This window comes from Ixodes scapularis, unplaced genomic scaffold (assembly GCF_016920785.2).
Source record: "Ixodes scapularis isolate PalLabHiFi unplaced genomic scaffold, ASM1692078v2 PGA_scaffold6__148_contigs__length_123643588, whole genome shotgun sequence".
Classification (NCBI taxonomy): Eukaryota; Metazoa; Arthropoda; class Arachnida; order Ixodida; family Ixodidae; genus Ixodes; species Ixodes scapularis.
Genome location: NW_024609881.1, coordinates 51596276 through 51668364, shown reverse-complemented (window position 1 = coordinate 51668364; position 72089 = coordinate 51596276). Strand labels below are relative to the sequence as shown.

The 72089-nt window shown below is 44.5% G+C and overlaps 2 pseudogenes; both read left to right on the top strand.

Moving 5' to 3' along the window:
• Positions 1–26630: 26630 nt before the first annotated feature.
• LOC121047287 lies at positions 26631–27729 on the top strand (annotated as a pseudogene).
• Positions 27730–28036: 307 nt separating this feature from the next.
• LOC115313412 lies at positions 28037–56003 on the top strand (annotated as a pseudogene).
• Positions 56004–72089: the final 16086 nt, after the last annotated feature.

Below are 72089 nucleotides of genomic sequence, written 5' to 3'. Positions count from 1 at the left end.
GAAAAAAACTTTTTACACAAATTAGCATAATTTCACACGTTGAGTGATGAATAATTCGTTCAAAAATCATGCGAGGTTGTAGAAAGCGTGTTATGGTTCGGTTATACACGCATAACCGTGTAGCCGACCTCTAAAACACGCAACACATTCGGCGACGACAGCACCATTGCCGGCTATTGAAGCACCGGAATGCTTGGGAACACACCTAGAAAGGACCGTGGAGACAAATGCCGCGGAAAGAAACATGCCTCGGAGACAGATATCCACCAAAAGCAGTTACGCCATGTCGCGGGACGGGGTGAATCCCGCGCTTGTTGCGCGCTACCGTTGATTCTAGTCGATGGCAATGCGGCTTCGCTCATATCGTTCATATTTGTATTTATTTTAGGGGTCTTGATAATAGTTTCTTACGTACCACAAATAAAATTATGGGTCTAACTACTCGTTCTAAACAGTTAAAATGGATATAAAATTCTTTCCTCGATTTGAACACGTGACATTGCAGTGGGTTTCGTTTTGGCTTCAACCCATCAACTGCAAGCGAAACGGCCGTGTAACACCAGGGGGGTGGGGGGTGAAGGAGTGCCGCCGCTTTTCATGCACCCTCCTCAGAATTTACGACGCTCCGAGGTCGATGCCCTATTAAAATTTTATACCAGTGTTGCTGCATCTGTAGGTCACCTTTGAGTAAGAGCTTACAGAAAAAATCTGGCCACGGCGCAACGCCGGTGTACGCTGGAAGCTAGAGTCGGTTTTGCTGTCGTTGTTTTTGTTTGTTCGGAGAAAATCTGGCAACAACGCGCGCTTAACACGGCGCCGGTATTGTTTTGGTTGAGGGGACACAAGAAGCTCCGCGCTTTGCGGTCACATGTAGCGAAGACGTGATCGGAGAAGTGCCCCTGTGATGTTGCCGAAAGACGGAAAGTATCATTCGCAATCGTCATGTGTGCTTTGAAAGTGAAGAGAGTCACAGGGTCCACGAGTGCGCAACAAGCCAAGGCTCATGACAGCGCTGCGTTGACTTCGGTGATCTCATTGTGTTTGCTGCAACACGGCGATGCGACAAAGAGCTAAAACGTTCTTGGTGTGTGGTGCGGTGCTTGGTGGTAGAAACCCACACTAACATGGAGCGCAAATTCGTTGTTGTGGGGTTGAAGGTTCAAAGGGTTCAGATGTGTTGTCGTCAGCTGATCCGGACAAGCTGGTTCGGGAGGACGCGGTGAGCGCTTCTAAAAGTAAATCTTCCTTGATCCCGTTTTAAAATGTGGAAGATTCAGGACGCGCACAGTGAGCAAAAAGCTGTGGGCGTTTTCAACAAAATTACGTCGTTTGAACTGAACACTGGACTCTTGATTGTTGTTCTAAATCTGTCGTTCTTATGCTTTGTGTTGTTGGACTGCGTTTGCACAGCGACGTGTTTGCACAGCGACGTGTTTGCACAGCGACGCACAACGCTCGAGTAGATGATTCGGGCCTGCAGACGACGGGTTATACAGAATTCAAGGGAAACTTAAGTCACCACCGATATTTTCCTGCAGATCTCGTTTGAGTTTGTTGCGCTAATCATGTGGTGTGAATAGATTAGGGCAAAATTTCCTACCTGCCCATAGATGCATAAAAGGAGACAATTCTTTACGTAGTGAACATAGTGCTTTGTCTTTATTTTGGGAAGAGGCATTGTTGCATTTATTATGGTACAATCACTTGAGGGTTGAGAAATTGGGGAGAGCGAGCAAGCTTTCCCAACATTGTCCATTTTTTCTCTGGCACTGCCCCTAGTTTCAAGTTTCAGTTTCAATAGGCATACCTACTAGCAGGTACAAACTGCTTTTAACGCAGGTAAAATACTGGAAAGTCAGGACGGTGTGGACCCTGTGTTTCGTGCTTTTCGCTAGGTGAGTGGGTAAGGGCTTTTGCGAGGTACGCGGAATATGCAAACGATTTTGTTACTCCCGTCGTCTCTCCAGCAAAACGAATAAGATGATCTACAAAGCCGCAATCACAAGCCAAGGTTTTACGATAACAGTGCGTTTGCTTCCATGGTCAGTGTAGTTTTATTTTGCCCTGCTCTCTGCATCACCGTGTCATGACGAAGAGCTGTAACGGTCACGGTTTCTGCTGGCCTGCCGGTTTACAGAAACCCGCATCGCCTGCATCGACACCGACTGCACTTGTGCTGTTGATGCTCAAGCCCTTCATCCGCGGCTTATCGCCAGCTGATCCCGTTGCTCGATGGTGAGGAAGCGGCGAGAGTGACCTCTGAAGTAAATGTGAATCCTCGGTCATCTAGTTATCCGGTGCCAAAGCGTGGAAGATGTCCAACGTGTACTGAGCGCGGGATCTACGAGCGTTTTGCCTTGCTTTTGTGACCGAAACCAGAGCAGCAAGCCAACTGCCTTGCGTACTCCAAAATGACAGAAGCAATAAGTTTTAACAGGCCGATTACGTCACCGGCGATGTAGGCTAGACAGTGCACACTGTTTAAACGCTTGCAGTATCCATGAGAGCTACCAGAGAAGCGACGTCAACAGAGAAGGAGCTCGGGATTCAGCAAAATGCAGTGCCACGCACCCTTGAAGCTTCAGTTTAGGGTGGTGCTTCATGGTAATACACTCGCCGTCCGATTCCGAGATTCAAGTTCCCGCTCGTTGGAGACCAGTAAATCCGGTGTGAGCGCCCTTGCTAGGGGGTCTATCGTTGCTAAGGTGTCCTCCTCTCCCTTTTTTTTCCCCCGCCGTGTCTGCGTCGAGGCAATCGGAAATACGCAGCACAGACGACAAAGTGTAGTGGGTAAGGGAAAAACGAAAATTTGTGACGGGAGAGGAAGGAAAGGCGCTCTGTGTGGGATTTCTGAGTGGCTTCGAAGTGGAGAACACGGCCAACACAACTACTTCTTAAGCCTCCTTTTGTTCTTTTTTTAGTGTTCCCAAGAAGCAATACGCGCCTCCAGCTCGCTCAAGGCTCGGTGTGAGGTCGAGGAGGTTGGACCGCCTTTACCAGATTGGCCGAAAGGCTCTCCGGCGCTCTCCAGGAACAGAAAAAAGTTCAATATTTTCTACTTTGGACCCGGAAAGCGGGACCTGTAAAACGTCATGTTCACGTGACCGTTGACGTCACTCCTTTCTGCCGAATTTCTCCGGCACCCGTTTTCGCGCGTTTTCCAGAGGCGTTTCGACCACCTTTAATACATCAACTTCCGCTCCGCGTAAGCACTCGTGACCAACTTCACATCTGCGCGAAGACAGCGAGTCAAAGAGATGACACGGAGATTGTGGGCGAACTGTGTACAAACAGAACGTCTGAGTAAGGAAGCACGGGAGACGCCGGCACTTTTAATTTCCGGGTGTCTCAGATAATAGGTTCGGATGGTTGCCGGCAAGACCTTTCGAGGCCTGGGAACGTGGTAGTGGTTATGGGTCAAGTAATTGTTCCTTCACGCTGGGGGTTTCCCTAAAATATCTGTCTATGTAATTAATTCTCACGACGAAGGCCGGATGTTACTTTTTTAAGTTTTAAAGCAATCATTTTATTATGTTCAAGGATTGTATTATTTTCATAATATTTGTAGCCAGTGACTTGAAACACTTTGGCGTCCCTTGTCTCTCTCCCCCCCCCCCCCCCCTTTTTTTTTCCACCAGAAAAAAAATCACGAACATTTAATTTCTTGTAAACTGATAAATAGAGCAAGGGACTAAACATTTGGAGTAAGGTCAAGTACAACCCAAATATCAATATCCTCCTATATGGCAGCCCTTATAAAAAGTCTATTGTTTTCAAAATGATTCGGTGATGTAAGCGAGCAGCTTTATTAGCCGTATTTGTTCAAATATACAAGTAAGAATTATATATACATATATATAATAAAAACATCCGATAGGGCAAGACGCGCTCGCTTCATTAAGTGCAGTCAATAAAGTGTGAGCTAAAATCGAGCTAGAACGTAAAAGCATGCGCACATGGATCGCACATAAAATCAGGCAGATTGTTTTTTTTTACGTGACCTCCGACAAACCAAACTTCAAGTGCCGCCATCTGCAAGGCATAAAATATTAGAATCTTTGGAAAGAGAAGTGCAAGACATGTTTAGGGTGGCTTTTTCTCCCGGAATATTTTGTCAATATTTAGGGGACTGTTCATATCAACCACGCTCATATAAACGAAAATAGTAAAACCAGAAACACGGAGCGGGAAAGACAAACACAACACCATCACAGTCAATACTGAGACGGTGTTGTATGTGTCCTTCTTGTGTCGTGTCTCGGGTTTTATTATGTTGCTTAATATTCACCAGCTCGCCTGTGCCCAAACTCTTCTTTCATATTAACGAGACATGCCTGTCGTTTTGCGAGAGTAAGTAGCCGTGCGTTTATTAAAAGAAAAAAATTCAATAAATTGCACAAGTATTTATGTAGAACTCTGTGCAAAGTGCAGAGCAAACAGAGTGCACCTATTCTTTGTTTCGACGGCGCCCAATCGTTTTGAAGCACGGCGTGCGTTCCAAACCAGACGGTCAGACTATATTCTTCAAGAAAATCGGAGATCGCTGTTAGTCGGAGGCAACAGCCCTGCTCACTCGGGGCCTTTTCTTTTTTTTTTTTTTGCATTTAAACTAAGCCTACCCCCATGCACCACCCAAACCCCTCCACCTTGCTCCTTCTTTGCTTGGAGGCACGGCATGGCAAAGTTGTTCAGTTGCAGACGAAGTCTTGCACTGAAAGAACGGATTAAGTGCTCAGCTGTGAGCTTAGCTGAAAGCAGAGAAGAATTCGCTTCCCATCTCCGGATAAATGGGTAACTGGCGAATGATTCCTCAAATGCCTTAATTTGTACGGCAATGGTCATTATTGAGGACATTTAGCAGAGCATCCTCGGGCGTGTAAACTGTAAGGTCGTCATGAGTGACGTCAAAATGTCGACTGACGTCAAGCACGTTATGTAATATCGTGACGTTTAGCGGATATATTTTCCCGCTACATTAGGTGAAAAATGTTCCCCGCCTCTACGCTACGGTGTCACATGATGTCACGTGACGTTACTTTACTTTATTAAACACTGTCACCGGCGATATGACTTCGAGCGACACTGGTACAAGTTAAGTAACGCCATCGCATGACATCGAGATGTTACGGCACGTGATTCGTTAACGTCACTTAACGGTTAGACGTAACGTCGTAGTATGACGCCACGAGTCGTCGCGATATCTGTGCAGTGTGACTGTGCGCCGTCTTTGCGCGTCAGAGTTTTCAGCTCCTCGTCTGTCGCCGCATTTTCTTTGTATGTCATGGACAAAAAAAAAAGTCAGATATTTGCTCCTCTAAATATTTACTTTATGCCTGGACTCAGTGTTACCACAATATGTAAAAAAGTTTATATATATATATATATATATATATATATATATATATATATATAACTCCTGACGAAGGCAAGACTCTTGCCGAAACGTTGAAATAAACCTTCCGTGTTTTTGTTTCACTGACTTGGGATTTTCAACTTTGTGTACTCCACGCCTTCGGCCAACCCTACGCGACCATGCCAGTAAGAAACAGCATGTCCGCTAACACGTCTACCAATTTAATGAACCTACCAAACTCAAGACTAATAAACAATCATGGTTTGTTTTTAAATATTCTGCTAAGTTTAAGAAAAGGAACACCCTATATATATATATATATATATATATATATATATATATATATATATATATATATATATATATATATATATATAAAACTGAGAAGAAAAAAACCCTTAGTGGAAACAGCAACAACGGACGATTTAATCTTCGACGTTTCGGCCGGAGTCCGGCCTTCGTCAGCCGGCCGGAGTCCGGCCGGAGTCCGGCCTCTTCCTGACGAAGGTCGGACTCTGGCCGAAACGTCGAAGATTAAATCGTCCGTTGTTGCTGTTTCCACTAAGGGTTTTTTTCTTCTCAGTTTTATACCCACGCCTTCGGCCTCCCGCCACCATGCCCGTTGTATATATATATATATATATATATATATATATATATATATATATATATATATATATATGCAAATTAACTGCGGCGGTGGCTGAAGCCCTGCACACTCTTCTGAAAAAATTTTCCCTGCCGTATTTTTTTTCTTTTTAGAACCAAATTAGATTATCATACGCTGTTAGGGGTTAAGAAAAGCGGGACAAGCTGTCTCTTTGGTCACTCTCACATTATCTCCAGCGATCGCTCTGCTAAAGTGGAAAAAGCGGAGGGCCCTGTGGGATGACCTTGACCTGCGTTTCCTAACCGTCAACATGGTATAGAGAGACGAAGAGGTGAACCAAGCTGGTTGCTGACAGGCTTGCCACTTAGGCATGCCGTCTTTAAATTCACCCGACTTATGTCAACACCACATAGAATAATCAAAGCCTCCGCATCTTCTCCTCTGCCTTCATGAAATGTCAACACAGTCGGATCGCGCTAACTCCACTATTTGGGCCCGAGTCCGATCTTTGACACGCTGATTGCCGACGAGCCCCGGCCGAACACTGACCCAGCACTCGTGCCCAATCTCAAGTCCCGATCAACCTCACCGTGATGACGGTGCAAAGGCCTTCTGCTTCTGAAGGTTTTGTTGCTTATGTCCCACTGAATTTATCCCATGGGGTAGACGCGACACTGCGGCGTCAAGTGGTAGTGTGACGTCACGGAACACCCTGACGTCACGTATCACTGTGAACTCGCGTGAGTCTGTGACGTCAGACGACGCAGTTGCTGGACACGAAATTCCCGTTCAACGTGGCGGAAAGGTTTTCCCGCTAAAAGATATTACAGTGACAGGCGATCTTATATCACGTGACACAATGAATACATATCTTTTCGCTCAATTTAGCACGTCATGACAGACACACGAACACACGAACACACTCAGAGTTCTGCTGCGAAACTTCGCTGATAAGGCTTATGGATGTAAAATGTTCCAATGTCTCGAAGTCAGTGGCAGTAAAAACACGAGAGCCAAATCAGTGAAAGCTAGAGGAGGAAGCCCGTGCATAAAGTCGTCTTTAGAATACCGCCGAATAGCGGCAAACAAGGTAGGCCTCGTCGAGAGCACGCACTACTACTGTCATTTCGCGCTATATTTCACGAGGAATCACGGAGAAAGCAGCCCGGCTTTTCTTCTCGGTTGTACTGGTGAGCGTCGCCGCAACCATCTTCTGTATCGGTTACTTTTTCCTCCTTGTCTTTTTAATGTTTTTTTTTGCAGGTGGCGAAGCCTTCTGCATGCTTCTCAAATTTATCCCTTCCTTTTAATTTTTTTTTTATTTTTTTTTTTTTATTTCGCATTTGGGTTTAAATGTTGTGGCGGAGCTCGCGGCGGAGGTATTGGCAAGCCAGCAAATCTTTTCGACCGTGACATGCCGTGGCACACTTCACAATTCAGGGCTAAATTAATATTAGTCTAAGAAAGACTGCTATTTTAAATTGAAAAAATTAATAAAAAATAAAAATAATATTATGAATAAAAAATAAAAATAATATTATGAATAATAATAAACACTTTCTTTCTATGCCCCCAAAACAAGCACACAAGTTTTAACATTTACCTACTTGACCACCTTAAACTTTCATCACAGTTAAAAAAAAATTATAAATATATATACGTATATATATAGTGAACAAATCAATAAATTACTTTATGTGAGGACCAGATTAGGATAATCTAACTTCAATATGCGTTCTGCTCAATATTACTCGCGTTGTTGCTACCCTGCCTCTCAATGAAGCCTCACGTCTTGCAGTGATAATAAACTAGTGAAGCCCAGTAATGAAAGAAGAGGGGAGCCGGAGCAAGGCAATTATCGCGACCTCCAGACGGAATACATGCACGTGCTGTAGTTGTCGGGCACGAACAATTCCGGCCACGTACATGATCTCCAGGGCACGCAGTGCTCCCAGTATCGATCGTTCCTGACCCAGTGCTCCTGTCGAGGTTGAGAGCCTGCGGCTTTTGAGGGCAAAGCTATTTTTGGAACGACCTTGAGACGTCTCGGCGAGGAAGACTCGGAAAGGGGTTTTCCTCTCTAGCTTGCTCTCGCGTCAGATCTGCACTGAATGATCGCAAAACGGTTCGTCTAAAAACTACGGAAAAGCGAAAAGCTGAACCTTTCTATTCCCGGACCCCGGTGGTTTTGGTAGTTTCTAGTTTTTTTATTTATCGCGGAAATGATTTTTCCTGGTAACACTAGGGACAAACGTGACGTCACGGACGAATATCACGTCAACAACAGGTCTAACGTCAGTAATAAATTTAACGCAACAAAGGACAATTGTGCCATTTTTCGTCTAATTTAACCAATAACAGTTTTCGCTATGTTTAGTGAGGAACTTGATATCAATAGCGTGTTGGTAGGGGTAAAGTATAAATAAGGGAAAAACGTAAACATAAAAGTTTACGTTGTTTCTGAATGAGAATGAAACTCTAGGATAACGGCGCCGCACTTGAGAATCATTGTCGTTGGTAATGTACTGTAGAGCTCTTAGATTTGAAAAATAGGCGCAAGACCCAATGAACAATTCAAATTTATTCGCAACGCCTAAAAAAGATAACATGAAGAAAAAAAAAAGCAAAGCCGTGCGCTGTCTGGTCGCGCGCGCACATACGTCCATTGTCGCAGCAAGATAATTTTTCTGAAACATGGAGGGAAAGCAGCGTTAACTAGAACAACTCTACTTTGAAATTTCCTCTTGAAACAGGAAGCAAATGTGCCCACCTGAATAAACTCACTGCGAGCAATTCCCAATTACAGCTCCGCCCTTTAGCAGACAGCCAAGTACAGCTCCGTTCTCTAGCAATCAGCCAATTACAGATTGGTAGAGTGGTTAGTTCCTTGGCTAGTTGGAACTGCGTAAACTGTTTTGAGGCACGATGTCAGTAAAACGTAACGTCGCCGACATTGGTAAAATTGTTTGTGTGTTCTTTTCTTCTAACTCTTCTGTGCACTTTTTGGATCGGGCAGTTGGCGAGGAAGCCGCAGAAGAGTGGGAGTGTACTATCCTCTCTGTTCCCGTAGGTCTAGTACTCAGAGTTCCCGGTGCCGCAGGAACGGTGACGCAATGATCGCAACTTGCTAGGCATTGAAGTACCTGTTGAAGACAGTTATCCACAGCAGGCCCCTATTGATGTTTCCCAACTGAGTTGCTCCGGAAACGTTGGCGTAGAGACTCTCGCCCCCTGCGGGTTACTTTTATTGCGAATGTGGCGTCCACTAAAAACGTGATTCGAATCGACCAGTTGGCACCACACTTTGATCTAGGCACTCTCATGTTATTTAGTTGTACTTTATACGTATACTGCGTAACACGCTGAGAAGAGGTGTGCAACGGTGTTTTCTGTTTACTTTGACGGCGAGCTGGATGGCTATGATTAAGATTAGAAATATGGCGGAACGTTTTAATGCTGGGGTCAAACCTAGCGACCAACATTTTGTGGTCAACAATAACCCGTACGATTAAGTTGTGAAGAAACGCTGATATCATGTTTGCCTTTGGTCACACATTATGCGTAGTGCTGGTTTCAGTAATTTTCTTGCACATGAACCTTATTACACATATCTTTTTTTTTTTTATCCGCGGACATTGCACAAAAAACATTTAGGAAGATACATTTCTCAATTTCTTTGCTACTGAACGGAACTGATTCTCTTGGTCTTGGGTAAACACGGTCGCATTTAACAAATCGTTTTACATCTATTGTGCGTGCATCTCTAAGAGTTTTCGCTGCGCAAAGATTAAACTAAACAATAAAAACCAGCGCATCAGAAAAAAAAGGTAAGCTGGACGCCGCATGCAGGGATATGTCTTGCATAGTACAACCTCTTTGAACCCTCAGGCACCAAATTCATTTGCGTTCTAACGTTGCAATATCTATGATAACTACACCTTACAAGTCGAGTTGGCAGCATCTTACGTTTTTATGAAGCATTTTTTATGGGACTATAAACCTTAACAATTTTATTATATCTGTATATTTAATTTCCTAATAGCTATCGCCACCTGGAGGAATATGAAAAGACTTTAATCATGAGTTGTGCACGATGTATTCTTATTCTCTACACAACCGTAAACCATATCGACTTGCACAAATGATTCACAAGATACGTTTTCATGTCCATCATGGTGAGAGTGGCACATTTGGCAGCCATCACATGACACAACCAAATGCATAAGGCTTCATGAGAAAAATGCTAAAGAGTGCCGCTTCTCCCTTTTCTAAACTGTTGTCGGCAATGAAACGTTTTGGCTGCTTTTCAAGAAGCCTGTGAAATAGCTTGTGCACAAACAATAAAACCGACCGCCGCTCGCAGTTCTTATAAATAAATGCTTTGTGATCAAGAGTCACTCCGCTGAGCGAAAACTGTAACGCAGCTCAATGAAACAAGAGTTACCTAGCTAGAGCTTCCGCGGAGTTAATGGTGGTTTCGATTACTTGAGTTTAGCAGACAAAAAACTTAAAGTTTTTTTTTTTTTTTTTTTTTTTTTTTTTTTTTTTTTTTTTTTTACGCAGATTTAGCTTACTCCAGGAAAGCCGAGATCCACATGGAACATTTTAGACATTCATCAATTTCTGGGCTTCCACGAGGGCGGTTTTGTGGACGGTGCGTTTTCTTGGTTAATTTATGACGAGGGAAAGCTTGCCACCTCAACGAGGGATGGGTGCTTTGAAAAAATTGAATTTTAATAGGCGTTCGAACGCTTTACATTTAATAATTCAATCTCCAAGCACCCGATATAATGATCGCATCGCAGAAGATTATAAAATAGTTGCCTTCGAGCACCAGGTAGAAGATTCAGTATTCCTACTTTTGCGCGTTTCTCCCTTAGACTGACTTATATTGCCTAGTTTCAAGTCACGGTCGCTGGTGGTGCCACCAACGGGCTTCCGATCCGCGATCCTACCTACAACAATAGAGATCAGTGGGGTGCAGGGCCTGGCGACAACGAAAAACGTTTTATATCAAGAACAAATCCCCAAGGAGGAAATTCTTTTAAGAGATTTGTGCAGACCAGAAAATTTAAGAATCCGAATGCGAGTGATGCACCAGGGGCGCTCAGAATGACTAGGAACGCTCTGAGTAAGTTGATGCGTCACTGTGATCTATATGCATCAGATTCCGAGTGGTCTCCTATTGCGCCCCACGACATGGATGGCACGCCGCCATCTTTGAGACAGTTTTATTCATGCTTCCGATATTTCCTAGAGATGGCGGCAAAATGATGGCTGAGGTTTATTGCGACAGGTTCGATAGAGTGTAGTCGCGTGTTCTGCATCCACGCGTCTATGCAATCGCTACTTGCGAAAGCTGCATAAACAACAGTCTGAGAGCCGCCTACTAGAAGTGGTAGCCTTCCGTGTCATTGAAGAGTTGTGCCATGCTTTGTGTGTTACCAGTGTACTAAACTGAAGACTAAAAGAAAAAGTATTTCAATCTTACATATAAAGCTGGGAGAGAGTGTGCACCAGAATAACGAGTACCGTACATTCTTTTAATTAATAATTTTATACTTTTTAGGCATAGATTAATAGTGGAAGTAACCAAATATGGCTAAATTTAGCAAGTACGGCTCATTGGTTATCATTTATTATATTTATTAGCTATCACACACTAACTTTTTCAATATTTCTTTTTAAGTCTTGTATGTTATAGTATATTTACATTATCTTGGGAAGTGATGACAAGTTTATAGCTGCTAAAACCGATTTTGGGTTTTCTTATGGGTATTACGATTAGTTCAGCCCAATCACAAAATAATTAGATGTTGATTGTTTAGGGGGAAAGATTTATGCATTATTTATATCTATGCGAAACTGCTTAACTTTGCACGCGAGGAATCGATCTGGTACTGCCCTGTAATTAACCTAAGTCTTTAGCGGGAATCAAGCCGCAGTAACACATAACCGACACCCGATACTATCCAACCACGCCTTCTACTTGGGTCGTAGATCTTTCTACCTCTTTCACTCCAGGTTTTTCTTGTTGAGTAAAAATAAATATACTCGATTTGCAGGTTCAATTGACAGCTGACCTTTTTAGATAGATAAAAATATAACGAACTCATAAACATATAAAACAAACAAATCGACACGTTAAGTTTAGCTTCTCAAAATCGCAAGAACACGCGGAAACAAAAACGCTGGTGACAGACATCATCCTCGCGTGGTTATTATAGCGAAGCTGTTTAGAGCTAGACATGGTTAATATAGCGCAAATTTGACGAGGACAACAAAGAAGGCACACGTAGAACAGGACTGTCGCTTACTTCCAACTAAATTTATTCCATCATCAACCAAGCAATATATACCATCGCCAGCGAGCATAAAAACCCAAAAACACACAAAAATTTATACTTTAAGATTATATGCCTACCACGCGCCGTTCTTTAGATAAAACCATCAAGAAAAAATATTTCTTTGTCAATGAGACACACCGACGGCACGCTGACGCACTTGTCTCCCGCTTTTTTGATAAAAAACACCTCTATAACTTCCCTCTCTGTCTTGTCCTTTGCTTTCTTTAAGAACTTCGTCATATTCAAAAGTGGTTTACACCCACATCGTTTAACGTGCTCAGCAAGATGACCACCCGAATTGCTTCGTACAGACAGATTATGTTCGCGCGCTCTCACATTGAAACATCGACCCGTTTGTCCTACGTAAACGCGGCCACAGCTAAAAGGAATTTCATAAACAACCCCACTTGTGCAGTTAGTGTACATGACGGCATGTTTTTTTTGCGCATTGATCACTTTTTTCCTTATAAGCATAGGACATATCTTGCCAAGCTTGCGGGGAGCCGAAAAAAGAAGATTATTACCATATCTACGAGCTATATTTTTCAAATTATGCGATACCCTGTGCATATAAGGCACAACTTGCACTCTTCTTTTGTTGATCTGTCCTAAAGTACGTTTTTTATTCTGTGACCCTTTAAGTTTATGAAATAGGCTGTCGCAAACGCTTGACAGTAACATGTTAGGGTACCCCTGCAGATTTTAACTTCCTAAACTGCTGATCGAAGGCGGTTGACATTTTGTGTTCGCAACTTTTTGTGAGGGCAGCCAGTAAGCAATTTGTAGCTATTCCTCAATTTATAAGTTTGGAGTGGGCACTTTTAAATGACAAAATACTTTTTTTGGATCGCGGGCTGTACATCCAGCACAAGTGTTGCCTAGAGAAATCAAGCTGTAAATCTAAAAACTGATTTCAATTCTGGTTTGTAAATTCGCAAGTGAAATTTAAACCTCCGGAGTGGCTATTAAAAATGTCGATAATTTTCGAAGCAACATCAACTTCATTTGTCCCTGTCAAATCACCTAAAACAATTAAAAAATCGTCAACGTATCGATAAACCTTCAGCACATGTACATCTTCAAGAGACCCAGATATGCGTTTATCCATTTCGCCCAGATAAATATCGCACAACACTGGGGCGACGGAAGACACAATACATATACCATTTTTTTTTATAAAGAACTGGTCATTAAGGCTGACAGCTGTTGACTTAACATAAAATTCCAGGAGGGTTAAAAAGTTCTCACAGTTGATGCCAGCCGAATTCTGGAACTTGGTCCGTCCGGATTCCTCGATCTTGTCCCTCACAGCATTGAAGAGTCCACCATGTGGCACTGAATAATTCAAGTCTTCTACATCCACTGAGAAGGCTGATCTGGCCGTCATAAGTCCGTCCTTGATGTCCAGTACTATCTCCATTGAGTTTTTTACAAAAAAAGGATGATCACATGCCAACGTATTCAGTTGACGCTGTAAATAACGGCTCACTTGGACTTTCCACGAATTCTTCTCCGATACTATTACCCGTAGAGGGCACTCTGGTTTGTGAGTCTTTCTGGAAAAAAAAAACACTTCCAAAACACCACTTTGTGCTTTGTTAACAGCCTTTTCTAGGCTATTCAGGTTCAAGTCTGTTAGCATTTTGAGTGCTGCTGTCTTCTGTTGCTTAGGCCGAAAGTCGCTTGTTTTAAAATTCTTCTCTATTGCCGATTTCGCATTGTCTTGAAACATGCCTTCAGGCATAACCTCGAATCCGCCTTCCTTGTCCGCTTGTACAATAGTCAAACCACTCTGCTTGAAACAATTGACTACTTTCTGGAAGGGAGGTTTTCCTTTAGGCTTCAGACTTACTGTGCGACTCAGGCTGTCCACACCGTCACCGACGACTCTCTCCCTGTCCTGTTCTCCAGCGCTTCCTGCAACACGATGAACCATGGCTAGTAGCTGGCGCCGACTGGAGGAAGGTTCGTAGCTTTACTTTGGGCCTTTTTCCAGGACCTTGTGTACACTTTCCGGTAGTCGGACGTTCCCCAGAATAGTGACGTTGCTATTTGTTGCTGCCTCGTGGTTTTTCCTTGATGAAGGTAGGCTTAATCGCGCTCTCTGCCACAGACATTCTGTAGTCTGTTTTGCCAACTTCACGTACTCGGCATACCGACGGTCTTGATTGTGGGATCCGTCTTCTCCTTGAGCGATGATCCTCAGCCAGTCTTGTAGCAGGCGAACCTGTCTCCATTATTCAGATTTCAGGATGTTGCAGAGTCTCTTTGCATGCCCCCAAAAAGGTTCCAGTACTCCGAACAGAGCTTGAACCTCTAAAGGAATGTATTTCCTTTTTACGCAGTACGCCAGGACCCGGGATTGGCAGATGGAAATGGCAATAAGGTTGATACAGGTGATGGCAGGTTTTTGCTTGGGTTGATCAAAAAGGAAAGGGCCCAAGGTAGAAGAAATATGTTGTAAAACGACTTTTGTTTGGGCTAGTTGGTCCTTACTAGACATGGTTAAAATAGCGCAAATTTGACAAGCACAACAAAGAAGGCACACGTAGAGCAGGACTGGCGCTTACTTCCAACTAAGTTTATTTCATCATCAACCAAGCAATATATACCATCGCCAGCCAGCATAAAAACCCCACAACACACAAAAAATGATACTTTAAGATTATATGCCTACCACGCGCCGTTCTTTAGATAAAACCATCAAGAAAAAATATTTCTTTGTCAATGAGACGCACCGACGGCATGCTGACGCACTTGTCTCCCGCTTTTTTGATAACAAACGTCTCTATAATTTCCCTCTCTGTCTTGTCCTTTTCTTTCTTTAGGAACTTCGTCATATTCAAAAGTGGTTTACACCCACATCGTTTAACGTGCTCAGCAAGATGACCACCCGAATAGCTTCGTACAGACAGATTATGCTCGCGCGCTCTCTCATCGAAACATCGACCCGTTTGTCCAATGTAAACACGGCCACAGCTAAAAGGAATTTCATAAACAACCCCACTTGTGCATTTAGTGTAAAAAACTTGCCGTCATGTACACTAACTGCACAAGTGGGGTTGTTTATGAAATTCCTTTTAGCTGTGGCCGCCTTTACATTGAACAAACGGGTCGATGTTTCAATGAGAGAGCGCGCGAACATAATCTGTCTGTACGAAGCAATTCGGGTGGTCATCTTGCTGAGCACGTTAAACGATGTGGGTGTAAACCGCTTTTGAATATGACGAAGTTCCTAAAGAAAGCAAAGGACAAGACAGAGAGGGAAATTATAGAGGCGTTTTTATCAAAAAAGCGTGAGACAAGTGCGTCAGCATGCCGTCGGTGTGTCTCATTGACAAAGAAATATTTTTCTTGATGGTTTTATCTAAAGACGGCGCGTGGTAGGCATATAATCTTAAAGTAATATTTTTTTGTGTGTTTTGGGGGTTTTATGCTCGCTGGCGATGGTATATATTGCTTGGTTGATGATGAAATAAACTTAGTTGGAAGTAAGCGCCAGTCCTGTTCTACGTGTGCCTTCTTTGTTGTCCTTGTCGAATTTGCGCTATTTTAACCATGTCCAGTGAGAACCAACTAGCCCAAACAAAAGTCGTTAAGGGCTAGTTCCCCCACTATCGTGTCCGCGGACAACCGGCGTGTCGACACGAAACTCCAGCTAGTTCACCGTCACACTACGTCATCGTCTCACCTACCAATCGAATGTCTCATGTGTCCCGTGACGTCGAGATCACGCTAGTGCCGGGGGATGAAGCCCTCGGCTGCTTCCGTCCGGCCGCGTATATTTATGATGTACGTCCGGTCCGGCGAACTTCTTCCGATTGCCGCGCTCCCAGCGGGTGTAGACAGACGTTATTTTGTTTTAACTAAATATGATTCATATAATTTATAACGCTAAATAACGATCGATGAAGTTATTTTGAAGGTATGACTAGCTTTAATCTTGTTATCGCAACTTTCTCTTTCACTCTTTCAACGTGCCTGGGCGCGCTTTCTCTCTCTCCGAACCCGCGCCTCTCGCCTCGAGATGGGCTGGCCCGCCGGCGCCGGGAAGTCGGTGGACCGTTAGAACGGGCGACAGACGCTATCCCGCGGGCTGTTTCGCTTCTGGGAGGACGTCGCAAGATTCGTGCCGCGTTCATGCGCGCGCGGTTTTCTTTTCTTTTTTTGTGGAAACTCGTTGTTTTTCTACTGTGGTCAAGCATGGATTTTCGTCAACACCACACCACCTGCTCTGCCAAGTGGAGGAACAATTACTGCCGAAAGCCGGGACACCAATTGTTTCGAGGTTTCGAGTTTCAATGGACGTGAGGTACGCTCTTTTGGTCTTCTCCACTTGCTTAAGTTTCTGATTAAATGTTTGCAACAGAACATAACTTCCTCAGTGGTAGTGAGTATTAATTGTTTGATTTTGGCAATAGCTGCGATGGTTTCAAATCACAAAACCAAATCCTATCATTGTTTAGGATTTCGCTTGTTCACTCACCGCGAGAGATATGTCAGTGTCAAATAACTCGCGACTTCTATGAAATATCAAGATCGAGCACATATTCCCACTTCAAAAAAGTAGTATACTTTTTGCAGTGGGCTGTTTATTTGGGATTGTTGTCATGGATTCACGCGTCTGTTCGCGAGAAGTGAAAATGAGCCTAAATATTCTTTGATTAACTGAGGATGAGCGATGGAACGATCCGTACTGGTTTCCCGTTTCGTTTAGCAGTGACGCACTCCTAAATTTAAGTGATAACATTATAACCTAATACAGGTTATCGATGAAGACTCGATACCAAAGAGCTCAGCTTCTGGTTTTCTTAACCTCAATGCTTAGTTTCCTTTAGTCGCAAGACACCGTCGTCTGTCTTCACTTACGCTTTCTTATATAATCAAATCCGAAATGATTGTCAATTTAGCGTGGAGGCATTTAATTCAAGAAGAAGGAAAACGGAGGAGACACGAGTACTTAGTGTCGCAGTGATGAACTTGAAGTACCGTTTTTTTAAAAAAAAGGTACAAAATATGCTCGCTGTTTTCACGTGACCATGTCACGCACGTAACGGCCAATCAAACAGGTAATTCAACTTTTTATTCTAGGCTCCACTCCTGTGCCTGAACGGCGCAAGGGTTGTGAGCATACGCCAAGAAGCTCGAAAAGGATCACGAACCTACTGAAAGTTTATGTAAATTTAGCGAAGTGTTTTTGCAAGAACGCATATTATCAGCTTCGTCGTACAAAGCTTTAAAGTTTTATCCTGTTTTGTTGTTCAGTCCTTTGATTCTTGCGTGCAAAAAAAAGGAGAAATTTCTTCAGTTTTTTCTACTGCCTGTTGAATAAAAAATGAACGCAGAAGAACAAGCATTACATATTTTTTGTGTATGTGTCACTTTTGTTGCTTTGCTAGGTTTCTGCTGCTTTGCTGCTGGTCTCGCGTTTCAGTGCTGGCTTGTGTGCGTCTCAACGCACATTAACCTGCATTAAAAAGAAAAGCACTGAAACGCGAAAGCCAGCGGCAAATCAGCAGAAGCCTAGCAAAGCAACACAAAAACCAGGCCAAGAAAAGAAAAAAGCTACAATATATATATTTTTTTTTTTGCTCTAGGTGGCGCAAGCTACCAGCCATCCATCCAAGCACACTGGCGCTTTCGTGCGGTTTCGGTATTGGTTTCGCTGTGCCGCCATGTTGATTTTTGTAGAGACTCCGGACACCAGGGGATTCAAATGGCGCTGCGGACTCCCAGAATTTACCAATTCGCGTTCCATGGGTGGTATAGGAAAAGTTGCACTCCTCTGCTAGTGATAGTGCTCTTATCAGTTGCCCTTTGGACTGACGATGGGTCGGCCGCGTGCATTTCGTTCGGAGGAACAGGAGCGGGAGCGCAAGGAGCAGCCACGTGCGCAGCAGCGCGAAGAGCCGCGCAAACGCCGCGAAGCCGCTATTGTCTCGAGTTCCACTGCGTCGAGTGGTTCAGAATCTCTTGCGAAAGAAGAGCAGATCGCTCGCCTGGAACGCCGCCGAGAACAGAAGCGGCGATGTGACCGGCGCCGGCGGGCCAACGCCACGGACGACGATCGTGCCACGGAAGAAGCGCAAGAGCGAGGCCAGGCAACGACAGGACGCCTCGCCGGCTGAACAGTTTTTATAAATACTTCAATCCCACCATAGTACAGCTTCGCTGGTCTCCCATCTTCGCCAATATAGAAAGGCTAATTTTTTTTTTAACCACGGGCTCTGTTTAGAGCAAGATTAAAGCTAATATTAAAAAAAGACAGAGTCAGATAATAAATCAACGCGTATAAAAATAAATAAAATAAAGAAATATTCCAGACACGCCACGTGTCAACATCAAACATTACGGTGAAGGTAATACAAGAACAGCGAAACTATGCTTAAAAAAGGCACGACCATAATACCCGGATTGTTGTGTTTTCGTCTAATATCCTCGCGTGTTTGATTCATAGATATGTGTGGACACCTACCTTTGTTTATTCAGTTTTTGTTTGTTTGTTTTTCTTTTTAGGGGAAGGGGTTGGGGATTAATCAGAATGTTTCTTACCGCCCCAGCAGAATCAAAACAGAGAACATCGAGCTCACGCCGGCACATGGGCGTACCAACCAGGGGGGCAAGGGGGCGCTTGCCCCCCCCCCCCCAGTTCTCAAAGGGGGGGGGGGGCAAGGCGTGTTTTGCCACCCCCCCCCCCCCCCCTGAAACAGCTGCCACTGGGCAGGGCAAGCACTAGCCGTCGGCGCCACAGGGATATTTAGGGCACTGCCCCCGGCCCTGGGTTGGAGGGGTCTGGTTTGCCCCCCCCCCCCCCCCCCTCAAAGGCAAGTTGGTACGCCACTGCGCAGGCGGATAGCTTCAGAGCCAGCGTAATAAATAATAGAATACGTGAGCAATCACGCTGCATCAATACCTTCTGTGACTTTGAGGGCCCACAGAAATCTCTGTTCCGCGCGTAAGTGTAAAAGAACACAGCGATTTCCTTTACGTAGCGGCAGGGTTTGAAAACAACGTGTTACAGAAGGGTTCAGCCAACTGGTAAGCAGGTAAAAAAAAAAAAAAAAAAAACGTTTGCACGTGGCGCAGCTTTTGCTTCCGTTCCTATGGTTACTGAGAGGACGAGAGAGGCAGGGCACCTCTCTTGAATGCCCGGCGCCCAACACGCCCTCGTTGTCTTCCGGCTTGCTTTGGTCACACATTCGGCACTGGAAACTTACGAGACGTCGGAGTTGTATCGAAGGTGGGAAGCTCGTGCTGGGGGGAAGGGGGGGGGGGGGGGGACACAACGGAAAATCCACTTCGACGTTTTCATCCTGTTATGGACGATAGCGAATGGTCGTTTTTATTTGTCGCCTTGAACACCTGTTTCACTTGGTGGAAAGAGGCGGTACAAACAAGATTAAGTGAAAACTTGTCTTAATAATACTTAATAAGTAAGAACAGGCTCATATCGATGGGAGGGGAAATAATATTTTTCTATGAGATCAATAAGAAGGAACCCGGGTACTATTAGGAAAGTTAGTCGCGTCCGCGTCGCCCTTCCTGCGCAGTTATTCAATGATTGCTGCGACCTTACGGAGGGCCATGCGGGAGATGAGACAGTGGTGATGCAGGGTAGTGTTTTATCTATGGCATTGCGTTGATAGTGTATACGCTAAAACACTCTATTATTTGGAGGATGGGTGGTCCGAGTGGTCTAGCGCACACCAACACGGAGCACGTGGAGCGAAAGCTCGCGCTGCAGAACCCAGGATCCTGGGCTCAATCCCCGCCCCTAATCGTTTCGATCTGGATTAGCATCGTACCGGCCTGCGGTCGTGTATCCCTACTGCGTGGTGCACGTTAAAGACCCCAGGTTTGCGGTTGTACCACACCGGCTGAATTGCTCATCTACAGCTGAGACACCAGACGCCCTCTTAGGCGGACTAAGTTCCGGCTGTATGAGCATACACACAACAAGTTGCTTTGCTGTATTATTTTATCCAAAACATGTTCTACGATATTTCATATTTGTACACATATGTACGAAATGTAATACAAAGAAAAAATTGTGCGAGTAAAGAAATGAAAAAAACACTCTTGGTGGGAAACCGAATATTTATTTTGTTTTGTTAATTTGCTTTCAATACGGGACTTTCGTCTTTTTGTTTCTATACTGTTGGAAATAAAGCACTTAAATAAAATGCATTCAAAGTTGCCAAAATGTGTCATTCCTAGACAAGATGAAACGACACATTTTGGTACACGAATAATCACTTAATTACACCTTAAATCTCTTTTTGGTGCGTAAAAAAAAACTTTTTAAAAGCATGGCTTTTAAAATAATTTAGTAGTAATTTATGAGTAGCTGCGCCTAACGCAAGATGGATTTGATGAAATCGATAGATGTTATTTTCGTTTCCCGAAAAGAAAATTTTAAATGTTTTCACGAATGAAAAAAAAAAAAAAAACAGGATAAAGCTTAAGGAGGACGACGACCTTTTTTTTTAAAGATGTTATTTTTCATATAAAACAAATATTCCGATTTACTGTACTGTTCTGTCTTGTCCCCTCTGGGACAGTAGCTCTTACGATCACCCAGTGCTCTTGTTTTTCGGGAGATAAACATTTACCAAACTTGTCATTGAGGCGAAAATATTTATACCAAGAAATTATCCGTAAGTGATTCTGCCATCACGAACGCACACCAAACCTTGAAGAAGGTTGTGTAAAAATTACACCATTAGTGAAACTCCTAGACAAACTACTTCGCGCCCTACGCGCTACATACTAGTTATTTTCTGAAGAGCTAAACCGGTCTCACTGATTTTCACTATGTAGTGTGCGCTTTTTACTACGCAGGTTTCTAGTAAAGTTAATCGCTGTTGATTTTATTGGTAACTTGGACGATTTTTTTTTTGTTATAATGAATATTTTTATAAATCCGATAAACTCCGCCGATAAGATCACTCAAGTATATTTTTGCTTATCAGGATTTATCAGAATTTTGGGACCTCCAGTTGTAGTTATATGAAAAACACAGGAAAACCCCGACTGGACTCTTTCTTTCCCTGGGATTCTAGGAAAACTTTTCCGAATATTTGTTCTGGATTTTGTTTGTTTCAATGCTGTTGAATATAGAACCTTTACGCACGTGTCCTTGACATTCGTACTGAGAACAGAAATTTGATATCCATTTAGTGTTTGCAGTATATGCGCTCCATGGGCAGGAAGCGGACGCTCCCTGGTGATTACGCCTAGAAATTCCTAGATTCTGAAGATTATGTTAGCAACGACATCATTATCCGCGAGTTTTGCCTTGTCCAAGTCAGCACGGCATATTGAAAGGGTGGCCTCCGCATTGCAAAGCGCCTGCCATTCAGATCAACACATCTACCTGAAAAAACCGCGCCTCGAGACTGGTAGATGTATTTAATTTAAGCTACATATTTTTTCGAACGAATTCATCGGCCAGTATTATGAACAGCTGTGCTTTTAATGTTTTGTGTATAAAACGGCTTCTCTGTTAAACTCTAAAAAAGCGGTTCTTTGCCTTAGTCTTACCAAGGTTCTTTGGGGGAATGCCTGACAACAAACAGGAGTACCAGGGATGAGGCTGAGCACACATTGTGTCGAGCACTTTGCCAAGCGGGAATCCCGCTTCCTCAGACGGGTAGACCTCTTGGTAGCCTCTTCAGAGACAAGTGCCATGCTGCACAGCACTCAAATGTACCGAAATTGCATACCAGAGGTTTATGAGCACGCTCTCAAGGCGGTCAAACCTCTAACCATTGATAAAACGACAGAGATTCGTGACCCTTCAGTCCTGGCGGTGTTAGTGACATTCTCTGATAACGAGCTACCTGGCCGCCGGACCTTTATGGTAGAGATTCTACAAAATGAAACGTGTCCACTAGATTTCTAATAAAAGAGGTTCTTCAAAAGCTTGCCAAACTCCTCAGTGACAATGTGTGTTGTGCTCCGACTTTGCTTCCTACCTAAACTCCCCAGGGATATGCAGCAGTCGCGCAAGGAATTTCGTACCCCGCATTTCAAAGATCCTTTTCATATTTTTGAACAACATCCTTGAGGGGGGGCTAAAAGTGGACTGCGTCAAGGGTGCTCACAAATTCAATGTTCATTTTTCTGCACTTCTGAAGAGCACCATTATTTCTACGCACTGCTGGAGAGCACGAGAAAACTTCGGCGTCACTTTGGTTCCGCCAGCGCGAGGATGAGAATTGACCTGAAGTGCGCATTAACTGTCAGCCCATCTAAATGATTTTCTTTGTACGAAGCACTTGTTTAGAATCTTAACTACTGGTGCCCTATTGTAGCAATTATTAAGAGTAATGGGGCAGAGGGGAAGAAGTTTCAAAAGCTGAAAGCATTTGTTATGACATGTAGCTCCCTGCATGACCTGCTTACTTAGCTCAAGTTCCTAAAAAGACCTTGAAGGACGTGTTCTTCATAATCAAGTAAATAAAATCTGAATGGACATCGGTGCACAAAATGGATCATCTAGTTGCTTTACGCCATGAGGCCCTCTTAAGCCAATGAACAATAACCCAAACCGGCTTTGCAGCAATGTATCGGAATGACTACTTTGTGCTAAACTGTTGAAGTTCTAGCGCCACGGGGTATTTTGGTAGCTGGTTTTAAACAGCGCGTGAATAGAAAACTCTTCTTGGGAACTGCTTCGATCTCTAGAGCTTGAATACCCTGGCTGCTGAAGCTGAATAGTCAATGGCTAAAATAGTTGATAGTTAGTGTTCATTCTTGTCAGGTCGCGTCGTTCGTATGTCGTAGCGGTGTTTTCCTCAAAGGTACTTAGTGTGAACGGACGTTGAACTCGCGGAAATTCGAACGCTCATTATTGCCTCATTAGCGGTAAAAAGTACAGGTAAGGATTGAAACTGCTTCGGAAAAAGGAAATTTCTGCGAGGGATAACAACGTCACCGGCTTTCAGAGCCGAGCTCGTTCCCGCGTAGTAAACATCCGCACAATCAATTTAACTAATGAAAGCGTTCTCCCGGGAACCGCGTTGGGAAAAGGGAAGGAAAGAACTCGACACAAACACGGTGCTTCATTTCTGTCAGAGCGCTTTAAGCTTGCTCCTCTAACCAGACCGTGTACTACTGAACCTGATCTAACAAGCTCCAATTTTAAGTTTCCTTTTTTTAACGCTGCTTGACTTCTTTGATTTTGATGAGCACCGTTGTACCGCAGGGACACCCCAGCTGCATCGATCGAGACTCCGGCTTGTTGACTGGTTTGAGGAGCCTCGGAGAGACTCTTCAAACCAGTCGTGGATCTGTGTGGCTTTGTCTTCTTCAGAGGCCAGATTCAAGAACAGCTTTTTAGTTTACGACAAATTAGCTAAGAAGTTCGCAAGTAAAGAGCATCGTAAGAAAAGTAGAACTTGGTATCCACAGACTCGTTCTTAAGTGAGGGAGGAAGGCGACGTTCTCGTACGCAAAAACTAGAACGTACCGGTTCCGTTGCTATGACGACGGCGTCTTCGGCAGCACGAACAACCAATCGGAGAGCTCGGCATGCTTCGGAGCATTCAGGATCCCGTGGATTTTAATACCAAACACAGAAGGCCTTTCCGCCACCGCTTGTTTGGGGTTTGTCCTTGCAGTGATATATCGACGCTAACACAATTTAAACGCGCCCAAGTGCACAGGCCGCGATATGTAACCGCCTTAATTGACTGCTACAAATTCGATCGCTACGAAGTAAAAAAAAAAAAAAAACTGTCATCGCTGATAAAAGACGCCGTTCCAGTCACTTGTAAAGCGACGTAGATGGAAACAAATCACGCCGGCGTTTTTCGCGGCCTCGGAGATGGGGGAGTGAGCCGACAATAAAAAATATACGTTTGAACTACGAGAGTGTCAGCAAGAACCACGTAAATACCTGTTCACACTCGAAGCGGTTGCGCGCGTTTGATCGAAGTGCTGGATTCGCGCTGTTGGACTGTGAATCGGTAAGCGCTTCGGGATCGATCTTTTAGGATTGTAACTCGATAATGACGGGACACTCGGCAAAGAAAGGTTGAACCGGCATTGCCTAGCCCCCAGGAGATATTATAGCTCGACAGTAACGTACAGTCGTGTCTGAATACAAATGGCATAACAAAGTGTACATACCGTGTTGCGAAGGCAATCTATACGGCGTTTATTTGAGCTCTAGATCACACAAAACAAGGAAACAGAATCGATGAGAGTCCCTTTTCGACGACAGCGTTCGTCACCGCTGTCTCGGAAAACAAGAACGTGACAAGTGGAAGAGATTGACCTCTTGATCTAAAATTGAGGTCAGTGATCATGCTATAATACGGGAAGGGTCCACAAAGGTCGCGAGGAAATATTCTATTCAGCAAGCCAGCCGGTCGTGGGCAGACGGTCTTGGCCAAGGACCGTCGGAGCAACGGTGCGCCGAGTCGGAGTTGCTGCTAGGCCTATACTTTGCCGAGCTCGCTTGGACGGTGAAATCGTGGTCGTTGTAGCTCTTTTCAGGTTGTTTGTGGATCCAGCGTTCTTGTTCGTCGTGGTCTGTTTCAAGAACTTTTTTCTTGCGGCCTGAAGTAGGGACGCGTGCGACGAGCACGTAGAAAAAAAAACGTTCGTTGGTCGTCGCGACCAAGTAACTGAGCGACGCTGTCAGCCAGGCTGATTTGACCGTAAAAAGTGCGTAAGACAGATCCGGAGCTGTCGTAGGATTCCGTCGTAAGCTGCGCAAAACTCACGAGAATTTCATTTTGAGAATAGGAAGTTGTTCTTACGTTTTGTCGTACGCACATTTTTAGCGTAAGACCGTTCCGTGAATCTGGCCTCAGATCTTTTCGGATGTTAAATGTGTTCCAAGGTTACACGAAATATGTTTTTTTTCTAAAATTCGAACCTTAAATAAGTACGGGGAAATAAAAATGATGGACAATTAATGTTTTGGCCTACATAAAATTTTGACGCACTAATGCAACTACTTCTAAACATAATACCTGCAGATTGTTAGGCAGTTCAGATGACGTAGCTCAAGCTTTTAGATGCTCTCCTCAGCTTATGTTTCCGCCGGTGATCTCAGTCATTCCAGCACGCGTTCAACAAGATTATCAGACTTTACAGACGTTGAACCTTCAACTTCACCGTCATAAAATTATGTTCCACTTCCGAGAAACTTCGTTTACTTTCCTCCACAAGCATGACACATTTGTGGCGACTGACGAAATTGTTCTTAGTGATGGAGCCACAACATTATTTGAGAACGACATTCAAAAATGTGGACACATCATGAGAAATACCTCAATCTGCGCTTTGATTGCGTTTGAGGAATACACATATTGCATGCGTTTAAAATTCGTGTCTGAACATATTTTGGTAATGTTTTAATTTTACTTTAGCTTATTCAATTTCAAAGTGAATAAATAAAACTACCACAATATATGCAGCACATGAGTCGTTCTGCCTTAAAATGTACCGTTTTTTAACGCCGTAGCATTAACTAAACTAAAATTTGTTGGACAGATGTATAAAGAGCGCCATTTTAATCTCCTTCAAGGGGACATCTGATGCCTACTCTGTGGATCAGGAATTTAACAATTGCAGTACGGCTGCTATTCTAGGTTATTTAACGTGCGTAATTAAGCAGTTTTCGGATCTCATTGCCACTGTCCGAAACAATGCTCACTGAAACGTGCAAGGGCTGTAGACTGGGGGACAACAGACACGCAGCATACGTTGATGTTTCAAGATTGCGTCTGTCAAGGACGCCAGTAGTGCAACTTTTCTACACTTTTAGGCGTAGATGAAAAACCTCTCACAAAGAGATGACAGTAACGCTTATATATATATATATATATATATTGTGGGGATCGAAAAGAAGAAGAATAAAGATGCCTCGTGGGGCAGATCGAACTAGCTCGCGCTCAGGACGAGCGCGGGGTAGAACGGGCGTAGACACCAGTGAAGCGGCTGTCTTTTCTTCAGTCTCCACATTGGCGCCACAGCGTGGGGCCCGAACCCAGATTCCCGTACAGTCAGGTACGTTTAGCAGGCCTTCGCAGTCGCTGCGCCTATACAGACACTGGATTACTTCACCGCCGAGCTTGTTATAGTGACCGTTAAAATGTCAACTTCGCCCCCGCTTGCGCGATCCCGTAGCCGCCCCAATGCAGCGAACACAGCTCGTGCTACCGCGACTGGTGATGGAGCGGAGGACTTGCGACCGGGCTCTGATATACCCACAGCAGACTTGGAGGTTCCATTGCCCGCTGAGAGCCTTTCCCCACCGGTGCCGCTTGCACCTCTCACCGCGTTGGGCCCATTGCCAGAACAAATGGCATTGTTCCTGGCGGAGATGTCGCGGCTCCTGCAGGAACAACGCCGTCCGCTACCACCCTTAGTTCCAACACCTCGGACGGGGACATTGCGTTTACATGCCGAGATTCCGAAATATTCAGGCTACGCAGATAGAAAATCGGTTGCTGATTTTCTTGACGAATTGCGTGAATACCAGGCGGTGTCTGAAATGTCTGAGGTTGAACTTCTATCACGCGTACTGCCGATCGCCCTCACGGGAAGCGCCGCGACATGGCGTCGGAGACAATCACCCTTCTCGACGCTACAAGACTTTTCGGAGCAGTTCAAAAATTAATTTCTGCCTCCCGATTACGGCGCGCGAATGCTCGATGAGCTTAGGGCGCGCACTCAGCACCGCGACGAGTCCCTAGTCGAGTTTGTTCGGGCGCTCCAAACTCTCTATGACAGGGCTGACCCTAGTGCGTCCGACTCAGACAAAGTGTCGCGGGCTATCCGGCAAAGCCACCCGCAGTTTCATCCCTACCTGCGTGGGCGGGTGTTCCGGAGTTTGGACGAGTTGGCCCAAGCAGCCCACCAGATCCAGGCGGACATCCTGGCCGAACTAAGATATCGGCCTCCTCCACCGCCGGAGGCTTGCCTGGAACCGTCCTGCGCTTGGACAGGCACGACCAGGCAATCCATGGACGAGCATGGGTCACGGCCAGTTCTCCCCGGAAGGGTACCCCGAGCGCTGGACCCTTACACCCACGGACTGGGCGATGGTGCTCAAGTCCGCGAGCATGGCCGCCAATACCAAGCCCCATCCAGAGAGCGATACCCAAGGGCCACCTCAGCTACTCTCCGCTGCTTCCGGTGCGGAAGTCTCGGCCACTTTCGCCGGGACTGCACCCGGCGGGTTTCAAACGACAATTCGGGAAACGAGGTAGGCCGCCGATAGCAGGGCCCTGTCTGTCGGTGGCTTCTCCTTGTTACAGGCCCTCGGTCACCCCACCGTCTCGGTTCTTCAGCAGTCTCGGCCCAGCCTCACGAGCAGCCCCGCCGGGGGCCTCCTGTGATGAGCCCGATGTTGCAGCACCTGGTGTGGCGCCCGCTCGAGCGCCCGATGACGCTCCCGCTCCCGGATTACGCGGCGATGCTCTCGCGGGCGCTCGCGGAGATGCCCCAGGTCCCGGCGTGGCGCCCGCTCGAGCGCCCGATGACGCTCCCGCTCACGGATTATGCGGTGACGCTCTCGGCGGCGCTCGCGGAGATGCCTCCGGTAGTACCAGCGCCGGTGCTTTCCCCGAGGCTTCCCACGGAGCGGTTCTCGGTGGCGTCCTGGTCCCCGACGAGACAACTCCGGAGAACAGACGTGACGACAACGGCTGCTCGCAGGAAGTGGCAGCGGCGTGGCCGCCCGTCGTCCACCCACATGCCAGAAAAATGGCTGATGCGACCACACCAGCGCGGCCTTCTGGAAAACCCGTAGACAAGTGTATGGCCCGTGCGGTCCAACCGGAACCCCGTGCCCACTACCGAACGGTGACCTGGGCGGGTCTACGAGACGTGACAATCCTCAGCATTTCATTGATCACGGGAATCCTAGCGACCATGGTATCATGGGTGAGTCGGCTGAAAGTCTATGACAAGCTACTTCGAATTTATAGGTTCCGTCCAGTCACGTACTTTATACCATCCCTTGACGCTATGCGTCACGAAAGTAGAGGTATAACAGAACCCTACATTGTGGTTAACATTGCCGGTCAACAGATCGCAGCTCTCTTGGATACCGGAGCTGCAATTTCACTTTTTGGAGACTTCGTTAGAAAATTGTGCAAAGACCGGAACATCTCAATGCGGCGTTCTCAGAGAGAGCTCCGTACGGCATCTGACCAACTTATCTCCGTCACTGAAGGAGCTCGACTGAAGCTGAGCTTTGATGGGCGACAATGTCGACAACATTTCACATATCTGCCGGGTCTCGCCTGCCCTATTCTTCTCGGTCGAGATTTCATCTCCAGGGAAAAAATAGTCCTAGATTTGTCAGCAGAAGAATATCGATATGGCTCGCAGTCCGCTACTTTCAAGTTTGCAGTCAGACCAATGCCTACGGCAGCTCGTCCTCTAGAGGGTACAATATGTGAGAGATTCCCCTCCTCGGGGTATCTGCACGTGGCAATGAAGCCATTTTCTGGCACCGACTCGGACCGTTCACGTATAGCGAAGCTTTTGGAGAATTTCTCACATATGTTTACAGAAACACCTGGAAAGACTAACATCCTCGAACACCGAATTGATACTGGAGACACTCCGCCTATCCGATTTAACGCGCGGCCCCTAAGTGTTCACAAACGCACACTCCTGGACGGAGCACTGAATGAGATGATTCGGACCGGAGCCGTCCGTCCCTCGAAAAGTCCATGGGCTTTTCCGGTTGTGTTAGCACCCAAGAAGGATGGCACCGCACGCCTCTGCGTAGATTACCGTCCTCTGAACGCGGTCACGAAGCGAGATGCATACCCCTTTCCATCAGTCTCGTCTGTTTTATATGCACTGGGGTCTGCACGGATATTCACAACCCTCGACTGTAGTAGGGGATTTTTGCAAATTCCCGTAGCAACAGATGACGTCCCTAAAACAGCATTTGTTTGCCCCAGGGGTCTGTTCGAATTTGTCCGACTCCCCTTCGGCCTATCTAACTCCCCTGCGAGCTTCCAGAGGCTCATGGATACAGTCTTGGGTGATGCAAAGTTTAACTATGCAATGGCCTACATGGACGACGTAGTAGTGTTTTCTAGTACTATCGAGGACCACCTTCACCATTTACAGGTCGTCCTGAAGCGCATGAGTGAAGCTGGTCTCACGATTAACCCTTCAAAAGTGCAACTTTCATCACCCAAAGTGGAGCTTCTTGGCTTCGTGGTCGACCAAGGATCGCTCCAGCCGCAAGCAGAGAAGCTCAGAGCAATTATAGAATTTCCCCAGCCACGAGACAAAAAAAGTTTACAACGGTACCTTGGCATGGTGGGATTCTACCGCGAGTTTATTGCCAACTGCGCTGATTTGGCCCGGCCCCTTCACCAGCTATTACGCCGGGAAGTTCCATGGACCTGGACTTCCGCTCAGGAACAAGCGTTTAAAGCGTTAGCAAATGCTATTGCGGATACTGCATCTCTGAGACTTCCTAATCTCAATGCTCCATTCGTCCTCCAAACGGATGCCAGTGATTACGGTATAGGTGCAGTATTACTCCAAGAACATAACGCAGCGTTGCGGCCCGTTGCATTCGCGAGTCATACTCTCACCGCGGCCGAATGTAACTATACGGTAACCGAAAAAGAATGTCTAGCTATAATATTCGCTTTGCGAAAGTTTGACATGTACCTAGATGGAGCGACCTTCACCATCCAGACTGACCATCAAGCATTAACATGGCTGAAAAACCTTAAACACCCCGCTGGACGCCTTGCCCGCTGGGCTCTGGCTTTACAGAAATATGATTTTTCCATTGAATACAAACCGGGAAGGTTCAATGTCGCAGCAGATGCCCTGTCACGAGCACCCCTACCCCCCCGAAAAGCGGATGACACAGCGGAACTCGTCGCTGTTGCTGACGCTGAAGTCTCCTGGGGTCTTTCTGTGAGCCGGGACGAGCTACGAGAAGCCCAGCAAAAAGACGACATGTGCCAAAAGATATCTCGGTGCTTGACTCAGCCCCATCAAACCGATGGAAACAGGACGTATGGGTCGGTAGACGCATATGTACACAGCGAGGATGGACTCCTCCTTCGCTACATACCGCAGGCAGACGAAGCCGACCCCACAACGTCCCCTTTTCGTGTGGTCGTACCCCGTACATTAAGGCAAACTTTCCTCCGGTATTTTCATGACAGTGCGCTAGCGGGCCACAGTGACGGTCAGAAAACCTACCAAAAACTGTGTCGCGTTGCCACTTGGCCGAGGATGCGCCAGGATGTTCTCCGCTACACACGCAGTTGCCTACGTTGCCAACAAGCCAAACCCAGGGGAGGTAAACCCCCTGGTTTGATGCAGTCAGTGGAAAGTCGTTATCCATGGGAGATTGTTTCATGTGACATAATGGGCCCCTTTCCACGCAGCCCCAAAGGAAACAGGTATCTCCTGGTAGTCACCGACCACTTCTCAAAGTGGGTGGAGCTTCACCCTCTCCGCCAACTGAGTTCCAGGACCATTTGGGACAAATTGAGGGACACCTTCACCCGCTTCGGGTTCTGTTCCCAATTAATTTCCGACAACGCATCCTACTTCATAAGTAAGGTTTTTGAGGACTGTTGCGCAACACTGGGCATCCAGCACAAGTGCACCACTCCTTACCACCCTCAAGCCAACATAGCTGAGAGGGTCAACCGGAACCTCAAAGCAATGCTAGTGGTATACACCGAGAGACATAAAGACTGGGACAATTACATCCCGGAAATGGCTTTCGCCACTCGAACTACGGAGAACCGTACGACAGGGTTCACACCTTCCCAAATAAACTTCGGACGCGAGCTGCGATTTCCCCTCGAGAACAGCTTTTCCGACGATAATCGAAGACCAAACACCTCGTACGCGAGATTCGCTGAACAACTTCGTGATAAAATCACCGACGCTGTGCGAGTGGCTCGACAAAATATTGAGTTAGCGCAGCTCGATCAGAGGAACCAATATGACCAAGGCAGGAGATCCCTAGAATTTTCAATAGGCGACTGCGTTCTCCGGCGCGTGCACCCGCTTAGTAATGCAGCAAAGGGATTCGCGGCATCACTAGCTCCTCGTTGGGAAGGTCCCTTGGAAGTTGTTTCACGGGTATCACATTTGGTGTATAGGTTACGACATGTCGAAGACGGGTCGTTAACTGGACCCGTTAACATTTGTGATCTGAAGCCGTTTGTTTCTAGACATGTCACCCTTTAGGGATGTCCTAAGAAACACAGTCCCCCGTCAATTTTTGCCACACGAAAGATTGTTGCTCATGGTTATTTTCTATCCAGGCATGCCACCTCGACGCAGCAACACCCATTCCTTCCGACGCTCTCGGAGCCGCTCCCGATCCCCCCTACGCCCCCAATTCAATCCACGGGGCCACTCGCGCCGCGCCAGGCGACATAACCGCCGTCAGCAACCGCCACGCACTGCCGAGGCTGCCACCTGGTGCGTGATGGAGGCCGGTCGAATGGTCACATTCGCGTCCCGGATGGCCTGGGAACACCAACCTCAAGTGCCACAAGGGACTGCACCAGAAGACGTTCCCCATCCCTTTCGGCGACGGACACTGACGGAGCGCTGTGCTGCAGATCTACCCGCCGCCTACGACGAGGAAGAATATGCCGACATCTGCGAACTTTGCCGCGTCCCACTCATTTCATGCGAACAACATCATCAAGGAGCACTTCACCACGACCGAGAAGACCACCAGCGGGCGCTGGCGCGATCTGGATCACGGGCCCTTACACCTGCCGACATCGAGGCCGCCCTCCTTATTGTTGGCCGTGCCTGCCCCGAACGCCTGCGCCGAACACTACCCTTACCACCAGAACTGGCGAACATCAGACTCAGCGACGACGAAATGTAACCAACTAATTAGGAAACTCCCTGCCCCCCCCCCCCCCCCCCCCCCCCCCCCCAAGAGGGGGATGATGTGGGGATCGAAAAGAAGAAGAATAAAGATGCCTCGTGGGGCAGATCGAACTAGCTCGCGCTCAGGACGAGCGCGGGGTAGAACGGGCGTAGACACCAGTGAAGCGGCTGTCTTTTCTTCAGTCTCCACAATATATATATATATACAGGGTGTCACAAATGAAAATTTACACGGTCTTTTTTACCGCAAAAATAAACTAGGCATCGCCGAACGCTCATTCTCCGCCCAAAGGTAGAGCTAGAGGTCACAACCAGATGCCAAAGTTTCAGCCCGATCCGATTACTTAATCAAAAGTTATAACTGATTTTCTGAAAATTTCAATGGGAAAATGGAGCCCATTTTTGCTCGTTTTCGGTTTCTGGTGCCATAGAGCCCCATGTGTTCGAAAACTCCGTCGGCCACCATTTTCCCATTGAAATTTTCAGAAAATCACTTATAACTTTCGATTAAGTTATCGGATCGGGCTGAAACTTTGGCATCTGGTTGTGACCTCTAGCTCTACCTTTGGGCGGAGAATGAGCGTTCGGCGATGCCTAGTTTATTTTTGCGGTAAAAAAGACCGTGTAAATTTTCTTTTGTGACACCCTGTATATATATATATATATATATATATCAGTGTGTCGAACCGAAAAAAATACGGGTTCGGTTACGGTTCAGGTTCAGGTAAATTTATTTTGTTCCGGTTCAGTTCTAGTTCGATTAATTCGATCCGCGAACCGGTTCGCGAACCGGTTCGGAAATTATAAATGACAAATTGCAACATCAAAATAAATTACAAATAAAACATCTAAAATCAGCACATACGAAAGGGGATACATCGCAGTGTAAGGCTCAGAGATTTCTACCAGGAATGGTTTTTTTATGTGTACTCAAAGGTTACCTCACCGACGTTTACGCATTCGGACTTCATCTATTTGGGTCCGACGCAGTAGCTGTAAAATCCGCGACCTCCTTACAAACCCACTTACAAGTAGAACTCGCTAACTATCCCGCCACCTCGGCGTGTAAGCAATTGAAGGAACAGTGGGGAGAAAATACAGCTTTCTTTATTTGAACTAGCCTTCGGTAACTCAAATTAGACCCTTAAAAAAGGTTTTCATTAAACAAGATACGGAATATGAAAAACACTTCACCGAACGCAACGCCAGAAGGACGTAATAGGATAAATATTAAAATAGAAGAGTTCGCTGTCTCACAAATGTGCTAGCTTCTAAGTGCCTATACGAAACCGGATGCATTATTATCAAACTCCACAGCCTTTTCTTTTCTCATTCCGATGGAAGCAAGCTTTAAGAACTCACGCGTTCTAGAAGCGTGTTATGAAATGAGCACACAGCAGCATTTAGGATTTACGAGATTGTAGAAAAATGAAATCCCGTGACGCGATTTTTTTATTTTTTTTCACAGCCTTCCAATTTTTTTTCTTCCGTGCAAGCCGCGACCCGCGCAATACTGGGTCCTATGTCAAGATTCATGGAGTCAGCGTTTGTCAAGATTCATGGATGCAGCGTTTATATTCCTAACACTGAGTGGAGAAGAAAAATATGTAAGCGAGGTCTGTGTCAGTTGACGGCACTTAAAAAACAAATGGCATTGATAGCAGATTCATTGTCAACAGCCCGGGGCCGAACCATTTTGACATGAGCCGGTAAACGTTATTTTTTTTCCGGTTCAGTTCCGGTTCGGGTTCATCGCGATAACAATATAACGGTTCGGGTTCGGGTTTAGTTCCAGAAAAAATACCGGTTCTGTTCCGGTTTTCGGTTCGGTTCGGTTCCGGTTCGACACCCTGATATATATATATATATATATATGCCATGACGGTGGCATCGTTTATGAAAGAATAGCAAACATTTCTCGTAAAATATCTTGCGGTGATATACGACGCTGGTGGCCCTTATCGGGACCGCCGTGCAACGTCATCCTACGAACCTTCATGGTACACAAAGTACTTAATATTTATTGTAATAAATTGATTTTTTGAGCAGCTTATTTGAAACTCGGACATTTATCTGGCACAGCCATTGCAAACAAATGCATAGTGTGTGCGAGTTTCTTCAATTTGTTTTATACACCTGCCGGTGCTTTCGCTCATATACTTACTTGTTTTGGCGACATGGTTCAAAGCATGTTAGAACTAAGCATAAAGATACCTAACTTTTGTTAGGTATAACATATTATTTTTCCACATTTGGGCATAGCCAAGAAGTTACCCCACGTACCGCGTAAAACGATATGTACCCTTGACCGTTAACACATACCTGGTGTGAATATAAAACTAAAATGGTGCTTCGAATGAGAAAAAAAATCCGTTCAGTTAATATGCCGGCTGCACCTTTTCCTGTTAATTTAGTACGATTCACTTTGCTTTGCAAGGGAGGAAACTCAACTCCTCCCATTAGTTCGTACACACCAAAAAGAAATTCAGGACATAAAATGATAGGCAATCTTCAGTAAACCGGCTTTGTGCTGCACGCAATAGAAACGTCTGAGATTTGCCATTCCATGCATGTTTATCTGCATGGAGAATAAAGGCGAGGATTATTTAAATCGTGATTTAAATCATGATACAGATTGTGATTGAAATCATGATACAGATTGTGATTTAAATCATAGAGGTTTTGCTACGATGATTTATATTAAACCGTTTACACCAAAATAAACCCCAAAATATTTTTGTTTATTATTCGTATATTTTCCTTTCTTCGTATGTTAGTTTGTTTTGTAATTATATTGAAAAATCATCAAGCAAGGAAGATATGTATATCAAGCTAATCACGAGCACAAATCAGTGGGCTTTAGATAAAATCCAAACTTTGGTATTTCTTTCCAATCCAAAGTTTGTTGGACAGTTCCGTAACTTCTCATTGCATGTAAACTAGAGTGCAAAAAAAAAAAAAAAGGAAACGAAAACTGGAAAAGTAATGCCGTATTGCAACACAAAATAAAAGTGAAAATAAGCTAAATAAAGTATGTTCACTAATTATAACAAGTCAAGCGATGTTTGATCTACTATGGTGTGTTACTCTATAAAAAAGTTGTTAATTAAACTGACCCTTAAATTTGAGTACTTTTCCTCACTTTTTCAGTAATTGGACGGGTTGATCAATTAGTCTTCCACATTGAAAATACAGAGAGATATTTGGAAACCCTATTTTATAACTACAGCGATTTCAATCAAATCATTCAAATTTAAATCAAATAAATCTAATTTACTTGATTAAAAAATATAATTTATTCAACCCTTCTCCCATATTGAGGAGAACCGAGACATATTCATTTTGGCTGTAATTTTGCTTTGAGAGCAGACAGCGTACTAACCGCGGCAATACTCTGCACGTTAAACTGTTAGAACAAACGGAATTCTTTCAAAAAGCCACCAAATCAGCGTATCGACCAAGTGCTTTCTTTTCTATAGCATTTTCCCGAAATGATTCTGTTTGGCTTTACGAAATGACGGTAGTTTATCGTGGGCCCTGATGCTCACAATGAACAGCTTACGCCCGCATCGTCTGATTTTCTTCGTTTCTTGCTGGATAAATAGTGTTTTATCTGTCATCAAAGCAGCGGCACGACAACAACACGGAAGAAAAGAGGAACTGGCTGGAGGCTGAGGCAACCGCCGTTTCGACAGTGGGGAAATTTCTCAGACACAAAAGCTGCTCATCTAGACTGCTGACGTAAACAGATGGCGATTGTTTGCGTTTCCGCGACATCCACGTATTATCAAAATAGTGAAGTTCCTAAAATTAAACAAAAAGCCAATAAGGTAAAGCAAGAGTGAAAACAGACACCACTAACCAGGTGATAAGAAACGTTTTGTATTGGGCTCTAGGCAGTGAAAAGTTAGTTTGATCTATCAAATTTGATATTTAGTCAGCGCAGTAGAACTGCTAGCTTGGGAGGTTTGAGGCGCATCACGCATTAGTGATACACGACCGCGCGCCGGCTTCACGCGATTCCACATTGAAACAGGCTGGAGTAGGAATTGAACCCATAATTTCTGAGTGAACCGCAACGAACTTCGCTCCGCGTGGTCAGATCTGTAGTGCTACAACTGACTCAACCACCGGACCTTCACGCGCAAGATTACGCTTAGTTTTAGTGCCAATCATTGCCTATTCGCTTCAACGATTGGGCCATCAAGCGTGACTAAAAAATTCACAGCAGTCAAAAAAAACATTTAAAAAATAAAAGTACTTTTTTTTTAATTTGTGTGCACACATACTACGTGTAAACTAACGTTTCTAATGCATTTTAAACGACCATTAAAATAGGTTTCGCCTCTTATCTTGCTGTGACTTACTGCAGGTATGCAAGCACGCGGTCGAAGTGAATCGAGAAAAAAATCTAAGAATAAACTTATATTTTTTAAACGAAGAAAAAAAGAGAACAAAAACTTGTTTTGAGCAATTCCCACCGCCACATCACAGATGATGCACAAATGGGAAAAAGTGCTGCCGGCAGATGGCGTACGCCGCGTCGAGGGACGGCCGAACGATTGAGGTTATGATAGCAGACGATCCCGTAAAGGCACCCGAATCGGGCGGCGCTCCAGCGACGCGGCGTGCGCCAGCTGTAGGCCGCACTTCTCCCTACGCGTTCATCGTCTGTAAAGTGGCGGTGTAGATTGCTCAAAACAGCTTTGTGTGTGTGTGTGTGTGCGCGTGCGTGCGTGTGTGCGTGTGTGTGTGTGCGTGCGTGCGTGCGTGTGCGTGCGTGCGTGCATGCGTACCTGCGCGTGCGTGCGTGCGTGCGTGTGCGTGTGCCTGTGTGTGTGTGTGTGTTTTAGCAAGTTAAGTTTATTTCTTGATTCTTTCACTTTAAACGTACACCACCTGCTCGCCCCTTTGTAGTAAACTGCAGCGCGTGATACGTTGACAAACCGATTTTTCGGGCCATCGAAAGTGGCCAAAATCGTTAGTTTGCGTGCTGTAAAACGCTTTGCACTCACGATTATGGTTGCATATGACGTGGACCGAGTTTCTATGCATATTAATTTCCGATGACTCTGTAATGAGGAATGTTCAGGAAATAATGCATTTTGTTTTTCTAGAAGTGTAGATTTTGAGTCACAACGTTCATAAAAGATTCAAACAGCGAAAACGACGAGGGACGAAAATCAGGACACATTCACTGGGCTGTATGTGTGCAGCGCTGTGTATCAATCAATCAATCAATCAATCAATCAATCAATCAATCAATCAATCTTCATTTTTGGCCTTATAGCCAACGGTGCCCCATACAAAAAAGCTGCTAAAGGCACCTTGACGGGCTCGCACACACCAAAAAAATATACGCACAGCTTATGTTCATAATATTCTACAAAATAAAACGCTTTCTAAAAAAGAAATATGGTTAGCAAGAAGCAATATAAAAAAGCACACACAGCCATTTTCCGCATCATACAGAATAACTACCTTTTTGACAAGATTCGATATACCATACAGTAAGACGCTTTCCCATTTATTTAAACACAATGTCCGACAGGACTGCAAGAAGTGCATCAATTATAATTTCCTTCCCATGCTATATATATCAATAATATTGGTAAGTAAATGGTTAAGAAATGAAGGTAGACGATAAGTGATTGACTGATAAGTGTAATTAGTACGAGCTCGAGGTAGGACCCTTCTTTCCAAGAGGCGTGTGTTGATGCAATGAGGATGTTCGGAGAGGTTTGCCATTTCACACAAAAACAAAATATGGTCATAAGTTGAAAAGCGCAAACTATGCAACACTCTACAGTCGTACATAGTTTCAATGGTAATTAATTTATATTGGGCAAATAGGGGCTTTGTATGAGCCATATAGTATTCATTAGCAATGTAAAAAAGCATTTTCTTTTGAAGAACTTAAGCTTTTCAATGTTTATTTGAGTAGTCTTCCCCCAATTAAGGACAGTAATTGATGTATAACTGAGATAGTGAACAGTAAATTTGTAATTTAACATTAACTGGAAAAACAGAGCGAGCATGGGACATGATTCCAACCACGTTGGACGACTTCTTTACGAGATAATTGACATGATCATTCCACAAAAAATGCGCAGAAAAAAGTATTCCGAGCAATTTATGATTTTTTACTAATTCAATTGGTATATAACCAATTGTAATATTCTTGTCAATAGCTACAGCCTTGTTTTTTGGTCGAGAAACAATAGCCTTTGTTATCTGGATGTTGATTTTAAGGCCATTGTTGGTGGACCATATAAGCAGCTGGCTAAGGACATCATTTGCGTCGACTATTAATTTTTCAACAATCATTTCAGCAAGAAATAGGCTCGCATCGTCAGCATACATTAATATATTTTATTTGTTTATTGATGTTGGCGATGTCAGTATTATAATTATTAAATAACATACGCTCAAGAATACTGCCCTCGGGGACACGACATCGTATTTTAAGAAAAGGCGATGTATGACCATCGACCAGAACACATTGCGCACGTAGCTCAAGATAAGAGCGGAGAGGGGATAGGGGTACGCCACGGACACCCTAGCAGTATAGATTATCTAATATAATTTTTTTTGGCTGATGAAATCAAATGCCTTACTAAAATCTATAAATATGCCAAGGGTAAATAATGAATTTTTTATGTTTTTCAAAATGATTTCTTTTGTTGAATTAATGCCGATTCTGTAGTTTTTCGTTTACGGAAACCAAATTGACAATCCGTTAACACAGAATGCTTATTAAAGAAAGAGTTTAGGCGTTTGAAAATAATCGTTTCAAGCCCTTTGGAAAATAGTTGAAGTATGGAGATAGGTCTGTGATTCGTTAGGAAATTCCTGTCTCCTCCTTTAAATATAACAGACTTTAGCTTATTCTATTTTACGGGGAAATGTTCCTGATGACGAGCCAAGGTTAAAAATGTGCACCAAGCAAGGTGTGATGTCATTAAGAACAAATTTCACAGGCCTAGCTTGTAAGTCATTTGTATCGCAGCTTCTGCTGTTGCTGAGACCCGCAAACACGTTAAATACTTCGTGTTCATCAGTCGGCGTTAGAAAATGTGTCTTGTGCACTGTGTGTTCAATAAAGTTTGAAGCATTGCCATTATGTTGTGTCGGATTTAAATTTACAAAGGCTGTGTTAAAGTGTTCTGCTAACAACGTTCCCGATTTATTTTTTCAATTGATTGAAAGTTCGCCTACATCATTACGCTGTCCACTGCGGCGTAAACCTACATTTATAGATTTCCTAACTATTTCTGAACGTTTTCTAGAATTTCAATTAAAGAGCTGCATATAATACTCTTGCTTAGCCTTTCGTAACTCAGATGTCAGGTTGTTCCGAAATTGCTTGAATATGATCAGTTTATCGATATTTCTTGTCGATAAAAAAGACCTCTACAAACGATCCCTTTTTTTATTATTTCTGGGGTGCAGAGGTGTGATCCAGGGCTTTCGAATATTTTTTGCAACTGTTCTTGTTTCCCAGGGAGAATTCGATCTATAAATTTTGCTGAAGGCGTCAATAAATGCGCTGTACGCCTCATCTATGCATATTTTAAAATAAACTAGGTCCCAGTCAGTGCGGGAGATCTCTGTCCCAAACTTTTCCAAATTACGCTCGGATGAGTTTTACAAGACATGTGTAACTCTATTTGAGCTTTTTACGGAAGTGCTATAGGCGCAGGATATGAATATGGGAATGTGTTCACTAATGTTACTAGTGATTGTACCAGCGTCATGAACATTTTCACAAACATTTGTGAAATGTTTGTGAACACAAACACAGGAAATATTTATTCTAGTGGGAGACTGGATAGCATGCATGAAACAATTTGAGCTTAAAATGTTATTCTATTACGATGAAAGAGTCGAGTGTTCCAAAGTATTTACATTGAAATCTCCTCCTAGGAAAAGCGATAACTTATTTACCGATATAAAGTCGAGATATCTATCACAAACCAAACCTATCGAAACACGCTAACAGCGGCCTATATACTACCGAGAAAATTAGATTGTTACTTCTCACTGTTAATATATAAAAGTCTTCAGTCATTTCAGTGTACGTTTCAAAAATTTCACACCGAATGTCTTGCCGAACGTAAATACAAACACCTCCCCAGCGTTTCTCATTCCGATTTAAATAATAAATTGTTATACCGCTTTAAGACATGCATATTATCGTCATCATGACACCATGTTTTAGTGAAGAAACAAACGTCGAACTGGAATGGAAAATGAGAAATTAAGGTATCTAATGCATACATTTTATTTTTGAGAAAGCGCATATTGAGATGAAAGGTCCTGCTTCTCGTCCCTCGTAGTTTCCGCTGTTTTAACATTTTTAAAAATGTCACCCAAAGTCACCCAAGTTTTCGACCTTAGCTATGTTCTGAGCATTCAACGTTTCAAAACATCCATCGAATGAAAACATCCATTTGGGGATGTTTTGACTCATTGGACCTTAGGACGCGTTGGATGTTTAGACTCGTTGGACGTTTTAGCGCGATCCGGGTTCCGATTCAGATATATAAAGGTTTCTTGTGGTATGTCAAATCTATTTTACCTGAATGGGTAGTTATTTTGTGTAACCGACTTTTAAAAATATGGTAAGCAAATTCCATATGTTCTTTTGATAAACCTATATAATAGACGAACAATGTTTTCACAATTTCAGGAAATATTAGTCAAGCGCAGAGAATGAGTACAATATTTGTACTTTCTGTTTTGTCATTTTTAGTGTACAGTACACTGGTTGGTGACGCTGTACACCTTGGCACTGTAGCAGCTCATCAGAGCTCGTGAAAACCGCTTCCAGTGTTCCGCTCTCTATTACATCCAGGAGGAAGAGGCAAGCACAGCGGGGACGGCTCCATAGTGCGTTGAGAAGATTGTACGCTTGAAGATGATATAAGAGGACTTACTACGTATAAAATATTTTTTGACATGCAGATGTGCGAAAGGTATCTTCTAAGAAGGCTACAAGGAATATATGGTTTTGAAATTTATGAGGGAAGGAATTTCAGGAATTTATTTAGGCTAAACGCCTAATAATAAAATTTTAAGTGTGTATATTCTCCTTCACCGGTTCGAGCATAGTGCACGTCACATCCGGAGGACCAGCAAAGCGGGCGATGGGCGCTTATGACGTTCTTCTCCGCCATAAGTGGAGCAAACATGGAGAACGGTTAAAATCATCAAGCTCGGGAGCGGACTTCACGTGCTTCCAATAATGTCGCAGCTAAATCCGAGAAAATGGTCCTGAAGCGTGCAGAAGTGGCGTATGCTCAGGAAATCAAAGTAATTGCTCAACAAGAAGCAGACGTTGGAAAAGCAGCCGCACGGAAAACCCAAAACATTTTATGCGCCAGGTCATATTTGGTGGCAGATGAAGGGCTGTTGTTACATGTTTAGCCGCATACGCTCCGTCGTGGTTCATTACGCTACCTTCTCTTCGCCCCAAAGCTGACAGTGCAGAATAAACTGCACGCTCGTTAGCCTTGTCGGCGTTACACCACGTGATCGTCGCAATCTCCGTACACATGCCTTGAACCTACGTCACACGATGACATTGAACACCGGTAGCCCCCATGTTGGTGGTTGACTCGACGGCTATTCGCAGCGAGAGCAAGGGTAAACTGCGCCGCGCTTGGCTGTAGCAATTACTAGGTATCCCGATGATCGCTCCCGCGGCATGCTCCTCAAGACGCAGTATCCGTCAAGTTAGAGAACGTATGAGCGGCAGGAAAGGGATGCGGTCGCGGATTACTGAGTTTGCGGGGCACATTTTATAGCGGTGAGCGACGGTATTTCCCAACCGTTGTTTACGTTTGCGCACGCCTTTGCGTCGGATTTGGTCCGTTCGTGGTGTAGATCCCTTTGCCTTTCGTTACATCACGCCTTTTCTACGCTTCGAGGGCACCTTGGGGGCTCCCAGCCAAGCACGGGCGGGTGTCGCGCCGCGAGCCTGACCAGACGGTGATCAGTCGGCGGCGGCCCCCGGTGCAAGCTCGCTAAGACGCCGTCGCCGGGGCATCGGTTTGTGCCGTCCGCTAGACGATAACCTTTGTAAGAAGCGAAAGTATGCAGGCGAGCCGGTTAGAAAATATCATAATAGAAACCCCAGACAATGAGAGTTGTCCTGTCCTTTATTTTATTTACCCTATTGAAAATTCCATCAAGCTACGTAATTTGGGACACTGAGTGCCAGTCAGCAGCGTTGGTGGAACGTGATGGACCATCAGACGTCATCTGATGGTCCATCAGATGACGTCTGACTGCCACTGCCAAGGGAATTTCATCAACAAGGGCAGCATTTATATAAGAGTAAAGCTATACGCACTCATAAATATCGTCAAATGCCTCGATAAAACAAAATGTTCGAGAAAAAAAAAAAAACAGCAGCACCACCGCGCATCGAACCCGCGACCACATGCGTACAAATCGGACAGCTTCACCGCTATGCTACGCCACCGATAGAGAAACTCGATTTGACTATTCGTTTTATACGAAATGCTTTGGCTGCAAATGCAGTTAAGCCGTCAGCATGTTACGCAAAGAACTCGTACATCACTCGCCGTACTTCAGTTCTACTCACCTGCCATGTAGAGTACTTTCGCGTCGTAGAACGATCCTTTTGTTCGCGCATCACCGGCCCAATAGACCTGGTACACCCTGTCGTCTTCAACTACACCGCTAAAGTCCCTTACATCGTCGGAACTCACAACAGGCTGGGTCTTGTCGAGTAGAAATTCTACTAAAACATAAGCCATTGTAGAGCCCGGGCAGGATCGACAGGTTGGAGCAAGCGGGCAAACAAAACGAGTCGAGAGCGATCGTTCATGAAAGCTCGGCGAAGCCTCTAGGGCGAAGCGAAGTGTGAAGTGTCGTGTTCGGCGCTTCGGCAGGCTTCTGATAAAGGTTGTCGCTCGATTGCGTGTCATATCTCTAACGTCAGCGGTTTTATGGGCTCACGTCCCGAAATCGTTTTCTCGTGCATAGATTACTTTTCGTATTCATAGATTTGACGAAATAGTGGTATCCGAACGAACTTTACGTCCTTTGACCGTACGTCTGTCTGCACGTCAAAGCTTTCTGACGTACAGTCAGAGACAATCGATGTAGTCAGAATCACCACCAAGACATCCTGATGGCATTTCGCGGCGGCCGACTGCCACCAGGAAACCATCAGAAAGCCGACAAGCGGGGTCTGACTGGAGTTTGACTGTCAGTCAGAGTAACTTGTTGGCCAATCAGACATGCTTGACGTACAGTCAGGCACAGTCAGCGGTCCACTATACCTGTTTTCACCTCAAGAACCTATTCAAATTACAAAAAAAATCAATAATAACCGGACGCAAAGGTATGCCATATAAAGAATAAAGCGTGCTTGTATCAATATAATTTTTTTAGTTGAATTTGGCATTGGTGCCATTTGCATTTGCAAAACAAGTTTTTCCCACGACAAACGTCGCACATAAGTGTTGCTTCGATAAACGTCGATAACTTTAAAAAAAAAAAAAAAAAACTCCATGAGGTAGTCGCTATGAACCTCGCAGTCATCCCATCCAATCCCAACAATCTCGCCCGCTGCCGCGCGAGGTGGAGTGGTGAAGCATGTAATAGAAAAGTTTCAACTGCCTCTCTTTCCCATTTTATACAATCTCCACGGTTCATAGCTTTCACTGTTACAAAAGCAGACCCTCTCCTTTATCTAAATCACAAATCGCATAGCCCAAACTGGAAACCAAAATAGTGGCTTTTGTCGTGACCCGAATGTACAATACCTGTGGCCGTGAATCAACCTTGGCGAGACAAGTGGTAAGACTTCTCTGACATCCGTCCGAGATTCAAAAGATATTTATGGTGAAACTTTCCCAGGACCATTGTCTCTGTGCTGATCAAATTGTAAACAAAAAAAGTCCTTTATTCTCTTATTTTTTTCTTTTTTCTTTTGGCCGGGGGGGGGGGGGGAGAGGGGGGGGAGAGGGAGAGGAGTGGAATTGGCACATAAAAATTGGGAGTTTATTGGATAAATCCGCATTGACCAAAATTTTACCGGCGGGTGTTTTATGGAGTTTTTTTGTAATATATCAGAAATCACGGAACCCTACTTATATCTTGCTAAACATGTGTTTTCTTAGAAAAGTAATCCGACGCGCGTCCCTCAACTGCTTTTTGTGCGCAAGGCACAATACGTGTACGAAACTCTCCATAACGACACCAAGGGGCGAAAACGCCAAATGCCTTGCTGTCAGGAAGACTAGCAGGGGGGGGCGCAACTTTCCCGCGTCCACGCGATGCTTAGATTACTTGGCACTGATAGATGGGCTCCTGACAGTTCAGTCCTCACGCCCGCTGCGGCTGACCCCACTTCTAGGTTTAACTTTTGCTGCTCTCTTGCGTTTAATTTCGGCGTCTGTCTACTCATGGCTTAAATTGTCATTGGATAAGCAGGAGCTTAATTTAGTTGTATGAATTCTAACAATTAAGCCACATTTTGGCCGCGAAGCAACACACCGCTAATTGAAATATGGCATTATGGGTGAATGCATAAAAAGTAAGTGCGAGAAGTTATTGTCATTAATGCGCTAATTTATATCTTTTACGCCTCTCACCTGACGTTCGCCGCGGTCGATGACTGTATCCCGATTTTGTAACATACAAACAGAACATGTGTTTTTTTTAGTCGGTTTCCAAGGAGTTCTGTAACAACAAAGAATCAAACACAAGCTAAACCTTTTAGATCGGACTGGATTTGGAGGTTTCAACTTGTGCATTCATCCATTCTTCCCAGCAGTGAAGAAAATGTCCGAGTTGTAAGCGTTTGATGAGTTGATTCAAAAGAGATAGTGAAAAATGTATATAGGACCCATTACATGAACACGGTCTCCAACACTGTGGAACGTTTTCTTTCCCAAAATCCGCCCTTAAATTCTTTTCGTTTTTCCTATCTAAAGCGAAACGGTAAAAAAAAATGTATAAAATCCATTAACTAGAGGTTATTTCCCAAAAAGTTAGCATTAAAAAGCTTTAACGCCCACAAGTAAAATTCTCTGCCTTCTAAGCAGACTTTAATGCGTCAAAAAAGCCGCACCCCGGAGCAAAAACTTAAATATTGAACTTTCGAGAAACTGCTTTTCAGTGAAAAGTTCCAGATCCTTCGGATCGGGGACTGATGGCGCTCAAGACAAACACACCATTGAAGCGAGCTAATCTCGAAACACGATTGAGCGCGTTAGTAATAGATTCAAGAATACGAAAGAGTTAGACAAAGAGGACAGACATGACAAACATATTTCGATGTTTGTCTTGTCCGTCCTCTTTGTCTAACTGTTTCGTATTTTTTAATTGAATCTAGAAGTTGGCCTAGAACGGAGTGAATGGACGCGGCCAAGCTTGAAGCGAGCCTCTCAGCCCCATGCGCCAACTCTTTCAGAAAGGGGCGATCGGTGACATTACACCCGCCGGCATTTCATTAAGGAGGTCAGGGATTGCAAAGGATTTTAAAATGGATTGCAAAACGTTCCTCTTGTAGGGCCTTAAAATTTCAGGTTGGGTAAGAACTTGTTACTACATGAAAGAAAACCACTATTAAACGTTATCAGCAACAATTGTTTTTTACTTCATAAACAAAGTTGCGCGACGATCACACGGTGTGATGTGTTTAGACAGGGACAGCAATGTTGAGATGTATTTTCCCGTCAAATTCAATGGGGAAACTGAATTGGTATATATGTCACGAGACGTGCATTCTACCGCTAAATTTAGTAAGCAAATTCAATTTGTCTTTAGGCTCTGTGACTTCACATCACGCGACATCAGTTTCTTGCCACATTTAGTTGGGAAACTGAATTGGTGGATAGGACACATGACGTTCATTTTTTTGCAAAATTTAACAAAAAAAATTTAATCGTTGCGTATGTCATGTGTCTCGACTATTTCAACCAAATGGAGTGGTGAAACTCAATTGGAGCATTGGTCACGTTTATTTTTTCTCCAAATTTAGCGGGCAACCTGAATTGGTGCATAAAACACGTGGAGTCAATTCTTGCGGTAAATTTAGCGGGTAAACTGCTTCGCTTACGCACACGACGTCGCGAAAGTGGGCAACGGGCAACTAACAGCTTCCGCTTTCATAACGCCGAGAACGGGATGCGAGCAGCAAGGCTCAGCTATTTCGACTCCATCTTCCCCCTTCGATAGCACCTCTGTGTTACGTGAGTATCGAGCGTACACATGCAGCCAACGCGCGGCAATATGCAACGAGGTTCGTGCTCTACAGGCCGGGCATCCGAAAGAGAAGCGCTGCCGTTTAAGTTTGTCTTTAGTTGTGTTATGTGTATGTTTTGACCGTTGGATGTCAAACAGTCCCAGCAGTCGACCGATGTCTCCGCCGTAGAAAATCAGTTGTGCCAGTGAGGTGCAACCGTAAGCCTTAGGCCCCTATCATACATCCCGCAGTGGTGATACACGACCGCACTCTAATACAATGGAGATACGGTCCGAAACGGGAAAGAGAGATTCGGCGTATAGGGTCCTCGCGTTCCACAGCGCGTCAGCACAATCGGTCCCCGTTGCCCCTTCCTCACCTAAAGGACTAGGAAATATCGATTAGACCGTCGGACAGACATCCTTTTCATTCAGACTGTTCTGCCATCGGTATAATGCAAATTATTAGGCATACAACACCATTTGTGTCACAAACCTAACTAGCGATAGTCACAAAAAGATGCTCCTTCTGTAACGTATGTTTAGAAGGGCGGGTAAGGCTACTTAATATCCATAAAATGAAATGAACGCAAAGCAAACTTTTAGCACGCGTTCAATGACAACGCTGACATTAATGGCGGCCAATCAGTGTATCCTCGAGGTTCAATGTCACCGCAATGGTAAACCAAAAAAAAGTTCTAACGCACATAAAAAATAGAATTTTTCAGCAAAAATGTTACTCATCAGCGTGCCCGGCGAATCACATTTGGTTAAGCGAAGTGCGGTGAAGGAATTCGAACATTGGGTTATTTTTTTTTATTAGAGGACGTGATTTTTTTTAGAATACACTTAATATATATTTTCACTTTATTGCTAGCATTTCAAATATAAACTGAAAGCAGAGGTCTAAGACACTTATCAGAGCTGGCGCCAGCAGCAGGAATTATCTTTCCCCGCGTATGGTACTGCAATTAAAAGAAAAGGTGCCCTAAATGCATACGAAATGTATATCTTGATATCCTGAACGTACGCCTGCACTCGAACATTGGCCCACTCCACTTTTATGTCATAATATATATGTCAAGAAAATCATGATATATCGCACATCCTCCCGGAATGATATATCGCACATCCACGAAAGCGGGTAATTAGAAAGATTTAGCGCGCTGCTTATTGCAAAATAAATAGGATCTTCGTTAAAAAAAATTACTCTCTTGTTAAGTCGAACGGCTGTTCCAAGGGTTTCTTCATGCAGAAGAAGCTGTTTCGATAGAAAGAAAACAACAAAAAAAAACCTTCTGCGGGGGAGACCGGGAAGTAACGGCAGTAAAATAAAGAAGAGACAGTGTTGACGTCACAAACAGAAGACTACCAACAACGGGTGGAATCTAGGTCAGCTTGCGGTCATCATCCTCGAAGTGGACAAGTATCCACAGCAAGCGGAACACGACAACATAAACTACGCTCAGTCACAGACTTCGAGGTGGGGAACAGCCGGCGACGTGGAGCCGCGAGTCATTTACAATATCTTGGAGGAGCAGAGCGGCGATACTGGAAAGTAAAGACAACTAGTGCGCAAGGAGAGGGGAGAATGTTTGCTCCAGTTTGCTATGGAAGTGTTCAGATAAGAATCTCCAAAGGGGTGTGTCTCAAAATGTGGGCCAAATGGTTCCTGCCAAAAGTACACATCGTACAGAAGAATGAAGTTAATGTCGCATTGGTCCTAGCCAATAGGTCTATTTGAAAAAAAAAAAAAAAAATATGATAACGGGTTTTGTATAATTCGAATAATATTCAGTTTTGTGTAATTAACTTTGTAATGAGTGTATATAAAGGTTTAGTTTCAGCTAGAAACTTTCTGGGAATTAACGAGAGCAACTAAATCAACCCATTTATCAGGACAGTTTGAACGCGTTTTAAGGTTTCAATCTTCTATCAGAACATATGTTTGAACCAACAGTGAAACACGTTACGCGGTAGCATAAATGCACTTGGAGTTTTTTTCTACAACAATATATTTAAAAACCATTGTAATTGAAGCAAAGCACGAACGATCAACCCCTAAATGCGGGACCCAAATCTTCAATGCCGGTTCGGCCTCTTCTTCAGTAGTGACTCTGGGGGCAAGGAGCAATACTTCGTTTTCTTCCATGGTGGTTCAGGCGCGCTCTTTTTACTATTCTTCCACGTTATTTTTCCTCTTATTCTGCTTTGTATTTTCCTTCTTCCTCCATGCTTGCTCCGTCACGTGTCGGATCCCGATGACAGATGCAGATGGCAATGCTCCAAAAGACTCGTCGATGTTTCCTGACGTAGTTTTAATGTATTAGGATTCCATGCAGGAACAGCTATTGGCGGGGATTAGTTTCGGAATCAAGGATAAGCGCATTGGTAAAGACAATTTGATGGTCACTTTCGTCATAATGTCCAGCAACCGTGCTGCGTGCGTGGTAATATTTTGGACATAATTTTTGTGTTGACGTATCCTTTCCAGATAGTTCTTCGTTTCGCCGATGCAAGTGGCCGGGCACTCCGCGCATGGAATCTTATAAAGTGCACCTTGCGTTCTTTTCAGGTCGTCTATATTTTGGCCGTGGTAGAAAGTGCCTGAGAGTTGAAACTAGCTAGTTGGCCGTCTGAATACCTTCCTTTCCTTGCACACGTGTCAGGACTTCACTGTTTTTTTTTTTTATGCAGAGGATGCTCATACGCGTGGTGGGCCGGTAATGCGCACCATCAGGCAACTGCCGACGTCGTCGAGCTCGGTTTTGACGGAGGACAACGCGTTTTATAAAGTTACCCGTATACCCGTTTTGTTTATGCTCACAGATGACCATTCGTTCTTTGTTTTGTCTTTCAGATTCAGAAGAGGAAATGTTCTTTGTTCTTGACACGAGCATAGTGAACACTGACAGCTTACGATTTGTTGGGGGGTTTCAGTTGTATGACTCAATTTTTGCCAACGAGATATAAGGTGTCGGTGATCCCCACGCTCCTGTAAAGGGCAAAGAACATTTGCTCTTCTGAATCTGAAAGACTAAACACCTTGGCGTGTTACTAAGCCAAAATATAATAACTATGTCACCCTCGTCAACAGTGATGGTAAAGATATTCCCTCTAACCAATGTGCCATCGTTCTTAACGATATATTTTCACGCACTTTTTCCTCAACAACAGACGTCCTATTACCTAATATAAACTCATGAGATTACCTTGCACTGTTTTCTTTTATTATTGATCCCAGGGGTGTTGAAAGCTTAATTTTATCCCTAGAACGAGATTCTGCCCCTGGTTGCGATTTAATTGACCCAAAACTTTTAAAAAGAATCAGTGTTTATTCTTCTAATATTGTATCAAAAGTTTTCCAACAGTCCTTGGTGATGGTTTTCTCCCTGCTGAGTTGAAGGTGGGGAGGTTGTTCCACTCCACAAATCAGGTAAGAAGATTGCTCCCCTTAATTATCAACCAATTTCACTCACAAGCATCCCATGTAAAACTTTAGAGTTCATTTTGTTTTCTAACCTCGCCAAATTTGTTAAATCGGATTCGTTTTTCTCACCTTCACAACACGGCTTCTCTAATATTTATTCGTGCAAAACTCAATCGGTATCTTTCACTCATAAAGTAAACGCCGTTAGTGACCGATCATTATTTGCTGACAGCAGCTTTTTAGACTTCTCGAAAGCATTTGATGAGGTGTGTGATAAGCTTTTACTTCTTAAATTAGGTCAGCTTAATCACTATCCCAACTTCTTATACTATCTTGAATATTTTCTTTCTCGGTTCGTTTCAGCTAACAGTCTAACACTTCCCCCAAGTGGCGTCCACTCTGTGTGCCCCAAGGCTCTCTGCGTGGCCCTTCCCCTTTTCTTGTCTACATTGATGACCTTTCTTCTGGTGTTTCTTTCCATATTCATTTGTTTGCAGATGACTGCGTAATTGTCCGGGACGTTTAATGTGATAAAAATAAAACCACTCTTCAATCTGATCTTAACGCCGTCTTTGTACGGTGCAAAATATGTTGCATGGAACTAAACATTAGAAAATGTAAACTTATGCGTGTCTCCAGAAAAAATAATAACTCACCCGTTTACTCTCTTAATAATGTGCCTTTAGACGCCGTATTTTTTTTAAATACCTTGGTGTTCACATTTCATCTAACTTTACTTGGAGCGTTCAGACCCCGGAGCTTATTAATAACGCAGACCTGATGTTGGGTTATCTTCGACGCAACTTTGCAAAAGCACCTTCATCCCCAAAGCTACTACTATACAAGGTCCTGATTCGCTCTAAACTCGAATATTCCGTTTCACTTTAGGATACCAACCATGAAAACTTGATGCACTCGCTTGAAATGGTTCAACATAATTTTGTTCGTCGTATATTGTCTAACTATAATAGAACTGCAACCATCAGTCCAATGACATCTAACCTTGACCTGCCATCCCTAGCATCCCGCCGCAAAACCTCTCGTCTTTGTCTCTTTCACAAACCGTTTCTTCATCTTTCCTTGCGCGCCAAACATATTTACCCCCCCCCCCAATACATATCATCTCGATTTGACGATGTTCATAAAGTAGGGATTCCATCGTGTAGAACTAATGCTTTTTTCAGTCATTCTTTCCTCGCACATCAGTGGAGTGGAATTGACTTCCCGCCCCAACAGCAACAATCAAAGATCAGCAGCAGGTCAAGAACGACATAGCTAATATTTTATAACTATGAGTCAATTTACTGTACTAATAATCACTACATTTTTTTAAAATTATACTTATATATTGCGCCCACTCCCCTCTCTAATGCAATTGGCCGTGAAGTTATATAAAATGAATAAAAGAAAAGAAAAAGAAACGTTCAATCGTGAACTCAAAAATAACAGTTATTTGGGGAACCGCAGTGCCCGCCGTCAAAACTGAGCTTGACGACATCTGCCGTTGCTTGATGGTACGCGTTACCAGCCCATCAAGCGTCCCAGCATCCCCTAGAATAAAGAGACCAGCGAAGCCCTGGAACGTGTACTAGCAATGGAAGCCAGGAATTCACATGGCCCACAAGCCAGTTTCAACTCTCGGCACTTTCTACCATAGTCAAAATATCGACCATTTTGAGAACGAACGCAAGGTGTAGTTTATAAGATTCCCTGCGCGGAGTGCCCGGCCACGTACATCGGTCTAACCAAGAACTACCTGAAAAGGATACGACAGCAAAAAAATCACGTCCGAGAATTAAGCCACGAATGCAATGCGGTTGCTGAACACTGTTAAAAAAAATTACCACCGAATTGACTTTACCAATACCGATATTCTGGACGCTAAAACCAATCCCCGCCAAAAGCTGTTCCTGGAATCCCGAATCATTGAAACTACGCCAGAAAACATCAATATGTCTCTTGGAGCATTACTCTCTGTGTAGGTCAACAGGCTTCGACACCTGACGGAGCAACGATCATGGATGAAAAAAAAAAAAAAAAAAAAAAAAGCGGGTCTTAACAATCAGAGAAGAACACGAAGTATTACAACCACAGTAAGAACTGAAAAAGAGGCCGAATTGGCCTCGAAACGTTGTATCTCGCATTTAGGGCTTAGTTGCTCGTCCTTTGTTTTAATAAGTCATTCCCCAACCAGACAGACTTCTGCCAAATGTTTTCGATTCTACATGATTTTTCCAGGATGATAGACAAATCTGGGAATGTCGATCCTGTATATCTCGACTACTGTAAAGAATTCTAGAACTTACTACGTCAGAAACTGCTTTTAAGTTCAAAACAAGTTAGAACTCACCCAAGGATATACGGGTGGGTTCAGACCCTCATAAAGATATCGCAGGAAAGTTATTGATATAAGCAAGAGCTACCCCCGCTCCCTAGAAGTTAAATTCGGTCTACCCTAAGGATCCGTACTCTGGGCCGCTACTTTTTATTATTAATTAAACTGATCAAATTAAATTACTTCGCCCCAAAACGTTTCATTGCAAGTTTTTTTGTAGATGACCGCGTTATTATTTTTTTTTTTTTCGTTTTGACTTTAAGCATCCGAGATTAGGCAACTCTTACCCATAGGTTGTTGCCTCGTAACTTTTGGTTAAGCACGGAACCAATTTATTTCAACCACCAGTTTAAGTTGTTTATTATATTACAATTTCTACGCTTTCTTACGTTATTATTTTAAAATATGTCACAAATTTCATTTAGTGCATTATATATCTTTATTCGCGTTTCATTTTAGATGAGTCAGAGAATTCAGTCCCGAAAAGAGGCAGTACATGTTAGATGTCCTTTAGGAGATTGTTTGGAGCAACTCGACAGTAATGGAGTAAAAACCCGCAATAATTATTTAATTTTTTTTTTTGGCGAATAATTTGTAACGGTAAACCGTTACATTTGAGGTCAACGAACTGTAATTTTAATTATATACATTTTGGAGTAACAGGCACATCGTCTGAGCACCGGTCAGCCCTTTCAAGGACGCACCAAACAAGATGGTTTAATAGGTGGTTTACTCTACGAAACTAGTGGCTAAGTGGAGACATCCAGATGGAAATTATTGGTATGATGGCGGAACGGCTCAAGCGCGATCATGGTGCAGCGATAAAGAGGAAACGTTTTTAAGTCATTATTGCTGGTGGGAATTCTGTCGTAAAGTGGAGATTTGGGCCAGTTGGTCCTTGTCCTGTTTCCCTTCGTCTGTGTCCCTGTACTTTTTCGGCGCTTTTTGCTTGAAATTCTGTCACAGTGCGGATTATTTCTTTTTATTTTTTTTATTTTTTTCACGCGCAAGCATGTTTTTTCCGGTTATTCGCCTTGCTCCTTGCTCGGACGGCAGCCATTGGCTCTTCCAAGCGCTTTGCGGGCATGTGGACGCTCCCGATATTCTTAAGTGGTATTCCTGTCCCCAGGTTAATGTGTGTGTGCGATCTGTATTTTAATCGACTTAGGGACAGAACGAGCGGGTTGGTATGGATAGTAAACTTGAGGAAGAAAACGAGAAAGGACGGACAAACAGAAACTTCCAACTGGCAACAACATTTAATAAGACCAAGAGTTTGCTTATATACAGGAAAAAAAAAAAGGGGGGGGTGAAAAGGGGTGGAAAGGAGGAGCACTATGCCGTCAAGGGTGCGTCGTCGCTGTCGGGAACGTCGGGGGAGATATCTCCGAACTAAGGAATCTTATCTCTTTCCCCGAAAGGGCAATGGAAGGGGAGCCGATGTTGTCCTTGGATCGACACATGGCGAAGGCTTCCAGAATCTCCCGACCATACTTCGAGGGGTGACCCCCGATTCTTGTGGTAGAGGGAAGGACGGCCGAGCAGGAAGTACATTCCGATGCGTGTTTGGCGATCGGGTGGTGAATGACCTCTGAACCGTCGGAGACCGCTTTTTTAACCTCGTTCGCGTGCTCTCTCAGGCGGTCGTTTATGCAGCGCCCCGTTTGGCCGACGTATCGAATCTCCAAACGAATCTCCAGCGAGATCCGCGTTATGCAAGGGCTCCTGCCCGCCGTGATGTCCAAACATCTGGGACTAAACTATAATCGTCAGCCGTCCTTCAAGTTTCTACAAGAGTCAGCCCGCACCCTACTATCAAACTCATGGGATCATTTTCTTCGTCATCAGAAAAAATCCACCGAGGTGACACCCAGAGTCAAACCAGAACCCCCCTCAACTTGTCCGGAGGGCAGTTATCCCCGTCTACAGAAAGCCTTCTGGCCCACGGGCCGAAGTATGCTCCTGCGGTCGCCAACACCAAAGTCGACCAGCTGGCCGCGGTGTACGAGATCGCCGCCAAGATACCGGAGGACAGCCGTCAGGACTTCGTAGCGGCAGGGTCAAGAGCTGTGTGCTTCCATGGTGAGACAAGGAAAACCAAGAATGCTGCCACCCCAGCTATCAAGGAACTTCAGTCCGCTGAGCTGAGAGTTCTCCAAGCGGACAAGACCGGCGGGTTCGTCATCCTCAACAAAGAACAAATGCAGGAGAAGACCGACGAAGCGCTGAAAAAGAACTTTCTTCCTCTCAAGTCGAGGCCATCCGGTTCCCTCAGGTCTCAGGTGAAGGCGCTCTGCGACTCCTCCAACCTCCCTTCTCTAAAAAGTGCCATTCTTGCTCCCGCTAAGCAGTACCTATCAATTTTATTTTCTGCCAAGACACATAAGCCTGGAGTGCCATTCCGTAGCATTATTTCAGAAACAGGGTGCTGGCAGAAGCCCTTGGCGATGTTTTTACAAAAACATCTCGAAACCTTGGACCTTCCTCAACCTTTCCGACTAAAGAATTCCGAGGACGTTATCCCAACGTTAGATAACTTGCATATCGGTACGGAAACTGTTGGAGTGTTCTCTCTTGATGTAGTAGATTTGTATTATAGTCTCAATGTGAAAACCCTTCTGGGGTTCGTGTCCGAGGCTGTGCACTTAAGAGGAGTTATAGATTTTCAAAATTCCTGTGGCATCTCACTCTCAGCATTTCTAGAGTTGATTCGCCTGTATCTTCAGTCCAACCTAGTCGAACATGAGGGCAAAGTATTCCTTCAAAAATCCGGTGTGTGCATAGGGTCGTGCCTAGCGCCCATCCTAAGCGAAATCTTTATATTTCACGTTGACACAAAGGTTCAATCAATCCTTGAGCAGGAATTTCCCGAAGCCTTGGTTTATCGCTACGTAGATGATTATCTTATCATTCATTCCACTAATTCAGATACCGCAGCGATTGAAAGTGTCTTCCAGAAGAACTCCTTTGGGCTCACGTTCACAAAAGAGACCCCTTCATCTGAGGGATTACAGTTCCTTGATCTGAGATTGGTCGCCACCAGTGTCGGGATCTGCTGGTCCAATCAGCAGAGGTCTGCGAAGCCTGTCCTGCCGTTCAGCAGCTCGCACTCAAAAAACGTAAAAACTGGTATTGTCCGAAACCTTATTGCTGCTGCCAAATCCAAGTCGTGTCACCACCTTTCCGCAACTAGTCTGTGCAATCAGATAGGCCGCCTTCTCAAGGCAGGTTACCCAAACGACTTGATCGAGCTTACCATCAAAAGACTTGTCACAGGGCCTCAATCCAAAAAGCCGCCTCCAAGGTCCCGCTTCGCGTGCATCCCCTACATTCATAACATTTCGCATCGACTGAAATCAATAGCTCAGGGCTTCAACACCAACGTGGTTTTCTCGTGTAAGTTTAAATTGGCATCTATTTGCAAAAAAGTCAACAGCCCCGGACCGGCGCCCCCTTGCCAAAAGAACCACAAAACCTGTTACGTTCCTTGCCGCAAAGAGTGTGTTTACTCAATACCTATGTCCTGTGGTGCCCGATACGTCGGCCAAACGGGGCGCTGCATAAACGACCGCCTGAGAGAGCACGCGAACGAGGTTAAAAAAGCGGTCTCCGACGGTTCAGAGGTCATTCACCACCCGATCGCCAAACACGCATCGGAATGTACTTCCTGCTCGGCCGTCCTTCCCTCTACCACAAGAATCGGGGGTCACCCCTCGAGGTATGGTCGGGAGATTCTGGAAGCCTTCGCCATGTGTCGATCCAAGGACAACATCGGCTCCCCTTCCATTGCCCTTTCGGGGAAAGAGATAAGATTCCTTAGTTCGGAGATATCTCCCCCGACGTTCCCGACAGCGACGACGCACCCTTGACGGCATGGTGCTCCTCCTTTCCACCCCTTTTCACCCCCCCCCCCTTTTTTTTTCCTGTATATAAGCAAACTCTTGGTGTTATTAAATGTTGCTGCCAGTTGGAAGTTTGTGTTTGTCCGTCCTTTCTCGTTTTCTTCCTCAAGTTTATTAATCGACTTATTCGCTACTTTTGGCTGTGCGATCTGACTGATTCGGGGCATTCGTTTCTTTTTTTTTTTTCTTGTTTGCGGAGCGCAAGTTTGTCAGCTTCTTGCACAGCTGTTTTGATGATGTCAGAACACCGGGCTTTGATTGGCTCAGTGAAAAGAAGAGTGGGCAGGCCTCCAGATATCTAACATGGAGGCCTGACCCCTATCCTTTCAATCAAAGCCAACCAGAGCAAGGAGTTGTTATGACGTCGCCGCAACTCCTTGGCAAGAAGCAGGCGACTTGCTCTCCGCAGTCAGGGTAATATTCTTATTTGAAATGGTACATTTAAAAAAGAGCCCTAATTGCCAGCTGAATATGGTCTTCGCTAGGTGTTTGTCGAGTTCGCCGGACATTCGAAGAGGAAAGAACCGCCATACTCTGTTGAGTAATTAACTAATGTTCGTTAACTATATATTTAATTAGTTAATTAGCAAATGCTTTCAACGAGAAACTTACTGAGCATCATCGAAGACCACTAAATCAGTAAACTTGAAGCTTTCGGGAAGCTCGGGGGTTCATCAGTCACCACGCCTAAAGCAAGCGTGGCGATCCGGAAAACGCGGACGATCAGATATCCATCTCTGTTTCCCCACCGCTAACTTTGTGCCCGCGGCACGGGTGGTAACTTTGATGAACCTCCGCGTTTCCCACGTGCTTCAAGTCGTTCTAAAATTGACTAATTTAGTGGTTTCCGATGATGTTCAGCCCATTTTTCATTGAAAGCACATGTTCATTTTCACTAATTAAATATTACTAACCACCCTTAGGTAAATATTTAACGAAATGTTGTGGTTCTTCGCTCTTCTAGTGTTCACCGATCTCGGCTAAGTCCCAGCGAAGACGAAGTTAAGCGAACAGTTTGCACTATTTTTTAAAACTGATGTTTCGAATAAAAACTATTAGCAAATATATTAACGTTTAGCATAAGAAACTATATATATATATTTATATCTTTCGCGCCTTTAACCAAATCGTTCGGGACGAATCGAGCAATAAGTTTGCCAGCCAAGAAACAAGTCAAGGTCACATTACCAAATCCTGTACGTGGTCGTCTCATCGGCTCGGTAGTTTTGCGAAATTCAATATATCCGATTTCAACAGAGACGTCGAGCCTAAAGCAAAGAACGCAGTCCTCCCTACGCCTCCACTTTCAGGGTAAAACTATTTTTTTTAATTTTTATCGCCCTTTTGTGTTTGCAATTAGACTAGCTTCAAGAATATTGACAAAACTATAAACAACCAAAATCAACTGATCGGGAAGCAGTACGTTGAACATTCCACCCTCTTCATTTTGCAACTAGGAAAAACCCTTTTTCTATTACTTCTTTCAAAAGTCTGCGCCAACGTCTGTCCGCCAACGCTTCTTCACGTACTCTGAGCATGTATTTGACACGAGTGATGACGTTAGCGTTCGGCGTCAACTCAGACCCAATCAAGCGCCCCATGTCCAAGCAATGGCGACGGCAATGTTGCATGATAAACTTTTGCAATGGGTCTATTGGAAAATCATTTAGCGCGTTCGCTTTACTTATAGTTTTGGTGATCATGTGGCTCTTGAAAGAGGGAAAGTGAATCGTGAAAACGCCAACAAATATTTTAAGATTTCACTCGTTACATGTCCACGATAGACACAATACTCTGACGCATACATTTGTCAGTTCGGATAATTTTTGAGCTCGTGAAAATCCGTATATTTATTTACATGTTGTAAACCTTTCTATGATTCACTTTTTTTTCTTATGTGTTATCGCACTGTAACTTGGTGTTCGGGTGAATAAGCAAAAAAATAAAACAAAATGTTTCGTTAAAATTTATCCGTAACACAAAATCAGGGAGACATTGTTTTTTCTGCTCGGTCTGGTTGGGTGGAGATGATCAAATGTAAACACTTCAACAGATTTCTAATTTTCTCGTGGAGATTAGGCTGAACTTTTCCCACTCTAACGATCCAGGGACCTAAAAAGCAGGGTTGCAAAATATGAAGGACGTGCCTTAGAGAGGAGGCTTTGCCATCCGCAAATCGAATTATAATTTTAATTTTCTTTAGGGCCAGAGAAGATACAGTGGCCTGGTGGGATCTCAGGGTTTGCCAAAGACTGTCCCTTTTCTATCTAAGAAAAAAATATTGTTCATACTTAAAAAGAAGGAAATATTGATATTTAGATCACGAGCAGGCTCGCCAAAAGAGCTCTTTCTTATATAGTAAGCCGATTAAGAAAAACTAGGAGAAGGTAAAGATAATGTGCAAACCTGCTAAAATTAAAAATAAAAAACAAGCTCCGCGTCTGATTAGCCCGTGGTCACTTCTAAGCTTCCAATTATTTCGCTACCCCAATATTTTTTTTGTTCAAATACAGCGGGATTTTCTGTATCTTCTGCAACACCATAAAGGCTCATTCGCACTGCCCCACTTGCTTACGTTAAGTTACGTTATGAAATAGTACATTGAAGTCCCCGGGACCTCTGTGCATTATTAGCCCCGAGAGAGAACAAAAGCGTCGCTGCGGCCGCCGCGCCCTGATTGGGTGAGGTGTATTATGACGTCAGGGCGATGACTCCGCTCCGCGATCTCGTATCGGCTCGCTTCCCAGCAGCGGTTTTCTGGTTTGGCTCGTTGGGCGTTGTGTGCCGCAAGCTCTTCGAGGAGGTGGACTTCGTTTACCCGGTGTACAGGACGTTGAGTTAGGCCGATATTGACGAGCTTCCGTACACTTTATAAGCCTGCTCATCTCTTTTACCTTTAAAATTGGGTTACAAATCCCGAAAGCCATCGACGGAGGCAATTCCACCGATGAACCTCCCCGTCCGTCCACACGACACAAGGCAATTTTGCGAGGGATCGGTGAAGCGGTGGCGCAGGTGTTTCAGACGCTGGAATTCTGTTCCTTGCATGTTCATGTTTTAGAACGGTATTACAACCCGCTTTAAAGGCATTTGAAGTGGCATTTATATCATGGGCCTTTGGGTGGTCGGCAAATTAGCTCGTGACCACGACTTTGCGCTGCCACTCTGCATGCGCTGGTTCGCAGATGTTTTAAAGGCCCTGTGTCTGATTATCCTTGAAGTGCTCGTGGAAGAGGGTTGTTTTACATAAATATAGCTTCTTCGTGAATTAATTATATAGTTTATACACGCATGCAGGTATATTTCTGAGAAGATGCAGAACTACTGGAGATTAGTTTGTATTGTAGAAGCAAAGACGGCTTAATTGCCCCCAGTTGCCTGTATGATATGTATTGAGCTGCCCAAAATATGCACAGCAATAGTGCCGTAATTTGGAATGTTTATACTTTTTCCGGACATTTTTATTCCAGCCTTGGCCATTCGGAAAATACACCATTTAGTCTGAATTGTCATTTCCAATTAAAAGAGACACTCCTGCAGGTCTCCAAAAGCTTCCTCAGCCTCCAAACTCCCTACAGCTGGACTCTCTGACAACAGAGGAAAACAGGAGTAAAAGCTAGCATTCGATTGTCTGTCCAGTGGTAGATGCAGCATTAGTAGCAGAAAATGTGGAACCTGTGAAAGGGCGACAGTCTGCGTTAGAAAAGCTTCTGACATTTTGGCTTCAGGATAATTCGATTTAAGTAAAATCTCAATTTTAGAGCTTAAGGGACTAATAACGAGCTAGACACCTCCCTGTTGGAAAATCTTGATGTTGGAAAGATGACGGAAAAGGCTCATACAAGCGTAACCGTAATATGGGACATCTTATACAAGCGAAAAAGGCGCCTCCAGTATAGTGGAATAAGGCGGAACGATACAGGTGGGCGGAACCATACAAGCGTGTCGTATTATGGGACATCCTATACCAGCGTAGTGGATATAGGCGGAACCATGTAGGCGGACGGAACCATACATGCATAACGTAATATGGGACATCCTATACCAGCAAAAAGGCGATACCAGCATGGTGGAGCCATATGGCTCCAGCGTGTTGGTTTCGCCTTTTCACTGTTGTACAGGGCGATTTAGTTTCAAGCTTTACATATATGTTTAGAAAGGTCGTGAAAGCTATATTAATGCGGTTTGTGCAGGCGAGTTATACGGCCAGGCGTACGTAGTATAGGGACCTAGTCGTAACGATCAGTCAGATAATTAAATACAATTTGTTAATCAACTTTTTAATTAGTGAAAATGAAAATATGGTTTCAATTAGAAACTTGCTGAGTCATTGAAAACCACAAAATCAAGTTTTTTTTAGAAGGATATAATTCAGGGGTAGCGTTTTATGCATTCTGTAAAAAGCTTTATTTGGACGAGTTTCTAGGTTTCAGTTTCTTATCAGAGCTCATCTCTGCGCCCACGGTCCTGTTCCCCAGGGGCATAGACACGCAACACACATGCGCCTTGCTTCCCTTCATCCTACGAGGGAGGCGAGGGGGCGGCTTCGCACTGCGGTCACCGGGCAGCTGGACCGCAGGTGCAAAGATGCGCTCTGGTAAGAAACCGAAGTCTGGAAATGCGTCCAAATTGACCATTTTTTTATAACGCCATATAATGCTACTCGTCTATCTTTACAGAGAAAATTGATTTAGTGTGTTTTGATGATGCTTAGCAGGTTTCTAATTGGAACCATGGGTCTATTTTCACTGATTAAAAATTTCACGAACTTACTATACTTAGAGAGAGGCTGAAGCAGTTTTGTATTTGAGAAAACACTTTTAAATCTTCTTCATTCGACCTCGAGAATCTCAAATATCAAAATTATTTGCTAATTTAATTAATCAAGGCTGCATAGTCATTTTTAAAGCGCTGTGAAAGCACCTCCCTAGAGAGCGACGTCACAACAGCAGCTTTCAAAATCTTTGTTCACGCATCTTCAGCGCCTATCAAAGCTATGCACGCACGTGCTATTTTTTAAAAGAGCAGAAAAATGTGTCACGACTGGTGCCAGTGCCGGAGAATATACCTAGAAAACTTGCGATTGGACGCGCGGCCCTTAAGCGACACACGCTTGGCGGCCGAAAGGTCTTCTTACGATGTCACTGTTGGTGGGATGTTTTTTGTGTTTTCTCACGTTTAGTTATATCTTTGAGGAAAACGAACGGGATATTCAGATTCGCGGGATAAAACTACGCTAGAATAAACCTCCATCTAGTTTTCTGAAAGAAGTCTGGCATATCTCTGTAATAAGCCGACGGATCATTACAAATTAGCCTTTTATACTATGCCGCCCTGGCCATATAACTCATGTGCACAGACCGCGTAAATGTAGCTTTTACGGCTTTTTTTAAAAAAAATCTGTAAAACATAGAAAAAAAACTCTGTAGAATGTCCCCCAATACGATACGATTGTATGGTTCCTTCCCCGCTTGCATTGTTCAAGAAAGACTTGTGGACATCCAGCGTTTCATTGGAATGCTGGATGTCAGCGAGTCTCTACATCAATGAGTGGTTTCAAACAAGCATGGTGTTTGCACACCAGTAAGCTCTTATCCGAGGCTCACCAGGACCACTAAGAGCAGAGGCGAAATGTCGTGACCTGGTAAATTTGGTTGCAGGTATTTATTTTTACAAGAACTGCATGCAGCAAAGCTTAACTTTGCTTAAAAGAAGATTATTAAAAATTCAATACTGAACAATGGTGTCCCTTGAGCTGTCGGACCAAACTCCCAATCTTGCCACTCAGGAGTTCCTAACTTGTGCGTAGAGGATCAGCACAACCCAGATTTGTGCTGTGAGCGCACCTGCAATATAAAAGTTGAATAAAAATGAGATGAAATATGAGACGTTTACAATTCTCTGTAACGTGAAATTAGAGCACAGATCTTGAAGAGGAGGATGGGAAGGTATGCCCCTCCTCCCCCTCCCCTCCTCCTCTTCTGCTCCCTCCCATTTAGCAGGAAACTTCCCTGAATTTAGCGGGAAAATTTCCCCACTAAATTTAGCTGGTTAAGTTTCCCACTAAATTTAGCGCAGAAATTGATGTCACATGACCTCAACACAAATGCAGTTTTTCCGCTAAAAGTAGCGGGGAAAATGACGTCGCATGACCGTGTCACGTCATCCATAAACAAATTCAGTTTCTCAGCTAGACTTAGCGGAAATATTAACGTCACATGACCACAACGTTAATTCAATTTCCTGCCAAGTTTAGTTGGGTGGTTACGCCGACAGCGACGCCGCGAAACGCGGAAACGGGTGCTAAGAGCTGCGCTAAAAACTAAATGCATCAGGTGAAATAAAGTGAACATTAGAGATACTGTAAGAAAAAGAAGAGAATCTAAGATACCGTTCTCAGATCCTTCCTTTTGTCCGTTCTCAAATGTTTTGATTTCAAGAAATGTTTATCTCTTTATTCATACCCAGGGAACCCCTCCCAGTTTCAGCATGAATGCAATAAATCAATGCAGACTAGACCTTGTAAACTATAATCCACATGAAAATTAATGTTTGCCACATAGTCATGTATGAGTCAGTGGCTCAGATCTCTAAATACATTTGTATTGAGGAACATTCTTGAATAAAACTTCTGGGCTTCGAATTCAACAGTTTGTACTTCCATAAGGAACACTGTATGGCACTGATTTTTTTTTTTTTTTTGTGACACATCAGAAACAGCACAGCACTGTCATCCTCGCATACCTAACAAGAATTTGTATTTTTTTTTAGCATGGCATGTGCTATTCTAATGCCCATACAGCATCCTTTAACAAAATTTCCTTTGTAGAGCTTTTTATTGGTTCTTATTTAGCTCGCACGACAGATTCGGTACCTTGAATTCTCACACAGCATCAACAGTTTTATATATTAATGTAGTAGCGAAAGACAAGATGTATGGACTTGAGTACGGCTCAGCAAGCACAGATGTTGAGAAAAGTACTGAAGAAAACTCAAATGTGAAAATAAAAATAAGCTGGAATGTGGAATTATGGACATGGACATGAATACAGTTAGCAGATTCAATATGAAGAATATGTGTTAGACGCACGCTCAAAGAAACCTGTTGCATCTATATTCATTCAAATTACTTTGCAGAACCCAGCGCTGCAGTCTCAGGTGGGAGTTCGCTGAATGAGTCTACTGAAAATGAGTGTAGACGGAAAAAGCAGTTTGATCTGCGATAATGAACATTACATAAGTGACATGTCATTATTACTGTTACAGTGCCGAATGTTCCAAACTGTCAGTCGCATCATTCTGTGAGTTCCCTCCGTACATTACAGGGTTTGGCTCTCTCGAATGCTTTGCGAGAAAAATGATGAACTGGAAATATCTAGAGTAGTTCTAGAAAAACTATTTCCAGAATCTTATCTCAGCATAGCAAAGAATATAAAAAGTTTCTAAAGACAAGGTTAGTGCAGGAGTTGAATAAACTAAATACTTTGTTTTTCGAAACCATCTTGCCGTAGTAACCGTATGAAGTTCCCCTAGGTAGAGCTAGTCATTACGGATGATTGTGCCCATTGCGTACCATAAAAATTTAATTTGCGACCTACAATATTTACAAACTCAATTAACTCTGAATAAGTGGACCACTTGGCATTAAAGATTGGCCTCACCATGACTGTCTGCCAACATCTACATAATAATTTCCATGAACCTATGTATTTCAAGAAAATATTTGGTGCGAGCTGCTTAAAACACAATAGCACTTTTTAGCAAGTGCTGATTGTTGGGCAAGTTGGTACGGTACGTTAGAAAACATGATTGTGCTTTGAAGACGGGGACATAGGAAGGACAGACACCACAGAGTGCTAACTTTCAACTGATTTAATTCAAGAACCTCGGCGTAGAAACACACTGCGTCACCGCACCACATCTCAACCAATCCGTGGCCCTGCCACGGACCGCAAGTATGCCAACTCCTTATCCGCCAAGTCAATTGACGCCACACTGACACAACACGTGCCGGAACTATTTATAGCATCAGCCTCCATAATCTCTCTAACAGTCATATCTTTGTGCCTAGCAAGAACAGTAGACTGAGCAAATAATGGTTTGCACTCGCAGTCATGATCTGTCGTGTCACTGTCATGACTGCGGATGCAAACCATTATTTGCTTCGTCTATTGTTCTTGAGAGGCACAAAGATAGGACTGTTAGCGAGATTATGGAGGCTGACACTATAAATAGTTCCGGCACAAGTTGAGTCAGTGTGGCGTCAATTGACTTGGCGGATAAGGAGTTGGCGTACTTGCGGTCCGTGGCAGGGCCACGGATTGGTTGAGATGTGGTGCGGTGACACAGTCCGTTTCTACGCTGAGGTTCTTGAATTAAATCACTTGAAAGTTAGCGCTCTGTTGTGTCTGTCCTTCCTATGTCCCCGTCTTCCAAGCGCAATCATATTTTCTACCACACTTTTTAACACTTATAGAAAGCCTGTAGTGGGCCACAACTTAAGCAGTTTACACTTCATTATAAAGAGCAATTACACATATGTGAACCATGAATATAGGCCTGCACTGAATTTTTTTCTTAAGCTGAACGTGCTATGCTCTGTTTACTATATAAATCTTTGCAGAGCTGACAATGTGCAAGTTCCTGTTTTTTTATATTTCACATGTCCCGACTGGTGAGTGTGGTAGGGACATAAGATTGATGACACCAACGAAACACAATGATTATTTTAAGAATTTGTTTGGGTATAGCACGAGCAAGGCGATCTGCGGGAAGTTATTTCTGTGACACCGTCGAACCTACATCCGCGGGCTTTAAGTTCACATGTTAATCATGTCTGCAGACTCCTTTTTGTAATTGGAATTTCATCCAACCCAAGATTTGAATATGTTTTTTTGCATTTTAGGCTTAGTAGTGCTTTTGCTGTTCTATTAATAGGTAAGAAAAATGCTTATTTCAAGTGGCATACCTAACACCTGGTGGCACGAGGACTCCCCTGTCGTGACGCAGACCGAAAGTCACAGCCAGGGAGATACTGCGATGCTCTTGTTGCTGGGATTACCTCCCCCATGGTCCTGCCCAGACCACAGAAAACGATTGAGTCCAAGCTTGTGGCCACTAGGATCTCCAGATCTTGAGGCACCCAAGTAGCTGAAAATAAAAACAAATCACAATCAAGTACTTGGCAGAGCTACATTAGAATGGCTAGCATATTCTTTCGTGATCAGCACATAGATCCTCTTATTTTAGTCATAGTCACCCCCCAGGACAAAGCTACGTAGGCGTTAAAATGATAGGTACCGAATTTAGGTGAATGATCAAATGCATTCATTTAACCCCCTTTCGCCCCAACCTGAGACTTCTGTCAAATATTCACATTCAACTGTAAAGACTACAAATAAAACTAATACTGCAATGCAAAGCCGTATAGTGGGAGAGTTTAGCCAGCGGGTGTGGCAACGAAGGCGCCGGAGAGGAGGAAAGGGAGGAGAACGCCGAAGGAGGGAGAGAGAAGGCAGCAGAGAAAGAAAGAGGAGACGACCACCATTTTGACGCAAAGCTGTCTGCACGGAGCACTGTTGAGGCTACGTGTCGTCTGCTACGGGCTTATTTATTTTTTTTGCCTAAATAAAAGTGCGTTCAAACATGGAGGAACTTCTTTCTTTAGGTTTTTAAGCCACCGAGGAATAACACTATATCATTTTATTGCCAGAGCTTGCCAAATAAAATGAAAGAACCGAAATTTGAATATCGATCCCATGCCGGGCGAATGAATGAAAATGGCGGCCCTCCCCGTTCAGCTGGGAGCAGCCTAGAGTTCACGCGCATGCGCTCACGCCTCTTGCTCTGTGCCGCGGGCTGATCAGCTCACTCGGAAGGGAGACGTTACGGCAGCGAAATCATAGACTGCCAGACTCTCCCCATATATGGCTCTGCTGCAATGGAAAGATTTTCCTACCCTCGTGCTCAGCGAGTGTCGACTGTGGATACAACTCCGGTTCATACACTCGCTGAACATGAGGGTAGAGTGTACCAGCAGAGGGCAGGTGTCTGTATACAAAGAGTTTAGTTGGCACACCAAGAGGCTAACGAATAAGAATGGGTACCACTCTGAGCAAAATGCCAAAAAAGCGTGGATCTCGGCTTGACACTAACAGCGGCACACAGTATCTATTTTACTGACAAAGGGGTACTAAATCATTATTTTCAGCTTCCTAACGAAACTAAATATTCTTCCCGGCTTGCTTTTTAGGAAAATCTCCAAATTTACAAGAACTACTAAGACAAGACAACGTCTAAAAAAAAAAAAAAAGCAATGGCAAAACCAGCAATCGAATTCGCCTGCTCTCCAGTAGCACGACATCTATGGCAGGCAGACCTGCAGAATGAGCAAGCAGTTTAAGAAACAGAGTATGTCCTATGTATAATTTTTTTTTTATGCTGCAAAGCAAGCGCTGGAAGGAGGTTTCACGACATTAACGAAATTTCTTGCAATCAGTTGAGAACAAATTAGAGCAGTGAACTTGTCCTTGCTTCTGGCATAACGTTTTAGTGTTGCCCATGGAAACTCACATAAATTTGAAAATAAAAACAAAAAAGACTAACCTTCATAAAAAAATCTGTAACTTTGGCAAAGAAAAGTTACCTTGGAAAAAATATGTACAATACAGTTGTACAGCGTGCATTTGTGTGCTTAACCAATTTTGAGGCAAATCGGCGACAATGAAAAGAAGACGTTTGAGTACAATTAAGGGAAAGACAGAAAGGATGCATACCTACAACAAACACATTTAGAACGACCACGGGCAGGAAACTCTGGTGAGGCTCTCGGAGTGACTCCCTCATATGGGCCTGCGCAGACCACAGAACAAGATCGGTCAGAGCTTGCAGCCATAAGGTGCTTCATACCATGAAGTTACAGAAGCGGGTGCAATTGGAAGCAAAGTGCATTTCATTTCTCTGAAAAACGAAGAGTTTAATAGGTAGCTTGCATTCATAAGGTGATACAGTCATGAATGCACAGACTTTTCAATGCAGCGCTATATCACCAACTTGTTAACCATGCCGGGCAACACTAAAAACTGAGAGCATTATTTTAAACTATCTCAGCTTAAAGTTAACCACGACAGAAGCTTCAAGCCATCCTTGCAAATTCAGTGCACAAAGCAAGCCATGTGACCTTCTAGTTGGACGCCATGGTACGTCGAGCTTATAATCATGCGTCATGCTGTTTTTGCTGCAAAGGCTTGTAGTTTTAAAAGTGGTCCAGCTTAAAGAGACTAAAAGTATAGACGTTTATGAGTGGGGCCCTCACCTAGTCTGCAGCTACATTGCGAAATAGGACGTTCCAACCGGGATGTTTGCTGCCAGTAACCACACGACCAGCTTGTGCCCAGCGATTGTTCGAGCTGAATACATGTCCTCGACAGTGCCATTATTTGACAAGCATTTCTATGACTGTTAAACATGACTGACTTACAGAGAGACTCCACCTCAACGACTAATGACTTGGGATACCTAACTGAATACTGATATATCAACTAAATGCAAAACAATTACCTGGCAAGCATTAAATTTTTCAAGAGGCTGGGTCGACTCCGCATTAAGTTGAAGGAGTCGATGCGTAATAGGACAATACAAACAAAAATATGCCTTAGAATTCCTTTTGCACCCCCAAAATTATGTGTTTTTGAAGGTAAGGTACACAATGTTCTTGATTTAGAAAGTGCCTCAGCTGTACAAATGCATATGCAATAAGGGCACTTGCCAAGCCTATTCTACTCAGCTCTGTGCAGGTTAAGCTAAGTTAGAGTATAGAAGTACATGCTCACTGACACCATCAGAAAGGCAGGGAGAAGTCTCCGTTGTTCGACCTCCAGCCCGTCTGCTACCTTCGATGACGTTTCAGCGCCTGATGAGCCTGGAGCGAGCACATCTGTCTAAAGCGGGGTGAAAAGCACAAGCATGTGCTGGAGGACGCCCAGCCATTCTCTTTTTGTCATCGGCTATACTACATATTTTTAGTAAGACATATTTTTAAGTGAGGAAAAGTACTGCAAATATGCAGTCCACCTTAAAGATAACAACAGTTGCCATTCACCATTTTCCAAATAAGTGCTCCCACGTACCGGAACATCTACACATGTGGTGCGTGAGTAGGTTCAGGACTGAGAGGCTAGAAAATGAAGCGCTCGCAAGGCTTGTCTGGCCCTTCCAACCATCCCTATTGGAAAAACGTACAAGAAACAAACCTGCTGCTTGTACAGTCCTGGTATGACACCACTATAATTTATTGTTATTATACATGCAGCTAGTTTGGTTTTGCGTTCTCCATAACTGGAGATACCGGCACCGCTGTGGCTCCGGGACTGTCTATACTGGCAGCCGGTTTGCTCGCCGATATGACTCGGTATGGCTGGTATGATTTTGCGTCCGATGACGTAGGCGACCGCCATCTTTCCAACGAAACGCCTATACCACAAGACCACCGGTATAACTAAACCATACATGCAGAAAGACGACCGCCATCTTCCAACAAAACGTCCATCGTTTACCACCGGTATCGTTACATACATCATACATGTCGAAAAATATCATAAGCCGCGTTTACATGAATGCGACTTAGTCGCATTGAATCCAGTTGCCGCATTCAATATGCGGTCTTGTAAACGGCATAATGCGCAAAGCGCATCGCATTAAAGTCGCTAGACAGAGGTGGATCGAGATGGCGAGTGCGCATTCATTCAGCCCATGTAAACGAAGATCGCATCGCATTTTGGAACGGGGAGGATTATCGGAAGGCGCTCGCTGCGGGAGCGAGTGAACAGCTGAGAACATGGTGGCGGCCAACCTCGTCGGCGGCGCGGAGAGCGGTCCCGCAATTTTTTTCCCGAGAACAAACGCAAGCTTTTATTGCGATCATAAGTAAGCGGAATTTAGCGGAGCTGCTCGGTGAGGGCGGCCCCGTCCAAACCTTTGCGAAGTACGACTTGCGCGTCCGAAGGGGTCACAAAGGCTTCGGAGCAAGCACGCATGACAACGAGAGCTCCGAGCACTGTAGAGCACTGCATGGTTGCGCAGAACGAGCAGCTCCTACCTCGCTGCCGTTCTGGCTGCGCAAGAGCCTCTCGGACTCGGGGTCTGGTCGCGATCGGCAAGGTCTGGCGCGGCGAAACGTGGAGGCTTCCTCAAAGCGTGCACACACACGTCGCCTCTCGTTCAGAGTGGACCGGCGGCCCGGACTGGAGTCCTAAACGCCTTGGTTTTGATGCTTCTTCCGTCTCCCAACTTCTTCCACAGCACCGAAGACAGCGGGCGCGATCTTTACGTTCACTGAATGCGTCGAAAGGCCTCCACGTGCGATGCACCGGAAAACGTGGTGCGGCTGGTGCCGGAACGGAACTGACGGAACTGCATAACTTCGAACTTTGAGTCAACGTGCACGGCAACAAACCGATCGTGACACTAAGCCGCGGATACCGCATCGCCGGTCGACAGGGGCAAATGGCCCGTTGCTCGTATCGTGGGCCGTGACTCGTACTCGGCCAACTCGGCGTCTTTTCGTGGCCCCTGGCGTCGTCGCAACCAGCCGCAAACATACCAGCCCGCGACCGTGGCCGATGTCGGAGAAAAGCGAAACCGAAACGTAAAGCTTCCGCCCAGTGGCTTCCGCTGCCGCGCCTTTTCTAACTTCCCGGCCAGTCCCGGTTTACACGCTTCCGGTCGTCGCGGAGATGGCGACGCAGCCAGACGTAGCGGTTTTGGCGCTGGCTCCTGCGTTTTACGGGACAGATGTTTTACGGTCCGTTTCTACTGCGTCTCTGGCTCTCAACTCGACGACGCCTCTCATGGTTCAACCAGGCGTGGTCAGCCGGGGTCAGCACAGCGCGGCCGGCTCAACTCGTCCGATCGCCGGACCGCAGGCGACTTCCGATTTCGGCCGTTAGGCCTAGGATCCGAAGGACTCTGCTTCCGTGAAGCGGTAAGCGAATCTCGCCCCGTTTTCGTTCTACTTTTAAATTACGTTAGGTGCGCTACAGTGTAAGCATGCGTGCCAAGTGTTCGTGACAATTTTGAACTAGAATAATTGTGCTTCATTGCGGTTTGTCATTTACGAAAAAGTAAATCGAGCAATGAACGAGGAGCCATGCTTGAAAACGATGTATGTACGATGTTAACTTCTACCTGGGCGGCTTAAAAAAAAAGTCAAGACTGGTTACGGTTGGATGCGAGGCTGGTCCCAATGCAATGGTAACCACTTAGAGCACCTTTCTGAACAGCATGTAAGCAATATAGCGATCAACGAGACGAGCGACGACGAGAAGGTACGAGTGCCGGCGCCGAGCGACGAAGATTTCTCACTCTCGCTGCTTGCGCCGCTCGGTTCCTGGGCTTCTAGAAAACGTCGCTCATCGCCTTGATCGCTCGCACCAATCGCTTTCATAATGTGTGTCTCGTCGCGCAGCTGACTACCGTGTTTATTCAAATATATGTCGACCTTCTCTTTCTTTTTTTTTTTTTCCGGAAATCGTGAGTAAAGAATTTCGACCTACATTCGCGACCAAATTTTGCGACCCTACCGGAGGCATGAAGCTATCGAGTCACCGAGCCGGCGTTGCCGTAGAGCTGCGCCGCTTCTTGTTTCCAAAAGCTTTTGTTAAACAACCGAAAACAACAGCGGTGGCTGGTGCCGCTATCGCGCGCACCTCTTGGGGCATTAGATTTCGCCATCGCACCTCTAGCGTTCCCCTTGCTGGGCAATGGGGAAGGAGAGGAACGCGATGCGCCATGCACTTTGTCCTCCATCCTCGCAAACGCGCACAAAAAAAGAAAAAAAAAATGTTACTTTTGTTAGTTGCTTGAGGCGGCTCGGCTCGCGTGTTGCTCATGGCGACACGGCGGCTTTGTTTGCGTCTTTGTAGTTTGTCTTTCGTTGCTTCGCACCTTCTTTCGTTTCTTGTCGTCATTTTACAACGGTGTCAGTGAAGTATTGTGGCGGATTTGCGAGGATGTCTACCAAGCTGTGAAGTGATGTAAATAAAGGTTTCTTTCTTTTGCCCAAAATTTCCCCTGTTCTTAAAAATAAAAAAAAGTCGACCTATATTTGAATTGTTTTTTTTATTCTCGGTGGGTCCAACAAATAGAGTTCGACCTATTTTCGAGTAAATACGGTAACTTTAATTTTTATTTTGGGTTACGTCGGACGTAACTCGAATGCTTGACAGTTACGTTGGGCGTAACTTTAATTTTTATTTCGGGTTCCGTCGGACGTAACGTTAGACACTGCGTTACACTTAAGAAAAATAGGGGCTGATGGTTCATCATATAAACCAACCATTTGTGTTTAATTAAAGCGAATCACTGGCCTAAAAAAATACTGCTGTCCTATAGGAATGTAGCGCTTCAGATAAATTCGTTAATTTTTGCTTTTTGTCTCTGCCCCACCAGATACAACATCTGACCTAAAGCAGTGTTCCGGATCTCCTTCCAAGACCTCAGGCGGGTCGTCATTCAATCCAGGAGGCGGCGGCGTCTCATGGGCGTGTTGCTGGTGCTTTTTACTGGATGGTGCTACCGAGGGAAAAGTGGTCGTGCTTGGGAAAGGCAAGTATGGCCGCCGTAAGTATAGATATTGTTTTTACCTTTGCTCGAACCCACCTTTAAGAAATGCACAGTTCGCATGTGTGCATCTCTCAATGCTTCTACAGTCGGCTGTTAATATTTGGAGTGCTCCAACTCTGTCAGCGCTAGTTTCTCTAGATTATGCAAATGGGATGCAACACTAAACCACATATGCTCTCGCAACAAACAGTGCTCTGCTGAAGCACGCACTGTGGAATCTACTCTGGCTTTATAATGCAGCACAAAATAGTTGACGCCAAGTATAGCTACTTTTGTGACTCCGTTTTACCAAAAGCTCTGCCGAAATAAACTTGCCACCTTATACGTAGTGCAAAAGAACCTCGCGTGCCTAACCTGGAGAAGGGCATTTTTTTCATAGGTAAA